Source organism: Zingiber officinale, chromosome 4B (genome assembly GCF_018446385.1).
Source record: "Zingiber officinale cultivar Zhangliang chromosome 4B, Zo_v1.1, whole genome shotgun sequence".
Lineage (NCBI taxonomy): Eukaryota > Viridiplantae > Streptophyta > Magnoliopsida > Zingiberales > Zingiberaceae > Zingiber > Zingiber officinale.
The window spans coordinates 246,295-317,742 of record NC_055993.1 but is presented as its reverse complement, the minus strand read 5'-3'; the positions used below and the strand labels follow the sequence as shown (position 1 = coordinate 317,742).

The following is a 71,448-nucleotide window of genomic DNA, read 5'->3' as shown; positions in this document are numbered from 1 at the left end:
CGACGAGAGAGGTGTCGGTGAAAATCAAAAGGAGAAGAGAGGATTGGGAAGAAGGGGCTGCGTCGGATGAGGAGAGGAAATGAAGTTAAGGTTTTTAATTATAACTTATTTTAATGAAATCAATCACTCCTCGTGATATTTTAAGTAGACTTTCTCAAAATTTAATAAATTTATCCATTAAAAAAATATCATACAAATTTAATTTAAATTATAAAAAATTTTAATTTTTTTATAAAAATTTTATAATATTATTCCTTAAGTAACCCTTATTATTATTATTATTATTTATTTATTTATTTATTTATTTATCTAATCTAACATGCAGCCATGACCAATGTCCAAAAATAAGTACTTTATTATTTTTTTAAAAAAGAAAATTTTGTTTTCACTTAACTAATACTTCAATAAATAATAGTTTAATAGTTATTTTATAATTTATTAATTTAGTATTTTATCATTTATACGATGCCAAATTTAATTTTTTGTTATTAAATATATTTATTAAGTTGTAAAAAAAATTCTGTTAGCCCTCACCAAAAATTATTTCTGATCCGTCCTTAGGTATCAACATGAGTGAGAAATGCATATTTATCTCCATTACATACCCTCTTCCAACTGTTAAATCCATCGATGGCCAATGATGAAAGGTTTGGTTGAGTAGAATCGGTAAGAAAAAGAAAGCAATAAAAGCAATATGCCTTATCTGTTGAAGAAGAGTATTCCAACCACCGAAACTTATTATACCAATGTTCTTGGAATCTACGTGTTTGATTACCAAATTGTGTTTGTTGATATGCCAAAAGTTTCGGTTGATAAGGTCCAGCATTTAGGTAAGCTCTTCGAACTTGGTCTCGTTCATTTATTGGATATTCATATATTTGTTTCCTCTTCCCCGGATCATCGCTAATAGTGACAAACATTCTTGCTAAAACCTCATCTTCAATCTTACTCCATGTTGACCGCTTTCTTCTATCTACAGCGTTAGAATCCACCTTCTCCAAAGTTGCAAGTTTAATTGGGGATTCATAGTCAAACAGTTGAGTCTCCGGAACAAAAGTAGGAGTAAATGGCTCATTTTCCATTGGAAATGTAAAAGACATATCGGTTACATGTGAATTAGATGGATAATTTTGTGGATGTGAATAATTTGGTGGATATGGTCCATATGAATTATTTTGGTGGATATGAATTATGTGCATAAATTGGTAGATATGAAAAATATAGATAATTTGGTAGAATTTGTTAATGTTGGGAAGAACCATTTTGTAAAAAATCCTTGGTTATTTTTTTGAGGGATTTAGGTATTTATATGAATGAAATAAGTTATATAAAATAATAAGTAATAGATGAAATTTTAATTTAACTTTTTTATTAAAATAGCAGTTAACTAATGGTTGCGTGAATTTACTAGCCGTTGTGTGGATATAATGACCATTTTATTTGTTGTTTTTTAATTTTAAAATTTAAAATAAATTTATTGATTTTTAATTTTATAATTTAAAATATTTTTAATTAAAAAAACATGGGAGAGCAGTCATGTGGCCCTCCCATATTTTGTTTTGTTTTCTTTTATAAAACAAACCTTTTGAGCAGGTTCAATAAATTAAATATGTTCATTCACAACAATGACGCATTGGAATTAATGTGATAGTAAAAAATAGAATATGTCACTCTATCAGTCCTACATAGTCAGTCTTATGATTATATGTGAAGAGGTAGATCGAGAAGTTGTAGTTGATCAATGTGGAGGAGGATTTTTTTTTCTCGACTTTATTGAGATTTGAATTCTCAGCCAACTTAACCTTCCCGAGGATTATAAATAGCATATATAGAATTAGAACTTGTGCTCTAATGATGTTAGACCAAGCTTTTTATCTGAATTATAGTTGAGTTTGCAGGGTTTAAAGTTGGGTCCCAATCATGATATTTGAAACATATCTTGACTTCTATTGTGTTACGTTCTTCCCTCGTTACAACCAACAAGAAAGACATCTTCTTTCTCAATTAAATAGTTGAGGTTGTGTGACTTCATCTCAAGAATGTCGATCCAAAGATACTTTGAATTCGTGTTTCTCGAATTCGATGAGTAAGTAGTGTAGGGATAGTCAGGTTAATTAGTTTTTTTTTAATAAAAAACATCACTGCATATGTTGATTTTTGGATCAAAAGTAAATTGATATATGATAATCTCAAATCCATGAATAATATTAATATGTGATTAGATTTTTAAAGTATGGATAGTGATCCGGCCGTTCGGACGGGGGACCCTCTGGATGGAAGTCAACGCCACGCGGTGATCAAAAGTCAAAAGGGTCAGCAGGAGGTCCGGCCGACTGGAGAAGGGTTAGGTCGACCGGTCGAACGGGTCCTGGCGGAAGCAGAGACAACCCGACGGGGAGTCAAGTCTCCGACGCTCATGGTGAACAGGGTCGCCGGGCCGAGCGGGTAGCCCGCTCGACCGAGGCTTAAAACAGTAATGCTGTGAACAGTTTCATCCGAGCACACGACCTGGAATCTCCCGAGCGGATCAGTACCTACGTCCGGTCGGACGTGATGGGACTGTCGAGCGGCCGGACGCTCGGCGCGGGAATAGAAGAGACAAAAGGACAAGGGAAACATTGGGGGAACATCTTCTGACAACAAGCGTGTTCGACGACTAACCCATACGCAGAAGCCTATGACAAAAGGTTATGTCATCCCATCATAGAAGTGCTCGGACTGTAGCAGTATGGTGTCAGGCAAGCTCCTCTGACAAGCCCATACTGAGGTATGGTAAGAGTACACGTATTCACCTCGGTATGTGTGCATAAGCCTCTTCACAGCTCTATATAAGGGTCCTCACACTTCGCCGGAAGTACGCTTTCTCTGATATTCGAAGCTACCCCATAGTTTCCTCTTGCCTGACTTGAGCGTCGGAGGGTCGTCGCCAGGAACCCCTTCCCGACTCGACTTTCTTGCAGGTTCGCCGGAGACCCCTACGACCGGCCGGAGATCCACGTCATCAGTTCGGAGAACGTCACGCGTCCAGCGTCCGTTAATTCAGCGTTCGAATAGGATCAGATAGTTTAATTTGCAAATCAGCTTGTAGCCATATTTCAATGATCCAATTTTATAAAAGGTAGATAGCTTTGAATCAATGGGTGTTAATTTAAAATTTGCAAATCAATTTGTATTTTAATAACTACCAAACTAGCCGTACTTTACGGATAAATTAACCAACAAAATGTGTTTTTTTATAAAAAGTAAATTCTTTTCGTCTTTAAATAAAAAGAATTACCAAAATCATGTTTTACTAAGATGTCTAATAATTAAATTATAAAATTTAAAAATAAATAAATTAAATTATACTCTTTTTTTTTAACTATTGGCATTTAAATAAAGAAATAAATTTGACGTCAATCAGCATAAATACTTGGGGTTTGGGCGTCTCTACCTTAGTTGTATCTCTTCCGAAAGCCATCGTTGAAGATCGGTAAATCCTTATATTTTTTGCTTAGATGATCAATGAAGTCAAACAATTTCATAATCACATTTATAGCCAGATTTAGTGCTTCCGATCATGTAGTTCTATATGGTAAAAGGTGATTCGTTTGTCCCCAGTGTCTCCGCCAACTTGTCCCTAGGCCAACACGGAAGAGGTAAATCACGGATGACTACTAGCTATTAGTGCAACTGGCCAAGACATGGGGGAGGTTATGCTCGGTCACGCTGAGTTTCGACCCCAAGACTTCATGTGATAACACCTCATGTTTTAACGATCGCACCGTTCCGAGGGGACTTCCGACCATGGTAGTTCTAGTGCCTATGACAAGTATGCCCATTTGATGCCATTTATACCATAAATTTTGTAAACGTAATTCCTGCAGTTATTACTATGTAATCTAGGAATTTTCAGTGAAGAGCTATCTCTGTCTGGGACTAAAATGAGCAAATCACTAAGGAAAGATATAGCAAAGAGCCACCTCCACTTTCTATCATTTTATAGAATTGCCCCCCAAGGCTTGGTGTGGTGGTAAGAGGCCGGGTGTATTTCCAAACAACCCGTGTTCAATTTCCACGCAAGGCACACCTACGATGATGAAACTATCGGTGATGTTGGGTCACCACGTTAGTAGCCATCATGCTTCCTGAATTTACTTGGTGGGTGGAATGTGGGGTCGAACTGTCCATCCATGATTAGTCATCTCACAATAATTGGATGACCGATTACAAAAAAAAGTGAAAGATGTAAAATTTCCTCCAGTCCTATGGTGTGATGGTAAGAGATAGGACAAGCTTTCTAGATAACAAGGGCTCAACTCTCACTCAACACATATTACACCTGGGGAGTTTGAAAAACTTGTGACGCTGGACCATCCGATCCATTTGTGCTTCCCGATTTACTTTGATGGTCAGCGGAAAACTTTCATGGGACCGAAACATTCACCTCCAGGATTAGTTGATTCGTAAGAGTTGAATACCTAAATTATCAAAAAAAAAAAAGTGAAAGATGTAGAATAGTGAATAGTTATACCATATATATACAAAAGTTCCTGGAAGGGTTATGCCTACTGCTAGTTCCGAGAAGCTCATGGAGTCAAGCCTCAAGTCTGTAAGTGTAAATGCTTTATATCTTACGTACATAAAGAAAAAAAATGTTTGTTGAAATGTTAAGTTAGAGGTTTGATAGTATGACTAATATTGATTAAAATTACTTAAGACTTAATTAATTGTTTGTTTGGATGTGAAAATATTATGATTAGCATTATGCTCAATCTAATATTTTCCCCCTAATATAGAATGACTTTTGCCCTTAGTTAAAATGATCTTATAGCTGTTAGATTTCGAATCTAGGATAATTTTTTTTTCATAGGACCTTTATGCTCGAACGTTTGATCATAGCATGTCTTAGAAGAGTTAAATTTTTTTTCCCAAGTTAGTTAGGGGGAACTTTTGGGGATAGTGTAGTAATTGTAGAAATTTTCGATATGGAGTGATATCTAGCATGCAACCTAGGAACCCCATGCTTAAAGGCTACGGAGTAAGGTGAGAAAAATGGTTAAGGTTAGGTGGTCAAATTGCACCTAGGAAGAAACTACTTGGGAGACCGAGGGAGATATAAGAAGTTGTTACCCATGATTATTTGGTAAGTATTACTTCCGAGGATGAAATTTTATTTAAGGGGGAAGGAATTGTAGTGTTCGAAACTACTTATTTAATTAAGGTGAGTTATTGGATTAAATTTTAATTTAATTAGAATCCAGATTTATTTAATTAAGGGAATTTATGGAGGTTGGCGGTTGGGGGTTGGGGGTTGGGGTTTCGGGGTTTCGGGGTTTTGGGGTGTTGGGGCGTCGGGGGTTGGGGCGTGGGGTTGGGGGTTGGTTTGGGGTTTGGGGGCTGGGGGCTGGGGGCTTCAGGGTTCGGGGTTTCCGAGTTGGGGGTTAGGGTTTTGGGGTTTTGGGTTTAGGGTTGGGGGGTTTAGGGTTTAGGGTCGGGGGTTCGGGGGATTCGGGTTCGAAGTTCGGGGGTCGGGGGTCGGGGTCGGGGGTTTTGGGGTCGGGGTTTGGAGTTTGGGGTTCGGGTCATGACACCTCCCCTAACTTGATCTAACCTAGTAACTAATCTCAGAAAGGCAATGACTCGACTTCATGATTCTCTTTCTCTGGATTAGTGGATTAAAGACGCAGGATTAAGGGTCTATAATAGTGTGATAGCTAGTGTGATATTAATTAATAAAGGTGAGTTTGGAAAAGAGGAAGAAATCATTATTGATGATGGAATTGGGAACATTTGCACTATGTACTGCTAGTTACTAGTTCCAGTGGCCTCTCTACCTCCCTCCAATATTCTCTGTAAGAAACTAGGGCGCTAAATACGTAAAAACGCAACGGAAAACATCTAGTTCCTTTCCAGAAGATCCATGCGAAAGGAAACCATATACTAAATGCTAATTTTCTACATGAGAAAGTTATACCAAAGGTTGTAGATCTACATGAGACAGCAACATTTCTTTAGGATGTAGATCTCAGCACGATCAACATGTCCGCACCTCTATGGTATCCACACGAACACGTTCTCCGTCCGTCTCACGAACTCACGAAATGGAGAAAGAAACAACCAAAGGTTGTGCTAGCAACCTCTTGTGGAAGTTTTGGCCAAGAGTGGAAGAAGGAAGAAGAGCAAAAACTAAGAAGAGCACACTCACCCAAAAGGTCACTTCATCTATATAAAGTGACTTCACAAAAGGGTTACTTTACCAAATAAGTTACTTCACCAAAAATGTTACTTTACCAAAAAGGTTACTTCACCTAAATGTTACTTTTACAAATGGCTTTTGTATTCATCCAATGAATACGAAATATTTTTTGTCTCTTGATCTTTCTTTTGATTAATGATATATTAATCTCTATTAATATTCATTAATCTTAATGGGTTGGATTTAGAATATTGGATTAACCATTAACCCAATAAGTCATTAACCCAATAAACAAATGAGTCTAACCCATTACTCAATAAGTCTAATCTGAATTCATTCGAGTCTAACTCAATGTGTATAACTCGGATTAAACTTAACCTCATAATCCATCTCCAAATCAACATGTTCTTTGTGTGTGACCTAATAGGCTCTCGCAACGTTGGCAATGATCTAAAACCATTTTAGAAACATAAGCAATGAGTGGCATCTAGCAATGCATCATTTCTATCCAAGTGACGAGAATATCGAGATCCGACCTAATCTTTCTGTGTCTATTACTTTTATGACTCAATCCTTCTATCCTTGATATCTAGATTGATCAATGAGGCATAGAACGTGTCATCCTCTTATCACTCTTTGTGTTTCTTGATCTCTAAGTAGACACACTCAATCAAATAAGCTCAATATCGCATATTATTCATTTGAGCATGACCATGCATTCTTGTGTCCTACTAATCAAGGGGCCCACAGATATCGCTTCCGTCATATGGAAGGGATAGATCTCATCTACATCACTCACATCCCTCCGCATAATTCATTGCATACCCAGTGATCAACTTTATTGTCCACCTTGTTACATGTGGCGTTTGCCGATACCAAAGTACACAACTCCTTATGTAGAGAACTGTAGTGACTTCAGGTCTAAGGATTATTCATACCAATAGTCACATGAGAATATTTATGACACTCATATAACAATCCATGAAACATTCTCATGCCGGGTCATTCAGTATATATTCTCTAATATATACCCATGTGTTAACCTAATATCTCATATCCATGACTTGTGAGATTAAGTCATCCGTTGACCTACATGTTAGTCTCAACGCATTAAATATTGTTCTTGCATATTAATGCTTGACTAGGAATAGTTAAGAGGAGTGTTCCATGTATATATACAATACCTCACTATCAATTCAACCAATTGATATATTGTAGATAAAGAACCTACTACCTAAGGACATTATTATACTTATTCAATCGACACTGAACTGAAATAAATATAATAACCAACTTTGTCTTTTATTAATAATGATATATGATACAAAATGAGCTCTTTACAATCATCTCATAATTGGTATTAGAGCTAATACTAACATTCTCTACCCCTTTTCATTATTACATTCTTCTCTCTACCTCTCTCGCTCTTAATTAGTTGTAACACCCCGGCCCGGGCGAGCCCCACCCGGACTGAACCGGGCACGCCACCAGAATTACTCATCGGGTTGATGACTAGCTCCACAGACCACCGAAGGTTCTTTCAGCGTGCTTTGTCCTCACTCGCACGCACCGTGAAAAACTTCCCAGGAGGTCACCTATCCTAAGATTACTCCAAACCAAGCATGCTTAAGTTTGGGCTTCCGAAAAGGAGGGTGCACCTTGGTGATATGGATTGTACCATCTAACTTTTTAAGTCATACTTAACCAGAATCTCATAACCAGGGTATTACAATCACCTCTACTTAAAGACACAACGTCCTCGTTGTGTAACCACGAATCACACCACAGACAAATCCTAGAATCTCTCTCGCTAGGTGGTGCCATGGGTGCTCCTGTCACAGGCGCACTCACGATCGCAAGATCGCTCTGATACCATTGGTAACGCCCCAGCCTGGGCGGGTCCCACCCGGGACGAACCGGGCACGCCACCAGAATTGCCCATCGGGTTGATGACTAGCTCTACAGACCACCGAAGGTCCTTTTAGCTTGCTTTGTCCTCACTCGCACGCACCTTAGAAAACTTCCCAGGAGGTCACCCATCCTCAGATTACTCCAAGCTAAGCACGCTTAACTTTGGAGTTCTTAAGTTTGTGCTTCCGGAAAGGAGGGTACACCTTAGTGATATGAATTGTACTATCTAACTTTTTAAGTCATACTTAATCAGAATCTCAAAACCGAGATATTACATTAGTACTCTCGAAGAAAAGATGGGAGAGAGGGGAAGAGTGGAGTTCAAGAGCATCGGGCATAGTTAAAATTTAAAATTATGTAGGGTTGATCATCAACTATAATTACTATAATAAATTAATTAATTTAAAAATACAAATTAAATAAAAAAGTATGTGAATATTATTTTTTTAAAAAATAAGGAATATAAATATTTAATATATTAAAAAACATGAGAAAAATACTATTGAAAATTATGTTATTATAATTTTTTTTAATAAACTCTTATTCAATAAAGATAATCATAAAATATGCTAATACAAACAATTGACTTTCGATCAAACCAAGAATACACAAATCAAGAACTTTGAAAGTTGAAGTATCAAGAATTGTGAGTAATCGATAAAATTGAGTAATTGACCATCATTGTATAAGATTTTCTATAAGATGAAAAAAATAGATTCGACATCATATTTGTAAAAATATCGAAAAAATGGCAAATAATAATGAGGGAATTTTTAAAAAAAATTCGAAAATTTTTCGGAGCTCGTATGGATGAGTTTACGAGGATAAAATTGGGCTCCGGAAAAGCCTATTTAGGCTACCCCATTTAAACGAGGAAAATTTGAATTTTCCTTTTTATTTTATTTCTTTCTCTTTTATTTTTCTCCCCTTATCCAGACGTGCCGAGCCGTCCCTGACGCCGCTCGTTCTTCGCAACCCGACGGTTTCATCTTCCCAAAACCATCGGCGCCGGTTCTTCCTATTTCTTCTCATCGATCTCTTCCTCTTCCCCCACCCGAGCCCTAAACTCTCCACGCCGCCGTCGACGACCTCTTTCTCTTCTTCCTCTCTGCCCTCATCGCCTCCTCGTCGTAGAGATCTCAGCCACTACTGAGGTCATGCCCTAGTCAAATCCCTTCCACCTCCGTCGAGCCATCGCCGCCTGATTCGGCCGATTTCTTGAGCCCTAGGTTGGGTTCACAACCAATCGTTTCCTCCTCCTTGGGCTCGCGACACCGCCGCCCCTTCTCCCGATCGCTTTCAGCCGTAGTTGTCGTGCCCTAGTCTTCCTTCTCGCCGCGAGCCACAGTGTCGAACGCCTCCCCTCTGCTCTAGATCGTCAACCCCGCCGACCCCGTCGCGCCTCCTAGCACTGTCACCGGCCACCAAGTCCGACCCAGCGCCGCCACCGACCTTGTGCCCTAGCACCGGTCGACTAGCCATCCAGTGGCGAGCTTTTCTTCCCTCGCGCTACTGCCTCCACACCTTCTCCCTCACGCCTCATTGTGGTCACACCTCCCGTGCCTTGCCTCCTCCACAAAGAAGACACAAATTCAAGGACAGAGAGGAAGAAGATTAGGGTAAGGCAGGTAGGGTTCTGTTTTCCCAATTCTTGTGCTTAGTGGGTTAATTGATCATTGTGGTGTTTTCTTAGGTTTCCAGCAGCAGTTACTTCGTCCAGCAACAACTTTCCTTGCCTGAGGATTAACAGGAGCGACTAAGAAGTAAGGTAAGGTATAGAGCATTTGATACATGTTATAGATCATGGTTTGATTCGATTATTTTAGATAGTTGTTCATGTGTAGATTGATTTAGGTTTAGATTTGTTATCTAATGGGTTGATTAGGGATTAGAAAACTAACCCTAATTAACCGTTGAATTTAACTTATGCAGGTTGAGGTTTATGGTTTAGGGTTTAGCCCTAAATTATTCTTAAGAATTTTATTTAGCTATTCATTTGAGTTGTAGCTAAATAAAAATGTATATATATTGGTGATACAGGACTTTGATACGAGACGAGTATCTCGACGTCGGATTTGGACTGGATTGGATCCTTTCTATTGTAGGCGGATACCTTGACTTATCTTTTTGATTTGTCATTTGATGTAGATAGTAGTTTTTAACAAATAGTAGTGATTATGTTTTATATCTGCATCGGTATGTCATTATCCATTACATGTGCATGCTATGATTGTTTCCTGTTTTGCATTCATGTTTATACCCTTCAAATTACTTATGATCATAGAGGTGATGACATACCATGCCTTTTGATATACCGGACTAGGTTTTTACTATACATGACCTGTGTACCTTAGATCTTTGGATATGACCTATTGATGCTAGGGTACACATTATATATTGTCATGGATAATGTCATGGTTAGTGACATGCATCATCTCGCATGATTGCATCCTGCGCGATAGTCGACTCCATTATTGTTGAGCACATTACCAGTTACATGGATCTGCACACACAACCACTCATGGGTTAGTGGTTTTTATTCAGGCAGGGTGTGTTGCAGCAGGTACTCTGTCAAGGGCTCCGTTGGTCCACTCATGGGTTGTGTGACGCAGCGTTGTAGCAGGACAGAGATCCCTCCTCTAGACTTGCTCAGGGAGATGAGAGCATTGAGCTCCTCCACTTATGATTTGGGGTAAGGAGGATAGGTGTACTCCGACAGCATCCCGTCTACTTAGTCACTCATCAGGAGCAGTGATGGCAGAGTGTACGGTTGTCACAGCCCTACCTACTCGGTCTCACCATCGTGTGTGAGACGGCTGACTGGAGAGTAAGGGTGATCAGGACATGTCATTGACATCATACGCATTGATACATTTATTGCTTGTGTTTGCTGCACTTATTTGCTGCATTTGGATGGATGCATATGTTTGACATGCATACAGGATTTTGATACCTCTCGGTCTGACGACCTTGTTATACTTATACCCAGGTCCTGGTTAGTACAATTTTCTCCTATTTATTTTAGTTTGCATTTATCATTCTAATATCAGGAGACTGTACGCATAATTATTGCTATTAGTTATTTTCTTATTATGCATGTCAGTAGTTACCTACTGAGTGTTGAACTCACACCCTCCTCTGTTGCTATTTTCAGGTTGATGCTGTCAGGAGGTTCCAGTCGCTAGTCCCCCTGCAGTTTGCGAGGATATTTGTTTGGTTTTCTTATTGTACTATCTAGACTTGTACTAGTTTTGTTTCTATGGATATTGTGTGGTTTTGTTTTATTTGTCGATGGATTTTGTTGGATATGTTTTACTACATGCCTGCCTGGACAGCAGAAGAGGTGGGTTGATTTTATTGCGTCGTGATTTGAGTTTTATGAGTGTAGTTGAGTAGGATATAAGTTTTGAGCTTTATGGATGTAATTGAGTAGGATTTTTTTTAGAGCTTTTTTTTATCGTTGCATTAGTTTAGTTTGTTTACTATTAAACTGTGTGGATGCTTGTTTGTTGTATTTTTATTATACATATGTTTCGACCGTGTTGGTCGAGGTATCTGGATTGATGTTGTAAGTTTCAGATTGTCACCCATACAGGGGAGATGATGCCAAAATTTTTTCTGGCAGGAACGCCCCCGAGGCATGACAATATTAATATATGTTAAATAAAAGTGTGAGACGTAATCTATACATGCATACCTAGACTTAGGTTGCTCATTGCCTGACAAGGCAGTGGTCACCTCGCGTGCGGTCACTCGTGAAGCGGTTGCATGAGGCAATGTCCAACTCACATGCGGTTGCTGGTTGCCTCACAAGGCAGCGTTTGACTCACGAGTGACCGCCGCTCATTGCCTCCCGACCAGCTCTCGAGTGGCCGACACTCGTTGGCTCTTGGTCGACAATGAAATTTTATTTTGTTGAATAAGAAATAAAAATTTTAGGTTATCTTTGTGCAGTGAATTCCTTCTTTGTTGCGAAGAGGAAAAGAGACGGTGCTAAAGAGAGGAAAGGAGACCGTCTTGTCGGCAAGTTTAGGGTAAAAAAATTAAACAATGTAGAATTAATATGTTTATTAACTTATAAATATAATGACTTTTATAAAATTTATAATTCTAATTTGATACATTAAAAAAATAATTATTTTTAATTGGATATTTTAAAATTTGTCATCTTGGGGAATAACCAACCATTAATGGATTTGTGATGGTGCTAACGCATAAAAAGTCACAGCTTTTAATTAGTTTTTTCAAAAAACAAAAAAGGATGGGTTTGGAGTCCATCCTTTTGATAAATGTCATTAAAAAATATTTATAGTGATATTTAAAATTAAATGTCATGAAGAAAGTGTTGTAATATGTTATATTTTTAATAGTTAGAACGAGATCGACCGACAAGTCAGCTTCTCCAATGGCTGCGACAGCCTGCTCAAGAAGGCTTATGAGCTCTCCATCCTCTGCGATGTCGAGGTTGCACTAATCATCTTCTCCATCTAGCCGCGACAAACTCTGAGTTCAGCAGCATTGGCTATGACATGCACCACCTACAACTAGGAGTGAGCATTTGGTCAAAATCGAACCGAATAGATCGAAAATCGAATAAATCGAATTTCTTTTCAACCGAACCGACCGAACCGATAAGATATCGATTAATTCGGTTTTCGACCGAATTAACCGAATTTTCAAACCCTATTCGGTTTTACCTTTAAAAAAAAGATTTTATTTAATTAATTATACTTTAGAATAAAAATTAATTAAAATAATATTCTTATTCGGTTTAACCGAATATTATAAAATTCAAAATCGAAACCGAACCGAATTAATCGAAAACCGAATCGAATTTAAAAAAAAAAATCGAAAACCGAATTAACCGAACCAAATTTCTAAATTCGGTTGGTTCGGTTCGGTTAATTCAATTTTTCCGAATTTTTGTTCAACCCCTACCTACAACCCTCTAATCCGTTTCATCATCTTGATGCCCGTTGAAGATTTCTCTTACTGTTTTAGGAATGTCATTCAATTTTGTTGGCTGGTTTGCAAGTGACCTTGGTCGGAGAACATATTGAATGAATTAATCTCTTAGAAGCATATATCCCAGCTCTCTAGCTAGAAAATAGTTTTAATTCTATAATAATAATTTTTCTCAAATTTACAGAAGTCCAACCATACAACTATTTGCTCAACTTATCTAAGTGAGAGACATCGTAGTAGAATACAATACAACTTGCTCAGACAAATTCATGATCGATCTAGCATTTTTCATGCTCGCCATCAAACTCCAACAGTCTTTCTACGGTATCGTATCCTACAGGATGCATCTGATAAGTCAAAATGTTGTACACAAGCAATCTTTTTGATGAGGGCAATCCTCTAAAGTAATAATAATGTGCTATAATTGCTAATGTTCTCATCACTGTTCAAGTGTTGGTCAGAGTAACAATAAATGAGTTGAATAAACGAGTATGAAACCAATGCTCGAAAAAAAAGTTTGGCCCATTAGTTCACCCTCCACATTGTTGAGCTAAAATGCATCATATTTTTGTTTTTTTTGAAATGCAAAGCTGACTTTGTTCAGATAGAAGCGATGAGACAGTGAGTACAAACCAACATTATAAATAAAATACCAAATATTTGTCTATTTTTTATACAATAATTCTAAATTAGTGCTAATTTTTGATCCAATCCACCATGGCCGGCTTTAGGCATAGGCCAATAAGACCTATGCCTAGGGCCCCAATTTTTATTGAGACCCATTATTTCTCATGTATTAAATATATTTTTATGTGTTTTTTTTTAAAAGAGAATGGAAAAGAATAGGTCCACATTAAAAAAGATTGAACAATTTTATTTTCTAAAAATTAGGATCATTATTTTTAATGTATTAAATATATTTGTATATATATGTTTTAAAGAGAATAGAAAAGAATATGGTACACATAATTAAATATTTACATGATCTCAATCTTGATCAAAGCTTCGGATTTCACAAAGATCTCCAATGGATAGAGTCATAAAGGGGTTCTCTTTTTAACAAATTAAATTTATTTTTAATTATGGATTTTTTTATAAAATCTAATCTATTCCTCTTCAATATCTCTCAATTCTAGCTTACTTTCGTTACGTTTCTTCTCCTTTGATCAATAAGAACATGAATTAGAAATTTTTTATCTTATCCATACAATACAAAATAAAAAAGTTATTTTTTTTAGTTCCCCCTCTTCCCCTTTTCCAACTCCCCCTCTCTATGCTTCTTTTGCTCATTAAGATTGGAAAAGAGAAATCGCACCTAACATTAACATGCTGATCCGGTTGATGCTACTATGCTCTTTGATTAAATTCAAATATTGATGGATTCATCCATATTGTGTTTAATTAAAATGAAAGATTTTATTGTTTTTTAGCAATAATGAGTTAAATAGCTCTACCATTTCACTTCCTTGATAGATATTAATTTTAACTTTTATTTAGATATATTTACAGTGATAGATTATTCGATTTTCACTTTATCTCCATTCCATCATTTACAACTACTCTAATTTAGGTGATAAAAAATACAGTTTGTTTTCTCTTTCGCTCTATGCCTAAAAAGACTCTCATTTAGTTCTTGATAAATGATAATGATTGGTTTACTCTCATTGCAATCTTTATTTTCTAAGGATTGTATTGAGTTTTATCATTTTGTATATGTATTTTTTATTTATTTATTTTTTGTGTTTTGCCAATGATGATAAGTTGAGAATGGGAGCATGATTTTTTCCAATTGTTATCATATTTTATTATTTTTATTTCCTCAATTATATTCCTTTTTGTAAGGATTGTTCTCTCCATCTTTCATTTAAGTAATTAGACATACTTTTATTTTTCTTTTAAATAATTTTGAATATATTTATTTTTTTTAGCTAAGTGAATTGTAAACTTATTATCGACTTGAGGTGTATTATTATATCTAATAATAATACTCTATTTAATATGGTAAAATTTATACTTCTCTAAATTAGGTTATCAAAATATGAATATAGAAATTTAATTAATACTTTTTGCATCGCAACAAGTGAGAAAATTAAATTTTATAAAAAAAATATTTTAAAAAAATAATATTTTAATTTGTTAAAAAAAATTAATTTATTATTTCCGATAAATCTGAATGAAAAAAAAAGAGGAGATTCTTTTAAATATGTCAAAGGCCTAAATTTTTTTTCCCTACCTAAGCCCTCAAATAAGGTTGAGCCTGCCTGCAATCCACTTACCCCACTTCATTTCATGTGCTCGAGTCCCGCCATGAAAAAAAAAGCTAAAAGAAATCACTAATGACGAGAAATATGGTAAATTATTCGTCATTAATCAGAACGTTACCCCTCGCTGCCGCTAAAGATGCCGGGAATAAACAGCGAGGGCAGCCTCCCCATCGACTCCGTCCGCCTCCCGTTGGCAAATAGTGGCCCACTGCCACCGCCACTTGCTCAGCGGCGGCAGAGCCTGCAGGGTTGCCGAAGACGTAATGATCGTCCGCTACGTCGTTGGCCGCCATCCGCCGCTCCACCTGCTGGAACTCCCCCAGCGAGATCGTACAAGACATCTCGTCACGGCACAACCACCACCAGCAGCCCCTACGTCCGTGGCGGCGTCTCCAAGCCGCCGCCATCGGCTTCGGACGCCTCGCTACGGCGCCTCCGTTGACGTGCTCGTGGCTAGACGGGAGATGAGCAGAGCGGGAGGAGGCGAAGGAGATCCCCATTAGGGCGCCGAGGGTGGTGCTCCGGTCGGGGAAGAAGGAACCGGTTGACTGAGACGATGGAGACGGAAGAAAAACTTGGAGTACTTATTATTGACGTGGAAATAGGGATGAGTATTCGGTTAAAATCGAACCGACCCAAATGGATTTTTTTGGAACAAATCGAACGAACTGATTTTCGATAAAAACCGAACCGAATCAAATTTTCAATAAAATCGAACAAATCGAACCGAATAAACCGATTTTTTCTTAAAATTTAGTTTGACTTAATAAAAATTTGGTTCGGTCTAAAATTTATGGTCTAAAAAAATGATTTAATTTAAAAATTCGGTCTATTTGGTTTAACCGAATAAAAAAATTTAAAACCGAACCCGGACCGAATTGATCGAATTAACTCATTTTTTGGAAACAAAAAAACTGAATTTCCCAATAAACCAAACCGAATTTTTAAATTCGATCGGTTTATTTAGTTTAACCGAACTTTTGCTCACCCCTAATGATGGTCCATCCAATAATGCCAAGCATGTTGTCACCTTAATTGAGTTCAGTTCATCTATGACCGAGAGAATAAGCAATGCACAAACCTTAATCTTTAACGTCGAGGCAACCAACTCAGGCATGATTAACATGATTCAATTTGACATAGGAACTCAGTTCATACATGCATTTACCGGTTGAGAGTGTACACGGTTATGAACGCAGCTCACTAGTAGCTGAGAGTTTGCACGCCTAAGAGCTTGTGTATGTTCCCATTAAGTTCACCCTTTGGCTTCTTCCTAAGCCAAGTGGCATTTAGGGTGCGTTTTTTACTTGATAATTTTAATTATCTGTCTAAGTTTATCAACAAAAATCTTACTTGATTTAGGTAATCGATGATTCTCAAGTAATATTTTATGTCCGACATGTCAACAAAAGGGACATACAGTCAAGAATTAGACTTGGAGCACAAGAATATTAATTCACATGTTAAAATTAATATAATTTAGGTTAGCAAAAATTATTTTAACAATGACAACATTAGATGTGAGTAATTAATTAAAATCAAACTGATTTTTTTTTTCAAATTAACTAAACCAATCAAATTTTTTAATAAAAATTAAACAAACCATGATAAAATATTAATTAATTTGATCGAAAATCAAATTAAACAATTTTTTTTAATTAGAGTTTAAAATTTCGATTCAATTTAAGAAATAATTAGTTTCGGTATAAAAATTAAGATTTAAAAATTTAATTAAATTAAAAAATTTAGTTTATTATATGTATTAAATTTAATCAAATAAAAAATTTAAAAACCCAACTTTAACCGAATTAATTAAATTAATTATTTTTTAAAAAAAGAAGTTGAAAATTCTAAAAATTTGTTAATTAAGTTAAAAAAATTAGTTTATTATGTGTATTCAATTTAATCAAATAAAGAATTTAAAAACCGAACTTTAACCGGATTAATTAAATTAATTCGGTTAAAATTGGGTTTTAAAATTCTTTAAATTGGTTTAGTTAATTTGGAAAAAAATAATTCAGTTTGATTTTAATTAAATACTCACATCTAATGATGTCATTGTTAAAATAATTTTTGCTAACCTAAATTATATTAATTTTAACATGTGAATTAATATTTTGTGCTTTGTTAAAGGTATTTTTTTTTCCAATTACCAATTCAAATGTTCACTTTTGTAATAAATTATTGTCGATCAGTTGTCTCTGATTGTATGATAATAAAATCATTTACAATGTGCTCTTTACCATTATATTCTCAAATAAATTAGAAAATACTTAGATTTTTCTTGGCAAGATTGTAAATTTCATTACTCATTATGTAATTTTTTGTTCATTTAGACTTATCTATTGGTTATATAATTTTTTTCACTGAGATATTAACAGCTCTCTTTAACGGTTTGATATGCTGAGTGTGGTTATGACAACCCAATAGATTATCAATCAAATATTTACCTGGTTTGAATCACGATAGAGATGGAGTCCGAATTCAAAATTAATTAGATTAATAGTAGATTATAATTGACACTATAAATTAATTAATTTAAAAATATAAATAAAATAAAAGAGTATGTGAATATTATTTTTTATAAACACATATAATAAAAAAATTTAATATTTAATATATTTAAAAGTATAGAATAAAAATATGTTGAAGCTGAGCTCTTTTATTTTTTAAATTAATAATATTAACATCAAACTCATTAATTGTTACTAAAATTATTAACTAAAACTCCAACAAAGGTGATAGTCATGACCGGGCTTGATCAAAAATTTTCTTAGGATTCGAAGCATATAACTCATAACCCAAACTCTAGAAAATCATCAACGAAATGACAAAAATAAAAGGAAAACTGCTCATGTATAACCTGCGAGAATTAGGATTTGTTTTTTAACCTTTCTAGCTAAATATTCTGATTCAAATATTTTCATGTATTTTTTTTTAAGTTAATCGGTTGGAATTTCAAAGGGGAGAAAGTGGAAGGGGAGAAAGTGAAAAAATAATAATAATGACATGCAGAGATAAAAAAAAGGAAAAGAAGAAAATTTACAACTTTTTATTCCATCAATTTCCAACTACACTGTGGATGACACAATAGCCGAAAAAATGTAAATTTTTTTCTTACTTTTCTCTTTTATCTAGACTTTTTCTTGATTTTAGTTGAATAAACAATTTTAAAATCAAAACCAAAGTAAATTAATAAAAACAACCAATTATAAAAATAAAATTTTTTAAAAAAATGAACTGAATTTTTAAATTCAATTTATTTGACTAAATCAAACTTTTTCCCATCATGTTTAAGCAGTGAAGAAAATACAAAATCAATTTTTTTTTGTGATATTTAAACAGTTGTGTGTGTATCAGATTAAGCCAAAATTATGTTTAGGCATTAATTTTATAATTATTCTTAAATCCACATACTAGCCGAAAGAATTTTTTAATGTGTGAATTAATATCAATTCTTAGTAGCAGAACTTTATCCAAATAAGTAATTTCAATATAATTATTTTTTTTTTAAAAAAAATTGGGATTTAGAAAAAAAATAAATTAAAATTTTAAATTCGTTGGTTTGATCTAGTTGGTGTAATAAAACTTTTGCCCGCCATGTAGGTGTTTAAGCGGTGAACAAATTATAAAATCAGTTTTTTTTCCTTAGTGGCATTTAAATAGTTGTTTATCAGCTTAAGCTAAAATAATGTATAGGCATTAAATTTATAATCATTCTTACTCCCTTATCCTTTTGGCTAAGGCACCATATACACTAAATAAGCTTATCCACATACTAGCCAAAAGAATTTTTTAAAGTTTGAATTAATATTACTTCTTAGTAGCAGAATTTTAATCTTCAAAAAAAAAATTGCCGTTAAAAAACTTTACACTATTTGATAATCTCACCTTTAAAAGAAATCTTATATTATAAAATTTATCTTTAACTAATTTTATCTCATTATTTGCATCAACTTAACGATGAGTGAAATTTCTTCCTTACTCCACTTACTATTGATAGATGGAGACCACATTTTCTAATCCATATTTTCGTGGATCGGAAGATGTACTATATAAAATTGGAGTTAAATTATGATCATGATCCGGTCACAATTAATTACGATCTTTCCTTAGGTTTATTGTCCCTCCAGATTATAGTTTAGGTTGTGACGGGTTATCGGAGGCCGCTGATAGTGAGCAAGTGGCGAGGTTACTGGGGCCTGAGAAGGGGGTGGCTTTTGGGCGACTTTCGGCCATCCGTTTTGACCCAAACTATAACCTGGGGGAACGGTGAACCTAAGGAGAGATTGCAATTAATTGCGATCGGATCATAGTCATGATCCGACCGTAATTTCATATGATCCATCCTCTTATCCATATAAATATGGATCAGGAGATATGATCCCCTATTAATATAGCCCAGGTAAAACTCGGTCGAGTCATCGTCCAATCACAACCTTGTATACTGGTCTGACGCCCTCCATAGGCCATAGCAACAAGATTGATGCGGCCCCAGTAAACCCTATTTGGTTGTACTAGGCTAATGCCCTGCGTAGCAATCACCAAGCCTGACTTCATCTGCCCATAACTAATTTAGCAACCAATAAAAAAATTATTACAATATTATAAATATACATTTTAATTTCCATTTTTTTAAAAAATGATCGATCAATTTTAACTTGAAGGGGAGTTTCGACGTAACTATAAAATTATTTTGTGTGACTTAAAAATAATATATTTGAGTAGCAGATATAGTCACTGGGTATAATAGGTTATACTCCTAAGATCTTGCATTGATAAAAGTTTCATATAACGAGATACTTATTTATCAATTTTAACTTACATAAATTATCAATTAAATTTATTTAATAAAAAATATGTAGCTGAAATTGACTGTGAATTATATATATAAAAAAAGAGTGTGCATAATAACTTGTGAAGGGTAGAAGAAAGAAAGAGAAAAAAAAAAATTAAGAATAATAATAGTGCAATATTAAATATGTTTTTGATTTTTAAAAATATTTTTATAAAAAAATATCAATTATATAACTAATAAATATTTTTAATTTATTAACTAAACTTAATTTTGATCATAAAAATTTTAAATTATGGATCAAAATCTAACTTTAATAATCTTACTGTTTAATAAAAATTTTGGACTATTTAATAAGTAATTTTAGTGAAGTCTAAAATTAAATTATGTTAATGTCCTTTTTTTTCACATTAAAAATAATTTTAAACTTTATTAGTAAATTTTTTATTATTTTTATATAAAAATATATACTTTCTGGATATCTACAAATTCACATTTTTAGTACATTAACTTACATTTTTTTTTTCCAAGTTCAATCCTTTTTTGTTGGAATACAAATCGATCACCGGTAATTATCTAGATAGCGGTGGTGATATGGAGAAGTTTCTATAAATATCTTGATTAGAAAGCATACCTTTCTCGACCATTTGACTAAGGTCAAGTGTAGTATCTATTCTTATCAATTTAATATCTGATATAAAAAATTAAATTATTTTTTTATGAGGGAGAGTTCTCACATTAGTTTACTGTTATGGTTCTCAAGCGTTGCCCTTACGTTACACTATTATACGGGTTTGACAAACCCTTACCAAGTCCAATTTATGAGTCGTAGGTACTAATTTATGCGTATACATATATTATATTACACATACCACTTATGTGCGTGATGACTAATAAAAAATTAAAATTATCAATTAAATTTAATTTTGACGAGTAAAAAAATTAAAAATAATCAAATTCAACTTTAATCTATAAAAAATTATTGGTTAAATCTAAAACGGTAATTTACCAAAGGGCGCATGTAGCTTTCTGAATTTACTAAGAAGCGCACGCTACTTTGATATTTACCAAAGAACGTATATTTTTAATTGCATTTCCCATTTTATCCTTCTGAGAAATCTGACTTTTTAATTTTCTCTGTTTTTTCTCACTCTCTCTTTCATTCCCCTCTCCTATGCATGCAACTAATCTTAATTTTCCTTTCCTCTCTTCTCTTTCTTCTCATTTTTTCTACGTGCATGCATAAAATAAGCCTGATATAAAATCATATCAGGCTTACATCAAAATCCACTAATGGACCTAGAGAGCTCCGATTGTGCTCATTTCAGTTTTTGTGAATTTTTTATGTTGGAAGGAATTCAAATATGTTATTCATTATTTATTTTAACTTACAAAAGGTATTAAAATATAATAAGAAAAATCAATAAAAATCCAATACATTGGGTCTGATATTGAATTATATCAGGCCCAATGTTGGGAAATTTTTACTAATTCTTTCTTAGTATAGTTTAATACATTCTAGATAATAAATAATGGATGACATATTTAAATTCTTTGCAATATCAGAAATCCACAAAAACTGAAATGGGTGCAATCGGAACTCTCTAGGTCAAAACTCACTGATGGACCTAGAGAGCTCCGATTGCGCCCATTTCAGTTCTTGTGGATTTCTGATATTGCAAAGAATTTAAATATGTTATTCATTGTTTATTTTGACTTTCAGAAGATGTTAAAAAAAATCAGCAAAAAACCTCCATAGTGGGCCTAATATGGAATCATATTAGGCCTAACATGGGCCTAATATGATTCATATCAGACCCAATGTTTGAGAATTTTTGCTAATTCTTTCTTATTACATTTTAATATCTTATGTAAGTCAAAATAAACAATGGATAGCATATTTAAACTCACAACATCAGAAATTCACAGAAACTAAAATGAGCGTAATCGGAGGTCTTTAGGTCTATTAGTGAATTTTGGTCAAAACATACTGATGGACCTGGAGAGCTCTGATTGTGCCTATTTAAGTTCCTGTGGATTTCTAATGTTGCAAGAAGTTCAAATATGCTATCCATTATTTATTTTGACATCTAGAAGGTGTTAAAATGTAATAAAAAATCAGTAAAAAAACCTCCATGTTAGGCCCACACATGAGGATTTTTGTCAATTCATCATTATTATAATTTTACACCTTTGTAGAAGTCAAAATAAATAATAGATCGATTTCTGAGATTACACAGAGTTCAAATATGCTATTTATTGATTATTTTGACTTCTTCAAATATATTAAAATGTTATCAAAAAATTAACTAAACTCTAAACGTCGTGGACTTGATATGATTTGTATATCAAACCTATGTTATGCATGCACCCGGAGTTGTGAGACTCACCCAAGAGTATGTACTGAATAGGTGTGTAGACTAACATTTCTCTCTCTCTTGGGTTCCAATATAATAGGGCTCCGAAGCATAGGCCTTATTTTCCTATGTCTTAAGTCGACTTTGATTGCCCCTGGATCATGGTAGGATGATAAGAGGTAGGACGGATTCCATACTATGACGGTTTGAAACTCACATAAGGCATCTCATATGCTTGTTGTGTTCGAATTAATCATGATATCAGGTCGTCCACTAGGACTCATCTGCTCTTCCCGAAGTTATCATGTGGCCTAAAAGAAATTTTATCGGATTGGACCAATCACCTCCTACATTAATTGAATAGTAAGAATTAATTGAATCATAACAATTAAGGTGACGTTTGTTTAAATGACAAGAATAATTATGGATATGAGTTTCATAGTAAGATAAAATAAGAATAGAAATAAAAATGAAATCATCTCGGTTTGACTTATTCCTATAAATCTAAAAATCATTCTCAAATTATTATTATTACCAAATTCATGATTTAAAATATTTTTTAATATCATTCTATTTCCTCATTTCAAAACCCGTTAACCAAATACCAATTGAATATTTGCATTATTCAAAAATATATTAAAAAAAATGGAGATAATTGCTCATCAGTCGATTTATTCAATTTTACCCCTACCATGAAGTTCCTCGTCCATTTATTTATTCGAGGTACAAATTCAAATCGACACAAGCATCCAAATCAAGTTGACTAAAACTACCCATATTCACACAATATTCTACTCGAGGTGCAAGTCAACGGCCATGTGCATGCATCCGAGACGTCATACGTAGACAAGCACAAAATCTAAATTATCTGCATCATGTGCCTTATTGTCCCCTGACCCTAACCATTTCATACACAATACTACATCTGTACTCAAACAACGACAAAAGTATATGCAATTAACAATGCGAGACATCTCGTAGACCTAAAACAAAGAAAATTAAAGAAGGAAGGCATGCCATTTAAATATCAGCCACGCGAACAGCGAGCAGTTGGAACCGACGCCAGCATCTCCCTATATAATAAACCATTGCCCACTGCCTACAATGGCACCACAACACAAGGATCAGCCCCATCTCTTCTTCTTCTGCAATGATCAAGTCACTGCCACTGGCTACCAATCCTATCAGCTACCTCATCAGAGCCTGTGCTCGATGCCTGGGTTTTCGCTCTCACACTGTAATTATATACGTCAATCTTTCTCTCATCTCATCTCTCTCTTCAATTTAATTAACCGTGTTAAATGTGTTGTTGGTCCGATAACTGAAATTGCAGGAGAGTGGGACAGTGATTCTAGTGGAACGAGGAGGAAGAGGCCCAACTCCGCCGCCAGTGCGTCAAGGGCCTGGAGGAAAGACCCACTCAGCTAATATTTGATGTATTTGAAGTGCTATTATCAATGGAAAAGTGCTTGCTTGGTGTGCAGCAATTTGTCTTAGATAAAACTTTCATGTAGACCGTGGTAAAACTATAGAACTGATGGAATTTCTTCCAAGAGTAATCACTGTCATCAATTCACCCTTATCACTCAACAGAAATCATCACCGTCAAGTCTATGTATTACAAGATTTGCTTGCCGGTGGTCGTCCGGTAGGACATCTAGGTGCCGACCTCAAAGGTCCAACAGCATATAAAAAACAATAACAAAGCAGCCAAAATGATTGAGGAATTCAAAAAGGGAACTAGAGTTCATAAACTATACTAGTTTATGCAGGGGTGAAAGATGAACTTGTGGTGATCTAAATTGGCAGTGATCACTACTCCACAATCGCTTTAGAATATCTTGAAGAGCAGGCCGCCGTGTGCGGCAAAGAAGGGTGCGAACACAAGCGACTCGACAGCCATAAGCTTGATGAGGATGTTGAGTGATGGCCCAGATGTGTCTTTCAAGGGATCCCCAATGGTGTCACCAATCACAGCTGCCTTGTGGGCATCCGAACCCTTGGGGCCAAGAGTTCTTGCATGCTCGGACGCGCCCGCCTGAACAAGTCGAGATTTCTCAATGTTAAGATGGGCTCGTGAAAATGCAAATGTAATGTATCAAGAATGTTATACCTCAATGTACTTCTTGGCATTATCCCAAGCACCACCGGTGTTTGACGCGGAGATAGCAATCTGTTTAGCAACAAGGGACGAGCATCAATATGAGATCGGTACGGTAGATTTTCATTCAAATTCATATTGTGAGAAAGCTACTTTCTGCGTACCTGAACTCCGGAAACGAGAGCACCAGCAAGAACACCAGATAGAGTTTCGACACCAAAGAGGGTTCCCACAATGAGTGGCGTGAGCATCACCAGAGCACCAGGAGGGATCATCTCCTTGATCGAAGCATCTGTGGAGATCTTGACGCAGGTGGCATAATCTGGTTTGGCATTGCCCTCCATAAGACCAGGAATGGTATTGAACTGTCTCCGGACTTCCTCGACCATCTCCAGCGCTGCTCTACCCACACTCTTCATGGTCATGGCAGAGAACCAATAAGGGAGCATGGCACCGACAATCAACCCAATGAAGACTTTTGGTGTGAGAACATCCACAGCGGAGATTGCTGCTCTACTAACAAAGGCACCGAAGAGGGCGAGGGAAACCAAGGCAGCAGAACCAATGGCAAATCCCTAAGAAAAAAGAAAGTAAAATTAGAACTACAATTTTGGATCCACAAACTAAGTCTAGGGAGAGTCATGAAATTAGGAGGATAGATCATGACAAATGTTTCAAGAGTATCAATATGTATCAACAGTCAAATGGAATCATCAAAAGTGCTTCTTCACAAAAACTACCTAATATGAAATGGGCCAAGTTCCAAACGCAATATAAGTTCTACAATATAACTGTCAATTATTTCAAGTTTTGAATGAAACACAGTACCCGTTGAACTGAAGATTCAGTACCTTTCCAATTGCTGCAGTAGTATTCCCAGCAGCATCCAATGCGTCAGTCCTCTCGCGAATCCTGTGGCTCATACCAGCCATCTCAGCAATGCCTCCAGCATTGTCACTAATGGGGCCATAAGCGTCGATTGCCAGACCAGTTGCAATAGTGCTCAGCATACCGAGTGCAGCAACTGCAATGCCGTACATGGCAGCGAGACTAAAGCTAACAAAAATACCCACAGCAATGGCAAAAATTGGGATGATGACCGATTTGTATCCCAAAGCAAGTCCAAAGATGACATTAGTTGCAGCACCAGTTCGGCAAGAATCAGCAACATCTTGCACAGGGCTGTAGTAAAGGAAATGTAAGGCAATCTATATATTAAGCACAATTACATAAGAATGGCCGAGAAAAGGAAATAAATAGTTTATAACCTGTACGCATTGCTTGTATAATATTCTGTAGTAAACCCAATAACCAGGCCAGCCCATAATCCCATGGCAACGCAGAAGAACAGCTCCCTAGCAAATAGAAAGATGCGGTCAGACTATTCTCAAACCTTTAATCATGGCACTAAGTCGGTGCACTTACCAATTTTTAACTAGCTTCTGCTCACCAAAATTGAAGATAGTGAAGGAAGATGGGAGAGCTATCCAGCTAACAAGTGCAATTCCAAGAGTCATAAGAGCAGTGGAGACAATTAGTTGCCTTTTAAGTGCAGGCTCAATTTCTTTCACTGCTTTTATTTCAAAAAAGTCGGTGGCAAACAGAGTAGTTATCAAGCAAACAATGATACCCATCGAACTGACAAGAAGGGGATAGCACATGGAGGTAAAATCATGGTTAATTCCAAAGGAAGAAATAGAGGCAACAACCAAAGCAGCACATGACGACTCAGCGTATGAACCAAAAAGATCAGATCCCATTCCAGCAATATCCCCCACATTGTCTCCAACATTATCAGCTATGACCTGCAATGTATTACCCATCATATAACTTATAGATTAGCTGATATGCTTACCTATCAACAAATTATCAACTACTAGTTCAGTATCAAGAAGACGCAGACAAACAATTTGCATCTAACAAACTTACAGCTGGGTTTCGGGGGTCATCTTCAGGAATGTTTCTCTCAACCTTACCAACTAGATCAGCACCAACATCAGCCGCTTTTGTATAGATACCACCACCAACTCTCCCAAAAAGAGCCATGGAAGACCCACCAAGACCATAACCAGTAATGGCTTCAAATAGGCCTTCCCAGTCATCTCCATAATACAATTTGAATAAGTTAATCGAAATATACAACACCAAAAGGCCATTTGCAGCTAGCAAAAAGCCCATAACTGCGCCAGATCTGAATGCAGTAATAAATGCTTTTCCAACACCTTTCCTTGCTTCTAAAGTTGTTCTTGCATTGGCAAATGTTGCAATTTTCATCCCAAGGAAACCAGACACAACAGAAGTGACAGCACCAAGCAAGAATGATAAAGTACTAAAGATAGCATTAGCAAGTGCTGGTTTGCAGTACTTATCCTTGCTGTAGGTGCATGGCTGTTCTTTTGTGCTAAAGCCTTCCACAGAACCAAGAAAAAGGAAGATCAGTATAGCAAAAACTGCCATGAAGATTCCGACATACTGGTATTCGGTGAAGAGGAAGGAAGTAGCTCCTGTTTTTTCAGTAAAAGAAAACATCAAGACAAAGTGCATCCATGGTTGGGTTATTCTAGGTACTTAAGTGAGTGACATAAGTAAAATAAGGGAGAAAAATGTTGAGAATAACATAGGCAGTATGAATTTGATGCTTATTGTAGTTGCCACTGCCTAAGTTGAGACTGACACAAAAACTGAAGTAAAAAACTTGCAGGCAAAATACATAGTTTCAAGGCAATCTATAAGTAGTGAAAGAATCGCGTAGCTCGTATTAAATATTATCAAAGATAATAACAATATTTAGTTGTAGATATGAAAAATGATAAATTTAACTTTAATCTCTCTTCAAAGTTCTTATTCATAAAGCAATGGTAAGGAAACTACAAACAGCTTAAAGATGTCATCTAAATGCTAAAAGGTGCATTACTGGAGCTTCTGGGAGTAAAAAGGTCACAAAGAGAAATTAGAACAGAAGTTGAACTATAAAAATTTGGTTTATTTCAAGATACATGAGTTTTGGAGAGCGGTCAGAAGTGAGTAAATTATGTCACAAAGCCACAAACTGTATATACAGATATAAGTGAATATCTTTGAAGATAAGGCAATAAATTATTATTTTTGAATCTCACTATGGAAAAACATTGGAAGTATAGATAGGGCAGTAAAATTTTGTTTTTGGATTTCATGGTATGAAAGACAGGGCACAGATGCCTGAAGCCTTGAGTATTTTTTTCAAAAATTTAGATGAACAATACCAGCTTATATATACTATTCAATGTGACATATAGTCACTATAACAAAGGTGTGTTAATGATGAAAAGATTATCACTAAAACCTTTAGTGACAATAATTTTATTTAGTTTCCTCAACGATAGGTCATTAGTAATAATTTCTTATTGCAAATTGACAATCTATTTTAAAATATTGTTGCTAGATAATACAATAATCGATATTATTATCCACATCTTTATCACTAAAATTTTTAGTGATAATTGTCTAATATTTGTTGGGATTCAAATCATTTTTTTTAGTGACCATGAGGAAATAAATAACAATGGATGAAGTTAACCATGATTGTTACAACCGCAGCAGACTGCAAAAAAATAACCCTTCTGAAGTTTCAAATGAAGAATTCCATCTTAACATGTTAAAGAGGCTCATGGTTCATATGAAGTTTGGGTTCAAAAATCACGCTCCTTCCAAAATACCAAAATTACACACTTTCTCACCCACTTAGCTCAAAATTTTTCTTTGAGCCTTTGAACTCATCTTGATCGAATGTTTGAAATTACAAACCCTTTGAACACTCAATGACACTCCCAGATATATTATGGTATATTTTCCTCTCTACAATGACCTGTTTTCAGCCACCAAGATGATTATTTCTAGGCTACCAAGGTAAATTCTGGAGCCTTTCAATTCAGAAAACTTGAATAACCTATCCATCACCGAAAACATTGAGGTATAGTTTTTGTTCTAAAATAACAAATTTTGGATCATCCAGTTGATTTTTGAAAATTTTGCTGCCATTACCTAATACTCCAACTAATCCTCGTTTATAATTTTCTATTCAAAATGAACATTATCAGTCCACATGTTGATTTGATGACCCAAAACACATCATTTTAGAAAGAAAAATATATTATAATATTTGTTGGAGTGTTGATTAGTGTACGTACCAAGCACTCTCGAGTTCATAAGATTAATAAAGGACGAATTAAAAAGTCTAAAATTCATTATGAACTAGCAATATCGAACCAAAGGTATTCATGGTTATAAAAAAAGGTGTGCGATTTGGATATTTTGGAAGTAGAGATTGTGGTTTTGGCAACTTTGGGTGCAGATTTGTAACTAGCTGTGGAACTGTCTAGTGAACTGGCACTGCCAAAAGTGTTGAACAGATCTACTCAGTTATGTAGTAGGTTGCAATCCAAAATGGCATACTGAAAGTATACTACACCTATTCAAGGACCAACAAAGAAGCTAGTCAATAGTGGTAGATAGTTATCTCACAACCAAACAGTATTAGCCACTCAACCTGTTAATCGAGCTACACCATGCATGAAACTACAAGAATTAGTATTCCTCATACTAATACAAGGAAATGGATCAAATCATGAAGGATTAGAGAAAGCTGTAGCTATCGGAGAAACTACGCTCATTAGAATTACAAATAAAGAAAAAGAGAACCATTATCACTGAGTACGAGTGAGGTTGACACTTCTCAGCCATGACAAACTTAACCTCGCACTAGAATACACGGACACTTGAAAAATAAAGAAAACACGCCGACATCTGAACTTCAACATTTTCATTTCTCAATGACCAAAAACTCGCTAGATGCCTTAATAAAATTGCAAAATCGCCACAAGGAAAAAAGAATACAAGTGTCGAAAACAAAGCCAAGTTGATAAAATAATTAAATCAGTACGACCCCTTTTAGCCGACTTTTTAGACAGAGCAACTTGAATTGAATAAAAAATTCCGAATTTGAACATGTAAAGTAAATTCATTTCTTTTCCCACTTAATAAAAAAAAATCCCCCTTCTGTATATGAGTATCTCAAATCACAAATCTAGGTGATTCAGAACGACGGAAGTTATGGTCTCTTAAGCTGTCTCCGTCTATACTGATCAAATTTACTATTGTAAAAAAGGACTAGTTCTCTTTGAATATGTTCAAGCACTCTTTTTCCCATCTAAGCATCCTTTGTCTAGCCATCTCCTATACTAGGCAATTCAGATCTATGAAATAGAACCATAACAGCTTACATAACTTTAAGAAAATGATAATGACGAACCTTCAGAGATGGCGCTCTGGATCTCGGCGCACTTCAACACCACGTTGTGATCATTGAGCCCTTCCTCCTCCTCGATGAGATAGTCGCCGTACCCATTCTTCTTACCAGCAGGCGCCTGTCTCTCCGCAGAGAGCTTCACGCGAGAAACCAGCAACCACTGGAAGAGCGCAAAAGCGATCCCGACGGCGGCCGCGACCGGGATCAAGATCTCCGTGAGCAGGTCCGAAAGGATCGCTGCTCCCATTGGCGGTTACCACAGCTGGGAAGCCCAGTAACGAGGTCGAGAGCAACCGCAGTGGCGGAGGTCGAGTGAGGGTTTTCGAGGTCTTGAATGCCTCACAAGCCCCGCTATTCCTACGGTTATATAGCGGAGGAGGCGGCGAAAGAGGCCGGAAATCAGGGGGAATATTGAGAATAAGGAAACAAATAGGGACGTATCCGAAAGTTTCCTTACGTAGTGGAGCCGCTTCGTCCTGCTCGCTGCCACGTATTAAAGCGATCCCCTTCCAGCGCATGCGCCAATTCGAACCGTCCGATCTAGCAATGGACGGAGCGATGGGCGGCGTGGGTCGGCGTGCGATCGGTGAGATATTCCCGAACAGATAACGTTGCTGCCGTCGGCTCCGAGAAGCGAGTGACGTGGTATCGCTTTAAAACCAAACTCGTTATCTGCACCCACCAATCCACCGTCACCGCCTACGAGGCAACGGCGGCGGTCCTACTCCACCGATTAGGAGGGTAGAAACGGCTGGCATTTTGAAACACGGACCGTAAAAATGGTAAATAGCAAATAGGAAAATATTATATATATAATTAATTTCATAATTGCAAAATAAATAATGTCACACACGTACTAATGACTCACCTCCAATCTTATTAAAATAAAATAAAAGAAAATACGATAAGGATTAATTAGCATATTTAGATACGCCCAGCAAAAACACGCAACCTTTTGTTCCCTATCGTCTATCACTTAATGACACATTAGTCACTCGACGTCCTCATCATAAGCGTAATTAACGTTCAAGTCTCAATCATTAAATTAACGGTAGGAATGGTAGGATGTCATTAATTAATCAACGGACGGTCTAGATTATTGATTCGCGCCAAGGATCGAACGATGCATGTAAGATTAATTTCTACGTGTTAATTAGTTCAAATGGAAAAGGATTGGGATGCTTCCAAAATGCATAAGGTTCTTAGATTCTTGCATTTAGTAGTGACATTTGTTCTTATACTTGGCATGGTAGATGCATGTCTCAGTCTGAATGATGAGAAAAAAGTTAATTATTCTGTGCTTTGGTTTGGATGGTACGTGGGATGGACGTTGCCCAGCCCTTGCATATCTTTAAGTAGATATGGGGAAGGAGATGTGCCTTCCCCAGATGAAAACTCCCCTTGAGACCTTTCGTGAAGTTATAAAGTTAAATTAAGTTTTAAGTTTTAGGTTCAAAAGTTGGAGACGTGGGTGTATTGAGCTTGGATTAGTGTTTTGGTTTAGGTGAAATTGAGTTACTTTTTAATCGAGGTGCATTTAGTAGTCAGCAATGTTTTTTTTTTTCTAAAAAAAAAACTAAAGAGAAGAATAAACCACACCTATTCTTATTATTGTTTAATGATCTCATGATTACTTTAGTCTATTTCCTTAAAGCACTAGAAATGGAAGAATCTATGTGTTTGATTGTTAAATCGGAGAGTACAATAAATGAAACGTATTAGAAGGCATGGTTTGTCATCATGTAAGTTTTTAAGTGCATTAATTAGATTGCCAAAGTAATAAAATCTTGCTTTGGCCAAAATAAGCAAATATATATATATATATATAGGGCCCAATGTTAATACTATTAATTTGTCGGATTACATTATTGCAATTGATAGGAATGTTGATGTAAAAGAATTGAAGAGGGAAGAAGAAATATGGGAAATAAAGTTCAGGTCAAGCCAACTACTCTTGTAGAAGGAAGTAAGCAATTTGACATTAAGATTGTGTCTAGTAGTCCATTGTTACATAATTTACTCTCATGGTCTAGGCTTTCCTATGAATAGTCATCTTGACCTACTTCGAATCTTTTCTGCGAGTATCCGATCACCCTGACTCACTCCGGATCAACCCTCAACTTCGTTCCTATCCTATATTATATTTGATCTGGACCATGACTCTGATGTCATTTGTCCATTTTGGACCTAGGTCCTTATGACTTTGCTCTTGCGCTCTCCCGAAAAAGTCTCATACCAATGGAGATATCTTACATCCTTTTAATCCCATGATCTTTCTCAATCTTTCCAATGTGAGACTTGATTGAATCCCAATACTACTCTTATCTCAAGTAAATAAATTTTAAAATAATTAATTATATTATCATATGATTTTTAAGAAGAATGGGAGCTTTCGTGTAATGGTAAAGTTTTTGTTTTGTGACCAAAATGTCATGGGTTCGAATCCTAGAAATAGCTTCTTGCAAAAAGTAGGATAAGACTGCGTACAATGGATCTTTTCTCGAGATCCCGCATAGCGAGAGCTTCGTGCATCGGGATGGTTGTCCTTTTATATGATTTTTAGTAAGTTATTTTATTAAAAGAGGAGCATAATTTATGAGTCATTCAATTTAACAACTTAAAAAAAAAAACTATCATAGTAATTATCCTATAATTCTATAATTATCTTTAGGGCTAAGTAGGTCATTTCAATTTGGAATTATATACAAAAATTTTAATTGGCAATCTAATCATATTATATACTTGATTCAAACTGACGCTACTTAAAACACATTCAATTCAGAGCATGTGAATAAATGAGAATGAAAAATACTGAAAGATATTTGTGTTTAATTCCTTCATATTCTTATCATATTAATTTTTGATTACTTACAAATTTTATTTTGATTTCTTTCAAAATATCATAATATAGCTTCATTTAGTATATTTTTGCACAGCTATTCCTCTAATCCTCTTGTATGCAAAAGTATGCTTCATCACCAATCCACAATATTGCACACCTTGCTTTTTAACATACACTAAGAACTGTTCAAAAGGCAATGCTCGACTGCAAAATTGAAAAGATGTTGAAGGTTTGTAGTACAACAAAGGGTTAATTCGCACTGAATAAGTCATTCAATTGTTGTGGCCACACTTCTGCACAATATGATAATAACTTCATGAACTCCCACTAGTGTAGTCTTTCCTTATCCCCCAAAGCTGTTCGACAACTTCTCGCATGGCCGGTCGATCTTTGCGTGTAGGAGCAGCACACTTAAAAGCCAAAGCAAGTATCTTCTTTACTACCAGATCTGCCACCACTTCATGCATCTGAGGATCCAGTATTTGCCTCTCGTTGCCTTCCTTATATTTGTTGAAGGCCTGCATTGTAGGCAATTTAAGGATGAAATCAATACTGTTTCACGAAAAACAAATAGTCTAAACTTTAGTTCTATGTCAAGTCCTGTCGAGATACCTGGACGATCCAAAATACTGAGATGAGTTAGCATGCTACAATAAAGGAGGCAGTATGATGATCTTACCCATCTCACAGTAATCCTTTCATCAGATCTCTTTATATCTACTGGGCCGCGGGCCGAAAGAATTTCCAGCAGCAAAATTCCGAAGGAGAAAACATCACTCCTCACTGTAAGTTTACATGTTTTCAGATATTCTGGATCAACATAACCAACTGTCCCTTTTACCTTGGTCTGAATGTGAGTCTGATCAGCTTCCATGGGTCCAGTTCGAGCGAAGCCAAAGTCAGCGACCTTGGCTCTAAAGCCTTCAGTGAGTAAAATGTTTGATGACTTCACATCACGGTGAATGATACTCTTCTCTGGAAGTATAGTACATCAAAAGCATATTATTAGAAACTTTTCGAGTCACATAAATACAGGATGTGCTCAGATAGTCAGACATCGAAATGCCATTAAGCATACATTATCAAGCCGTGCAACGGTGCAGGTTCCAGTTATTTGATTTGTATGCGAATTTTGAGGAAGAATTGCTAATGTGGACATTTTATATTCAGTATTGGATGCATGCACTTGAAACTTGCAATAATACAAAGAAGAATTTCCTTGCAGGACAACCAATTAACAGCGCAACCGCCACTTTGCAGGTTGAAATCTGTCCCTACAAGGATTTTAGTCATTATGCTTTCTGCTATACAATTGCTCATCACTTTATCAAGTGTATTGCAATAAAGAACAACTAAAACTCAAAGTATATATTGATATATGATCTTAAGTTCTTAAGTATAATGAAGTATGACTTATGTGACTACCATTTGCCTTAATGAAAAGAAATCATTGAAGGGTCTTCCTCTATCATGATTTGTGAGAGTGTCCACCTTGTCTATTACCAACCAACCAACCAAATTAATGCTTTCCTGTACACTGCTTGCTAGCATAGATTCAAACTACAGACTTGCCAGACTGAAAGAAAGCTCTGCTTTCTATCTTGCCCTTCCTCCTCCATATCCTTGAAAAAATGCTAATTGCATATATCCCGATCGATTATGTTTCTTATAAACTAAGGATGTTAATGAAACGCCAATAATTTCATTAAGGATGTGAAGGTGAAAAAATGAATTGAATAGGATGTGAAGATGAGAAAATGAACTGAATCCTTGGTGAAATTATATATTTCAAAAGTCATATTTCTCTTTCTTGGTTTTTTAGAGAGAGAGAGAGTATGACTAGCTAGAATCTATCAAGAAAACTTTCTTATGGGAAGCAACAACAGGAGCTCAGAGATTGTCACCTGCATAGTGATGGAGATATGTTAATCCATGAGCAACATCAATGGCTATTTCTAACCGTTGACTGAAATCCAAAATCTTCCCGTACTTACCTGCAAATTAGTAGAAATATGAATTGGCTTTAGGCTAAATCATCCATTGCTTATTAAGCTAATCCATCTATTGCTTACTAAGCATGAAGGCCTCTTACCATCTAAATGCTCCCGCAGGGTGCCATTTGGCACATACTCAGTAATTATAATAAACTCATTTCCTTTATCAGTATAACCAAGTAATCTGACCAAATTTCTATGTTCAATTCTAGCGAGGAGTTCAACTTCATTTTTGAATTCCGCATGGATAGTAGCAATGTGTTCCTGTCGAGAATACAAACTGTCAAGAGTGTAACCATGCTCCTGGGGATTTGAGATTAAGTGATCTCAAACAGCAACCCAAATAATAAAATTAAAAATATATTAAATAGAAATTACTCCATGATTAAAAAATAAGATTGAATTCTCAATACAGACGCACATCTTGAATTTTGTTCTTAAAAGGAGATATCGGTAGTCGTAAGCATAACAGCAAAACAAGCAAATTAAGATGATGCTGAAAATTGAAATACTAATATAGGAATGAATTTATCACATATCTAGAGAAAGAAAGTTGTGCTTCTTGATCTCATCAATTGTGGATAAATACATAAGAGAAATTTGTTGTCGTAAATATGATAGATTAAACCATTCAGCATGCAGTTTGCATCTAATGACATGTTAATCCAGATTAGTGTATGGTTCTCGTTTTCTGACATGGATGAGTAAAAGTGATAAATGAGATCCTCTAAATTTCCCAGCTATTAAGAGCTTTTATACAATAAACACTTGATGGAGGACAAGATCCATAACAGAATAATCAAAAGACATCTAACAAAATACTCAGATTAAAATTTTGAATACTATGTTTAAAAGTATGAACATCTGTCATTTCTTTAATTATGAATGTGATCGTTAGAATTACCTTCTTTGCTCGCTTTATAGCAATAAGCTGTCCACCATGTAGCTCAGCCTTATAGACTGTTGCAAAATCACCTTTGCCAATTACTTGTGTGGATGAGAAATTTCGTGTAAGTTTGATGATCTCGTTGAGGCTGAGATTTAAAGGTTCAAGTTTATTTGGTTGTGGAGACAATGAAAATCGAGATGGACTTGGAGGTACTCTATATGGAGTTCCTGGCGTCCTTCCTGAATTTGATCCGACCTCCAAAGAGTTCACTGTAGCAGCAGTAGATAATTGTTGATGAATGTCTTGATTGTGGTGATTAATTGTGACAGAGAGGCCATCAGTTTGAACACAGAAAAAAGAAATCTACAAAAACCTACCAGAATGAACCTCTTGTAATTTAGGAAAGGCACAAGTAATACAGGGAACTGGATGAAAAATAATAGCATAATAATTTGATGAAGGAAGTGCATCTATACGGTTTATAGGTCAAGTTATCAGAGCATAAGATGAAAATTGACACAGTAGTAGTTTAATGTGACTTTTGATGCATTTATAGTGCATTAGAGTGAAATGCTATGCTTTTATGTCATACTAGTTCTACCAAAACTAAGGTAGCATTTGGTTTAGGGGTTTGAGAATGAGGAAATGGATTCATTCCTAAACCTTGTGCTTGGTTGATGGGAATGGAATCAAGATTGTGGAATGAAACCTAAAAACTTAGGTATTGATGAAACCCACATCTTCCCTTGGATTTTGATAGGAATGAGCATGGAAATTAAGTTTTGGACAAAAATACCCTTAATATATTTGTTCAATTTTTCTTTCATTTCACTTTTTCTCTCTTTATTCTCTCTCATCATACTTTCTCTCTCCTCATTTTCTCATCATACTTTCTCTCTCAACATATTTTCTCTCTCCTCATTCTCTCTCATCACACATTCTCTACCATTTTCTCCCTATATTCTCTCCCATCACACACTCTCTCTCCTCATTTTTCTCTCTCTTCATTCTCTTCCATCACACTTTTTCTTTCATCACACTGTCTCTCCCATTACACATTCTCTCCCCATTTTTTTCATCACACTTTCTCTCTCCTTAATCTCTCCTACCATACTCTCTCTCCTCATTTTCTCTCATCACACTTTCCCTCTCTTCATTCTCTCCGATCACACTTTCTTTCCTCATTTTCTCTCATCACACTTTCCCTCTCTTCATTTTCCCATCACATTTTCTCTCTCATAATTCTCTCTCATCATACTTTCTCTCTCCTCAATCTCTTCTCATTTTCTCTCATCATACTTTCCCTCTCATCATACTTTTTCCCTCCTCAATCTCTCCTATCGCGCTCTCTCTCAAGTCTCACCATAGTTCACTCTCTTCATTTTTTTCTCATCATTCTCTCACAACATATTTTTCTCTCACATCTATTTTTTTCTCTTATTTTCCTCTAAGGATAAAAAAGTAAATTTAGGTTCATTCCGATTGAAAACATTTAACTAACCAAACATTATTTTTAAGAATGATACCTAAGCTCATATCCATTCCCATTCCATAATACTATGATACTCATTCCCATTCTGATTCCTAAGAGTGAACCAAACACCACCTGAATACATTTTATGAGGGCCATGTAACATCAATTGCGAAAAGAATTAATAGCTGTACAAAGCAATTGAACTAACAAAAATTGCTTAGACTAACAAAATAATTGGTTGTTGTGGCATTTTAACTATGAACAAGTTTTTTCAGTTATGATAAGTTCCACAGCATGCCAGAATAATGGTTTTGTATATCGTCAGGGGTGATTGCCAACATTTCTTGAATGTTGTTAGGTGCTGGTTTGAAAGGAACCAAGTGTAGCACATTGTACCTTTTATTGCTTATTAGTTATTACTTGTTTATTGCAGATATCCACGAAATGATTTTTTGAGCTAGATTCTTTTATCTGATTTGCTTTATCACATTTCCCAAAATTACTACACTAAATTCCTGGTTTACGGTGAACTAACTGCACTGTTGAAGTATGCAAGTATTAACATTTGAAAATTTCAGGTTGGCACTGGGGTTAGGACCCAGTGAGTCCTACAGGCTAGTAGTACACTTAAAAATGCAAAATTGGTGGTTGCTATTTGACTATCACACATATACAACGGAATAGTTCTGGTGATGTACAGACATTTTTAATATAGGAATTCTAAAAGGGTCAATCAACATTTTTGAAGCCTCAAATCTTCAAGAATCCTTGCATTGCTGTTCTGCTATTACAATAGAAAAATCATGTTTCACCAAAAAGCATTTTTCTCTCAGAAGTCAGCAAGCTTTATTGCTATCGCTGCCCTAAGAGATCAATCATTAAGTCTTCAAGTGCATTCATCAACAGAAGTATTTCCTAAACCTTCATTCCTACTACTCTATAAATAATTTGTAGTAATAACTTTTCTCCAATTCACGTTTCCGAGACTCGAACGTGATCTCTAGGTTACATGACAGCAACTTTACCGTTGCACCAAGACTCCCCTTTGGCTCTTTACAATTCATTGCATCAAATAAAATCATATACCACAAAGAGCTGCTCCATGAGGTCGAGACAAAAATATTAACTTCTAAAATTCAAAAAATGTGAAAGAACACAATTAGAAAGGTAATATCTAATAAAATGTAACAATTTGAAACCCCAAAACAACAAACTGTCCACCATGAAACTTATGCTCGATATTCAAAATGCATAATTTTAAGATTAGTAATCCTTTTGGAAACTTGAATTGAGGAACAGACTAGTAATTATCTTACACAAAGTTGAATCACCACTTAGAACAGGATCCTCACTAGTGTCTTTGCTCTTTGAACTACAACAAGGACAAACGAGGCTGCAACACAGCCAGAAACCTTCTGAAACAGACAACATAACACTATCTGATGTTGCACCTGAAGTATAGTGATTTTACTCCTTCTGATTTAGTTTGCCAATGATGTAGGCATCAAAAGGTGAACGCAGACGAAGGTTTTCCACTTTCAGTTTTATCAGGCCCCCTATACAAAAATAATTAGAAGAAGCTATAATGTCCCAATGGATGCTCCATGCAAAAGAAAATCAACATAATCTAAGAAAATGATCAAAATCATCTCCTGTAAATAATTACTTTTTGTATGAATTAGGAAAATAATATTATTTCATGAATTGTTCTCATTTCTGCTGTTATAAGAAAGAAGTGTACTTATACTATGATTTATATAGCATAGATGAATAACGAACCAAGAATACAGAAAAGGGTTACCAATTCAACATATGGAGTAATAAAGACAATCCAAACAAACCTAAATAAATCAAGATGAGTGTTTCCTCGCTTTCCCTTTTTGCCAACGCTATTATTCTTCTTGGTAACTTTTAAAGTCAATGTGCATTTATCACCTAATAAAACCTATATCTATTGTCGAATTCAGTCTGGTCTTGCAAATATTAAGTCACATTATATATTTTAGGTCTAGGGACAGACTGCCAAGAACTAGCAACTGCCCAATGTATCACAAAAATAAACAGTCATTATTAACATACATACAGAATTGCTTACATAACTGAAAGCCCAGAAAACAAATTCTCTGAGTAAAGCGGATTGCCCGAACACAGTATTCTCGTAGCAAATTCTTTTCTGCACAATTAACTAAAAAGAGGAAAAATGGGGAAATTACCCGAGAAACACGGACCCAATGCTCAGGGGCAAATACTAGCAAGTCAAGGCCGCAATAATCCTTGCTACTGCTTCGCGAAGTACAACTCTAGCTTAGCACTTGCCAAAGCAGCGTAACAATCCACCTCCTCCGTACTAAACTGGGCTCGCATCCATCCAGAAATCCAGCAACACAAGATCGACGGCCCTAGCCAACGACTAAAGCCGATGCGCGCGGTAACCAAACTGGAGCACAGATTTTCCTAGCAGGAAGACGGGCATTTACGGTGCATCAGCATCGTCGTCATCTGAGGGTCGCCTCATCGAACTGATCGCCGAATCATGGCACGAGTACAGCCGAGATTGGGCGATGCTCAATGCCGCCTGAGAAATCCTGTCCGGGGAAACGATGCGATTGGCGATTGCGAGAAGGGAACGCGATCAGGCGAGAGAGAAAGATGGAGATTCTTCGGAAGACTTGCAAAGACTTGAAGTTTTGTTTCCCGTCCATTATGACGGCGGTTCGGTTTCGGAGTTGAAGAAAGGGCATTTGAGCGTTCATACAAAACGACGACGAGTCGACGACGCTGACGGAACAGTCCCTGCCGTTCGTGGTTATACCCGAAAAGAAGCAACTGGGAGCCACAATATTGCGGTATTGCCGAATGAATTGTCAGGTATATCTGCGGGTCAACAAACGGAAGAATCAACGCGGACAAAGCCAAGGGTAGTGGGAATCGGCAAGGGTCCGGCGACACGTGGGAGCACGAAATGGAATAACGGGTTTGTACAAGTGTCGATATGTTATTGGCAAAAATGGTACCTCGATGTTCGTCTGGAATGGCTGGGGATGAGAAGTTTATATATATATATATATATATATATATATATATATATATATAATATTAGACCAGCAGCGATACCTTCATCTGTATCTTCTAAGCAGCTAAGCTCTTGCAGTAATATGAAGTTTGGTTTGTGTTCTTATAGCAGAACGCTGATTGTACCAGAAGTTCTGCAAACACTCCCAAACCAGCTTCTGCTTTCATCATGTGATTTTTTTTCATAAGTAAACTCTTAAAGAGCAAAATGAAAATTTCTAAAACTTAAGATTTTATTCGATTTGACATAAACCTAGCTAATCTTATTGGACCATCGAAAGAGAATTTGCGTAATACAAATTCAATTTACAAATCACATATATATATTGATAGCTGCATGTATTAATTCTTGGAAATCACGAAGGCTTGACGGAAGAAGGCATGGAGTTAGACCGCCGCATCCACGCCGTGGACTGGGAGCGGTGGTGCCGGCAGCGGAAGGAGCCCTGGTGCGTCGTCGGCGAGCAGAGGCACATGCCGCCGCCGCCGCCCTTGGGAGAAGCCAGGGACTTGGAAGCGCCGTTTCCCTTCTCTTTCTTGCCGCCTTCGCCACTTGCAGCGGCGGCCGCCGCCATGGCGCCATTGGAAGCCATCTCTGAACAACGAAGAGAATCTCTGCAATTATGGCGAATGATTCGTACCTTCGGAAGACAATGTTTATATACAGAAAAGCACTAGAAATTTCAGTTTCACCCTCGGTATATTTCTGATCCTCGTGCAAAATACAAGGGGGGAAATAGAATTTGAAACAGCAGCGGTTGGGTGGGCATCGTAGTGATTGTCCCGATCACCAAAGCCTTAATTCAATCTTCCACGCCTCTTGAAGACATGGGCGTGTCGCAGTGGCCGGCACCAGAGAAAGGAGATGAGGCGGATGTGGAGGTGAAAAAGCCATGACGAGAGAGGGCATTTGCCATCACAAATATTCTGAGGCCTCGACGAAGTTCTGCAGCTTCGGCTTTCCTTGGGCTCCACTCTGCCAAATTCCAGATTTTACTTTTTTTACACAAAAAATTATCTCGACTCGTGCAATTTATCCGTAAGTTTTTAACCGTAAAATATACGCCACGTCAACAACCTATTCATTCACCGGCGACCATTATAATTACGCAGAAGCCCCCGCTTTACCTTCCCTGCCTCTGCCTCTCCGTTCTCTTCCGATCCCGCCAAACCCAGGCGATCATGTCGTCCAAGCAAGGTTGCTTTTTCTCTTTTGCTTCTTCTTTCTTCTTACCTTCGGTATTTCTGCGATGTGTGTTTGATCGAATCCAGGTGGGAAGTTGAAGCCCTTGAAGCAGCCCAAGTCTGAGAAGAAGGCATATGACGAGGTATCTGCGTCTTTTTGATAAGATCCATCGATCTGGCAATTTGCCTTTGATAGATCAGTGCTTAAATTGTTTGGGTAGATTTGATTATATCAAACACGACCGTTTGATTTGATGGCTTAACTTGGGGTTCTGCCAATTTAATTATTTGTTGTTTTTCCTAATTCTATTTCTCAGTCTCGTAGGACCATGTGGAATTGTAGATTTTATTGGTTCAGATTTATTAGCTCAAATTTGCTTGATAAAATAGAAAGACTAGTCAATGCGCCGCCCCTTGTATTGTCTGTCTCCATGAAAAATATTTTATTCTAAGGTTTCAAACAAATCATACTGGCATCAGAGAATTCAGCTTGTCCCTCAAAGGATATGTTCATACAAGTAGAGTTTCACATTTGGTTTAGCGGCTAAGGTTTGTGTATCATGATTGTGTTCTAGATTATTCTAGATATTCTCAAATCTCTGAGGATGAAAGTACTTTTACTCAAGAGGTTGATAGTCTTGAGGTTGTTATTATTTGGGATTACCATTGATTTGTATGGTGTGCTGATCATTTTGCTAGTAGTGTGTTGTCCTATTGCTCTTTACTTGCTCCTTCATTTTCCCTTGTCTATGTTTGGGAGGATTTTTCACTCATGGCATGCTTATTTGCTTCTAACATTGTTCAATGGTGCTAAATAATGCCCTACATTAGTCTATGGAAAGTACACTTCCTTGTGATATTTATGATTTGAGTTTATCAAATTATTTTTTTTCTTTATTTTGCAAAACGGGCTCTTTCTTTGAAACGGCTTGAATTAAGATATATGTACTAATTGACTCACTTTTAATTGAAACAAAAACATTCATTAAAATGTGAGCTTTGTGTTTTGTTTCCTTGAGCATCTAAAACTGTTTTGATATCCAAGTGATTCAGAAGTGACTACACTTGGCTTCTCAATATCTTAGTATCTATGACTTATCAAACTTAGAATCGAATGACACATTTTTCATGCTATCTTCTTAAATAAATTTTCTTTGCTCTCATTTTACACCAAGATGAATAAAGATAACTCTCATAGTTATAAATCAGTAGTTACTTTTGACGTATTATTCCATGGCTAATGAGGGGCACATAATAACGTTAAACTTTTGACATTTGTTGTAAATGTTCACTCCTGATTATTCTTTTTCTGTCTAAAGGCGGATCTTGCAAAAATACAAAAGAAGAAAGAGGAGGAGAAGGTATACCTTCAATTTCTTGCCAGTTGTAAAGCACATTGTTCAATTTATTGGAATGCTGATCAATTTCCCACTTATCTGGTTCTAAATAGGCACTCAAGGAATTGAGGACTAAAGCATCCCAGAAGGGTGCATTTGGAGGCACAGGTCTAAAGAAGAGTGGAAAGAAATAATCTGTGTTATATGTTCTACTGCCTACATATTTAGAACTTAGCACATGGACTAGGTTCAATCCTTGTAAATTAGCAAATATTGTCATGTACTTTGTTTGATTACGTTGATGGAAATGCTGTATGTTTTGATTATTTGATGTTTCTCTAATTGGTTGGTGCTTTATTAACTATGGTTATATATGATTTCATATTAAAAAACTTTGTTGTGGCATCAATATTCAATACGATGACTATCCATCTTCATGTTTGCCATCTAAGAGATCTTTTAAAGCCTATTGCACTTGTTGTCGCATGAAATTTTTTGTCAATATTTTTCGCTATAAGTGTCATCGTCTGTGAATTGAACTATGCTTATCTCAGGATTAATTTATTTCACTAAAAATAATGTTCGCGTGTTAAACATTTTTTGATAAAGTGTTATTTTTGGCTGTAAGGATTTTTTCCCCCGCCCTTTATTGTTCGCTGCCTACATCCTTGATGGGTTCGTATATATCGTACCTTGCTCCCTTTTAAGTCTAGTTTGATTTAGAAGGAAAGCATTGTTCAATCTATGCTTTTTCCGCTGCACATTAATTTGCTAGAAAGCATTTAGAATTTGTGAGACTCTGTCAAATTAAGCAAAAGGTGACTCGATAAGTATTTGCTTCGCCTTAATGAGGCTCTAGATAGGGCACTCGATCAGACTCCAACTTATGGGATGCCCATCAAAGAAGCTCCAGCACAACTGCTCAAGAGAACACCAAAAGTAGCCGGAGGAGATGCCGCCTGTGAAGATGCTGCTGTCATGGATCGTCAGCATAATTAGGGATTGAATCATGGTTGATTGAATGACAACTTGAATATTCTATCACTCATAGTCCTAAGTTGAAATAATGTTATATGCAAAAATAATTAATAAAATTATTTAAATTTAATTAAAATCATTTTAACTTAAATAAAGTCAGAAAAAATGCCCTTTTGTTTTTCCTTGTTTTTAATCCTATAATCCTAATATGATATATACACAGTAATATGTCTAAATAACCAAATTAGATTTTTTGGTTCACTTTTATAGATGAGGAGATGATCTACAATTTAATTGTGGTGGAATCGTGACTATAATTCAATCGTAATTATACGATCTCTTTTGGGTTCAACTTCTCATTTAGGCTATAGTTTAAGTAGGGACAAGCGGTCATCCCTTACTCAGTGCTCTGTCACCGCGGCGACCTCCGCTGCCTATTTCAATCTAAACTACAACCATGAGTGGGAAAATGAACCTAAAGAAATTACAGCTAATTATGGTTGAATCGGATTATGATTATGATCCGATAACAATTAAGTTGTGGACTATCCTGATGGCAAAAATGAATATGCTTGTCCCTATTGTCTCCGTCAATTCGTATCAGGATCAATACGGAGAAAATAAATTACGGACAACTATTAACTTTAAGAATAATGACTAACTTGTAAAGAAGATATAGTTATGAACTATCCTTGATCCATACAAATAGTTGAAAAGAAAATCTTCTCATCCGAATGACGGCCCGTGAGCGAAGTGTAAAATGTTTTAAAACTCCTAAGAATTTAATTTTAATTAAGATATTTTGTTTTGTTTTCTTCCTATTTTATATTGTTATATAATTGCATCTAATAATTTCCACCCTAGAGCCCGCTGCATATTGTTACGGTAATATAAGGGATCAATTTTTAACCGCCATATACTTTTTGAAAAAAAAAACATTCTCTTACCTCTAATTACTTAGCTACTTGAGGATCAACTATAAAGTGACTTGATAATTTATCTCTATTAAAAATACAATTAAAATTTCGTATTGAAAAGTCTACCAATAAAACAATCAGGATTTAGATTCAAAAGGCAGAATATCATACTATTATATAAATTGTTTGGAACACAATAAATAATATACCCGTTAAATAACTTATATAATCGACGAACGGCCAGAGACGTACGGGCGGCAAGACACGGCTGAGATGAGGCAAGAAGGCTCGACTGCGACGCGGAAACTGAACCGTTCATTTATTAAACCATTAATTCCCTGCACCCATCCACACCAATTAATAGATCAGTAGACAAATCGATGAAGTAAAGAAATGAAGCCACCGACAGATAAAGCAGCCATAATTTGTTCCGTCCTCTAGTTAAAGAAAGAAAGAGACCCACCCCCAGCAGGCCCCCACTACATACCATTCCTCGCTCCCCCCTATAAATTCCCAAGCTCGGTATGCGAGCTTCAATCTCCACTTCAATTCCCTTCCTTCTCTCTCTCTCTCTCTCTCTCTCTACCGTAATCATACCCTGCGAGCCTGAGGCGGGACTGGAGAGGTGACCTGCACTGCGCCGTTATGGATGGCCATACCTACTTCCCAGATAGCCACGAAGAGATCTCCTCCTTGCTGGGCCGCCTCCCTTCTTCCTCCTCCTCCCGCGAGCAGATGACGCTGGGGGCGGCCTCGGCTGGCCATTTGGGGGCCGAGAGGCGGAAGTCGTTGACGGATCAGGAGTTGGACTCTCTCGACTGCGACCTCGAGGTCTTTGAAGTTTTTTCTGTTATTGAGATGGGTGTGTGGTCGGGATGGCTGATCCGTGTCTTTGGTTCTTTGTAGGATGCCGCGGAGGTGTCCGACGATCCGGCGAAGGTGCCGCCGACGCGGAGCTCCAGTTCGAAGAGAAATAGAGCGGCGGAAGTGCATAACTTGTCCGAGAAGGTGGTGGTTCGTTTAAACATTCTTTTGTTGTTCTTTTTTTTTTTTAACCCTTTTGAAGTGCTCGCGCCTGATTGCTGTGAAAAATGGGGTAATCGTTTGGACCAGAGAAGGAGAAGTAGAATCAATGAGAAGATGAAGGCTTTGCAGAGTCTGATTCCTAATTCTAGCAAGGTGGTAAATCTCGTGACTTTGTATTCTCGGGTTTGGGAAATTTAGTGTTGATTTTTAGAGAAATGTTTTTGTCCTTGGCAGACTGATAAGGCATCCATGCTTGATGAAGCTATTGAGTATCTGAAGCAATTGCAGCTGCAAGTACAGGTTGGTTATCTTTCTTCCATTGGCAAAGAAAGATCTACATATGTTTAGTTATAGCTGCACACGAATATTTTCAGTTGTTGATTTAGGTAAGGTCATTTTATGGTGTCAATGAGTTCTTAAATCTCGGAATGGTTCGACGTCACCTACTCTCGTTGTCTATGTAGCTTGGTATGGCCATTGGGTAGGCTGTTGGCACTATGGGTTGAATGTAGAACATGTAAATGCAGTTGCAAAATCTGCTTCTCTTTCATCGTTGAAGCTATTTCCTGACTTGGTCACACTTATGGCTTCTTCCTAGAATTGTTGAAGCCATAGATATTTCCTTTTAATGATTAAACCTCTCATACTTACAGATCGATCAACCCCTTTCACAATCCAAGGTGAGACCCATCTGATCAAAGATACAATTAAACATAAGTTGTCATATGGTACAGAACCAAAATTTAATCATAAATCACATCTCAAATGGCATTGAAAGGTCCTCAATAGAAAGTTAAATTAGCAACTTTATCTGCACCTCTCTGCATGACAGATAGGTGACCTTATTTTATGCAGCACGGGGAGAGTCAATAACTATTTGGCATGACTGAACTTTCCAATTCTCTATGATAATTTGGGCATACATGGTTAGTCTCTGCTGCACTTTCATATCTTTTGAAGTTATATAGCGGCGCCTGCTGCTTGCTTAAGGTTTCATCAGATGGTGTTTCCTGTGTTTGGCCATCAATTTTTGCAAATTTGTAATGTAAGAAGAAACATCCACAGGATCAGTGGATGTTTTGTCATCGAAAAATTGAAATATCTAATATTCATAGTAGGGGAGCAACGTTGCAGCATGTGAAGTCCCTAAAACTGTATTCCTGGGGTCTTTGAGTCAATATGTGGATGGTATGAGATTCAGATTCAGTAAATTATGAGTTATATGATTATGATTCAAGCTGAAGATGGTAAGTCACATTTAGGTATTCAGTGGCAGGCTGGGTTGTCTTATTTTGTCATGACTCACAAGTGGAGTTTCATGCCCTGCCTATTTGATTAGGTACTTCTCTGATGCTCTTCAATCAGGAGTTTACACATGATATTTTATAGAAAAGTGGAAGAATGTTGCAATTTGGATTCCTGCAAACTCCCCACAATTATGTGAGAGAAGTGACAAATATGTCTTGTGCAAGAAAGATTGGGCTAAATTTCTGATGCACAATTTATTGGCAGATGATGGTCAAATGTCCTGTATGCAGGCATTTAAAACAATAATAACAAGTGGAGGGCGTCTCCTAGGTGAATGCCAGTGAAAAGTCACCTTCAAAACCTCACTTCCATGTATCTCTATCTTCCATCAGTCACATGTAATGTGTTGATCATGAACACTAATTAACCAGCTTGTCTGAACAACTACATTGTCTTGGATATTGGTCCAAGCAAGAAATCACATCTCCCACCTATGTAAATTAAAGCTCGGAGACAAGATGAAGATCTCCTTTTAGCGTGATTGATGGTCTTTCCTCCTATAGGCTCGATGAGCTTTTGTCAGAGTGCTTTCAGTTCAGTTCATATCCACTGATGTTGGCTATATCACTCTGCTTAAGCAAACATGGAAGTATTCTTCTTATACTCATTCCAGTACCAAGTGCCTGCCTCTTGTGTATTGGAGCTACTAGAGCAAATGAACATCATTTCCCTCCTCAATTGATGAATTTAATTAGGAACTGTACTGGAATGAGATACTCATGTGGCATAATGCTCAACTCCGGAGGAATGAAAGAAATTTGGTAAATGTATATATGGATTGCGAAAATACCTTGAAGGGTTAAGATTTTGACTTGAATTGTGGCTGAAAACTTTTATGCTCAAGGGATTATCTACTCATGCTCACTTCTTATGTAGTTGAGCACCCAAACCCACAGATGATTTGCTGTTTGACTGCTCCTTTGCCTACTATGGATGACAGCAATTTTCTAATCTTCTCATCTCTGTCTCAAGCTCTTGGAATAAACTGTGCCAATACTCCTTTTCTCTGGAGTGTCAAGCATTTCCAAAGGTTTTGGGGTATATTTGGGGCAGCATAGGAATGGATCTTCCAAGGATGGTGAGCCACCATCATCATTATGCAGTCCTTTCCAGCACCTTACCTTGTCTATTCACTCTAACATCAAAGACTTATCTATCAACTTGTCTTCTAATCGATTCGCCTTAAAATCAATTGTCAATGAAAGAATTATCTATTAACATGTCGAAGTGGGAATTAATAGTAGTTTAGTCATCTAAACTTGTCACTGTGTATGAATAAACTGGGGTGTAATATATTTTTCCATATTTTTCTTCATATGCTTTTTGAACAGGACATGATTACAGCTAAAAGAAAACAAAATTAAAAAAAGGTAATTGTAAAAGCTTGTGTGTGTAATGAGTAGATATGCTTAGAAGCTAAGGTGAACTTTTTTCCAATATACTTTATGCCGCTACTGTTGCTCCATATCAACGTGAGTCAGCATTTTCATACTCGAGAGAGAGAATTGATATTTAGTCAAGTGAATTTTGCATGAGATAAGTTATAGTTGTCTTGGGGAATAAATAGAATATAATGACTTTTCTAGTAGATGATACACAGTTGTCATCTCCTTGATGAACATTATTAATTTGACGTCCTATCACCTGCAAGATTGAGTTATTTAATTTATATATCCAAGGAGATGATTTTAGGTAAAATATATTCTTTAAGTATGGCTCATCTTTCATATTTTTAATAGGATATATAAAACAAGCTTATACATATTTGATTCATTAAGAGATGATAATCTTATTCATCATGTTTACACCAACATTAAAGATGAACTTCTAGTGTTTATACCTATGATGTAAATATATTAATAATATTTTAAATATAATAAAACATTATTTCTTAGTCCAGGTTTGAACCAGGAACTGCTAGTGTGTGTGTGTCTAGCATTATAACCTACTACACCAATCAAGCTTTATTTTAAGAGTGGAGATATACTAGTTTAGTTTGGTGATCCACATACATGATATCTGATGCATAATTAGAAGAATGATACTTCTTGGATACAACATTCATATATTATCTAATTATTGGAATTTATAATTATCTCTATTATATATAGCCAGACAATATTATCATTGACAGCTATGGCAGTTAGAAATTTGATGGAAGATAAAGAGCATCGGTTATATAGACGAAAAGAGAAAGGGTGATGTAATACGGAAGTCAAAACATTGGTTAAGAATTGATAAACGCAGGATGTAAGCATACTTGAAATAAACTTTTTTTTACTGGTAGAGAGCACAAGCTAAGGCTTGTAGTCCATTACTTCTATGCATAAAAAGGAGTTGGATCAAGACTTAAAATTACATAAAAGGGAGTTGGATCAAAACTTGAGATTATGTTCTTTTGCATTTTACTTGGGTAGAGCAGCATATTTTTTTTTTTTGTTGACAAAAACAAAATGGGAGAACAAGATTTCACCCAGACGAAAGCTTAACAAAGCAAATATATTTCATACAAAACAAAGTTTTGACGAAGAAAAGCCCTACAACAAGCAGTGAACAACACCAAAACAGGAGGCTACACTGAAGGTGAAAGCAGAGTTTTCCTATAGTCGCTCCAAAAGTAGTTAGCATTCAAATCTTCCCCAGGCTTAGGTTTACTTCAATATTTTCATACATGCAGAGTGTTCAATCATTAGAAAGTAGCATTCACTTGACTCATTGATAAATCTCAAAATCAATTCATTCTGAACATACCATACACTGTAAAACCAACCATGAAACAAGGGATTGTAGAATAAGGCTTCAGATCTTGATAAATGAAACACTCTTTCCATCTAACTTTCAGGGAGTTAAATAGATTGTAGAATAGTTCCACCTTTTCCCCCACTTGACCACTTTCTCCATGAACAATATCTTCTTTGTACAAAAACCTTTATGTATGTCTCCTCTCCCTTCAACTTCCTCATGGGGGGCTAAAACTTGCATGTTTTCTTTTTCTTCTTTATGTTATTTGGAAAATCCTTTTAGAAATTGTTTAAATTTGAAAATCTTTTAACTTATTCTCCATATGTTTGATATAGGATTTTGTTTTATCACGTTTAAAAAGTAAAAGAATAAACATAAAGGTGAAAGCTTAGATAAGGAGTCTGATATTAAGAGTAACAGGAAGTAAGAGACCTTGTCAAATTTTGAAATGTGTATTTAATTATAATTAAAACTAAGGTGTAAGATTGTGCCGATGCAGTTATTTGTTCCATGAATGTCCTTGTGAATTGTCATATGGCTAATACAAGAAAGACCTAATGAGATTCAGTGAAGTGAAGTTTGCGGTAAGATATAAATAACTTGGGTTGCACATTTTTTGGACAAATTAAGAATGATATGGATTGTTCGCAGATGATATATAAAGCATGTTCTCTTGTTAAAGTAATATATTGGTTAGATCTCTTTTTGGGTGTTAAAATGTTCATTTTGTTCACCTAAATATTGTCTGCTGCAAAGTTGTACTGTGTACCTGTGACAACTATATTTCATTTAGTTAATATATCAAAATCATTGTGCAAATGAATAAGCTCATAATATTCTCAAAATGAAGAGTCATGATAGATTCACAATGAATAATTAGTAGTAAAAGAAAAATTCTGTCTTGGAAACAATCTAGAGAACATGCAAACACCAACCAACACATTATAATGCACGCCATCGAGTGTGACTGAATTGGTATCTTCAACATCAAGTGAATGCTGCTTGATTTGCCAACCATAACAAGCTAGTTGGTTGACCAAGCATTTGGTCAATGACTAGCATTTACACACTGCCAATGCAGTTTATATAAGAATGATATTATAATCTTCTGATTATTGGTGTCGGAAACATCAATGACTCAAATTAGTACCTATGAGGATGTGTATTTTAGCAGCAGGTTTACAATAAATACATATATAAACAGATTGATAACCTACATTACTTCTAGAAGGTGTGTATTCCTTGAATTTTTCCAAAAATCTGCTGTATACATAATCATTTTATGTTTATTTATGTTAGTTGATAATATGTTTTTGGGTGAAAAATGATTCAAGGTATACTGACTAATCATTATCCGTCTAGATGCTTTCAATGAGGAATAGCCTTAATCAACATCCATTGTACTTGCATGGAGCTTTGCAGCCTCTGCAGACCATGCAATTGGCCTCAAACAATGGTCTGGATGCTGAACGAGCAATGGCTACGGGACTAGAAATGCTGCCCCTGAACCAAGGTTCATCTGTTTCGAACTCATTTAATCTACCAACATCATCTCATCTATCTGCATTCCCACCCAGTGCTATCAACATGACCAGACCAGAGACTTCCTTTGCAATGGAGTCTTCACAGTCCCACCCTGGATCTTTTCTATTCCCTGTATCTATTGAGGTTATTTTTTTGCATTTTTCTTTGGCAAACACTTGAATCTAGGCTACCTATCCTGTTCTAAATTTTAGAAAAAGGAATTTTACCGTTTTGGTAGCTGATGATCTTGCAGAAGTTCAATATCGACTAGAGCTTTGTGTGTGCATTCTGACATAACTTTTGTGCTCTTATAATTGAAGGATATTTTGACCAGAGAAGGCATACCACATCAGCAATCCGAGGCTAGGCATTTCGCACAGAATCACACAGGTAGTCACAAAGATGCACAAGCTTTTACTACTGAATGCATCATTTTCAGCTCCATCTTGTTTCTTGCACCTTTTCTTCTATGTTTGAAAGAAAACCAAGTGAATTCCATAGGTACCATTGCTTCCCAACTTTCCAGGGGCCAACCATCCTCAATGGTGGTTGCGGACCTTGCCCAGAAATGCACGTTGGGTACAGTGAGATCAGAAGATTTCATATCCGGAGAGACAGAAAAGGAGAAACTCATCCAGCATTTGCCTCAGTAATTTCAATTCACTTTTCTTGCTGGCATTGCCCAGAACTTGTGGCGATTGTCCCTTCACCTGCCTAGCACAGGGATAAACTTACATAGTGCTGATACAAAGATGTTACCCGAAGATTACACCAATTTGGCAATAGCATGTTTTGCTCTCTTATGGCTAGCTATTGGCTCTCAAATATGTAGCAAAATATGACGACACACCCAACACTTTGCAGGCCAATGTTTTGTTCGATTGGGAAAAAAAAGCGAAAACAAATTAGACCTGTAAATGCGGTCGTGTTTCTTTGGTAATATGCAGCATAACGTCTTGTTAATAGTACAAGGTCCTCACTTGTGGCAAGATATACCTGAAGAATGGTCAAATATTTCGTGGAAAAGACGTGGCGTGTTGGTTGGCAAACCAATGAGTTTCTAATCATCCCACCATGATCAGTGATTATTATTTTATTCAGTTCGACTTCGACAACAAGTTGAAATTGACGTTTCAGAATTAATGAGAGTTGTTAGTTCTAAATCAACGGTTCAAAAAAACTCTACTTGGGTTACGGTTTAGAACTGTATGATTCAGATTAGGGTTCATTCTCAATTACAAATCACTTTTTGGCTCAAAGAGGGATTATTATCTCAGAAGCAAAAGTGTTGTTGTCCCCAGAGTTGGAGCTGTGATTGCCACTAGAGTTGTAACAGGTGTAATTGTGCCAACTTTGAGGTGAAGATCTAGCTCTTTTCAACATTATGATGACGATGATACAACAATATTAGCAATAGTAGAAACAACTATTTTAGAGATGGATCACCACTTTGATTGGCCATAGACGGGCTAATAGTGAAACACAATAAACTATTGCTAGTAGCCATGTGAAGATGGACGATAGAGACTGAGATCCCATCCCATGCAGTCTACAATCCAAGCATCTGACTCAGTAATCGCAGTGCTCAACAACCTGAGCACTGCTCTAGCTAAAACAAAAAGGGCGTGGAGAAAACCAAGGAGCTAGCGGTGCGGTTTGCGGTCAACATGCGCGAGTTAACCGGCGCAGTACGCGTCGCTCTCTCCCACCTACTGCAGCAAGTCCGCAACAACCGCCATCTCCATCTGCATCCCCATCACAAGAGCAACGAAATCCTGGTTATGCCCCCGGCACGGTTAATACCTTAGTCAATCCTGACTTTGTAGCCAAACAAAATGTTCAGTGGGTGGTAGGTGGAGACGGGGACTCTGCAGATGCAAAAGAACATGGTGGGTGGGTAAGCGGAAAGCACCAGCCACGACGTCTAGCGAGCAAATTACGAACCGGCCCTCGTCCACTCTGTTCCACCGGTCCGGTCCGGTCCGGTTCGGTTCGGTTTTTAATCAACTACGCGGTAGGTGAGCCCGTCCCAGCCCGCACCTCTTTTTATTCCACCGCCGTGGGAACTGGGACAGGCACCTGCTCCCTCCAGTCGCGGCGAAAGTGAGATCCGCCATGGCCTCCGAGAACAAGGATGGAGAGCAGCACAGGCACCAGGAAGTCGGCCACAAGAGCCTCCTCCAGAGCGACGCCCTCTACCAAGTAAGCTCTCTTCGATCTCTGATGCGGATCTTGATCTTGAACTTCCTGCTTTAATTCTTCGATCTGGATGCGTGAATCGCCGCCGTCGCAGTACATTCTGGAGACGAGCGTGTACCCCCGCGAGCCCGAGCCGATGAAGGAGCTCCGAGATATCACCGCCAAGCATCCATGGTAGTTTACTCTTCTAATCCGAGTTAAACTTTTTTTTTTTTTTTTTTTTTGTAGACATGGTTTGATTTGTGTGAGATCCAGGAACTTGATGACGACTTCGGCGGACGAGGGGCAGTTCTTGGGGATGCTTCTGAAGCTCATCAACGCCAAGAACACGATGGAGATCGGCGTCTACACGGGCTACTCTCTGCTCGCCACCGCCCTCGCCCTCCCTGACGACGGCAAGGTCTGATTTCTAGGTTTTGGATGCCTAATTTGGGATTGGGTTGTTTGATTCGGTTTGTCTTGTGCAGATCCTGGCGATGGACATCAACCGGGAGAACTTCGAGATCGGGCTGCCCGTCATCCAGAAGGCCGGCGTCGCCCACAAGATCGACTTCCGTGAAGGCCCCGCCCTCCCCGTCCTCGACCAATTGGTCGAAGATGTAAACTCGATTCGACTACAGATCTCGGATTTCCAGATCAATCGAAGGCTTGACGAACTAAAAATTGAATTTTGTGCGCAGGCGAAGAATCACGGGTCCTTTGACTTCGTGTTTGTGGACGCGGACAAGGACAACTACATCAACTACCACAAGCGGCTGCTGGAGCTGGTGAAGGTGGGCGGCGTGATCGCGTACGACAACACGCTGTGGAACGGGTCGGTGGTGGCGCCGCCGGACGCGCCGATGCGCAAGTACATCCGCTACTACCGCGACTTCGTCATCGAGCTCAACAAGGCGCTCGCCGCCGACGAGCGTATCGAGATCTGCCAGCTCCCCGTCGGCGACGGCGTCACCATCTGCCGTAGGGTCAAATGAGTTGATAATTAATCGCCAAAACTTGCTACTGCTACTGCAAATCTATAAATCTATCTCCCTGTTTCATTACAACGTTAATTTGATGGTGTGTGATCACAGCGAACAATTCCCTTTCAGTTGAGTTTCTGGGAAATTTCCACAAGAAGGCTTGCATTTATATTGTGTTTTCATTTAAAGAAAGGGTAGAAAAATGTATTGTTTCTTGCATTGTTTCTTCTTTTGCCCAAAGAGAGAATATGCCCTGCTTCACTCAATCATGCAATAATTGGTTAAAATTTCATATCTATTATTGCGCTCTCTCTCTCTCTCTCTCTCTATTCTTTCTGAGCCTGCGAGAAATCTTCAACATTGTTCTTGCTTGAGCAGTTTCACCTCTGCTACAACTGTTGCTGATCATGGTAATATATATCTTGCTTGGGGTGATGTATAAATACTTCAATTATTGATGTCATGGCCTAGCACTTATTGAGAAAGGGATGGCTCACCAAACTAAAGTGTCAATGTGATAGGAGAAAAAAAAAAGGAATTATGGTTGATGACTTGCCGTACCAAATTCATATGGTAAAAGATGGTTCGTTCGTTTTTAACGTCTCCGTTAATCTGTCTCTAGGTCAATACGGAGGAGTTAAATCACGGGTGACTACTAGTCATTAGTACAAATGGTCAAGACATGTGGGAGGTTATGCTCGGTTACGTCGAGTTTCGATCCCAAGATCTCATGTAGTAACACTCCATGTCTTAATCATCGCACCGTCCCGAGAAGACATTGCCGTACCAAATTCAGGAGCATAAGATTGAAACACATCAAATAGAAAGAGGCATTCGATTTATAACTAAATTGTTTATTTAAATGATCGATCTAGCAACATTGCTTATAATATAGTTGTTCTGTTCAGTTTAATCGATTTTTAAATTTGAAAATCAAGATGGAATCGAGATAATTACTATTTTTTTTTAAAAAAAAAAATAGAAATAAAATTCTGAATAAACCAAATCAAACTTTTGAATTGGTTCGTTCAGACGTCAATTAATTGGATTTAACCGATTTAATTTTACTCATCACTGCACTCAAGATAAGCTGGAGACTTGACAATCAGCTGCTAACCTACTCTTGCTATTAAACAAGTGAAAAACAACAATTAACCTACTTTTCTTTTCTTCTTTTCCGAGTGTTGAATTTGTCAAACAAAACCAACCACATTAAAGTGTTCAGCTTGATTAGGAGTGGTAGGAGTGCCAAATCAACTCATATGTTGGAGTGATTCGACCATCATCAAGAAACATGACTCCATAAAAAATCTACCCCATCTCCAAAAAATTTATAAGGCAGCCATCCCACCAGACTTAACCAAACTAATGAGTTCCGACAGATCGAATCATGCAACGAAATCAATCTTTCAAAGGCCAGATCGGCAGTAGGAGAAGAGTGAATTACTTTGCAAAGATTTGTATATGCCGCAAAGAGTTGGCCTTGATTTTGCGGCCAGATTTACAAAAGCAGGTGCAAATAGTTGCTATAAAAATCAAGTTGCTTGAGAATACTATCAAAATTCTATAATGGAAAGATTAAAAAAAATAATGGATTTTAAAAAGATAAAAATATTTTAGGCACAATAAAATAAATGATATCAGAGTTATGATCCAAATCGGATGTCATGTGAAGTGACTTTGAATGAACTCGAGGGAGGCACGAAACAGGTCCAGAATGACCAATCGCTTGTAAGCATGAAGCAGGTCAAGAGTGATCATATGTTTGTGGAAAGGCAAGAATGACCAGATATTTATGGAGAGACTGGGACCATGAGAATATTAATAGCTCTTCATTTGAGGAGAGAACAGGGTTGTCTCAAGGTTCCATGAGGCTCTAGGCCAAAAAAAATTAAGGTCTTAAATATTTTTTTTAAAAAAATAAAATTTTCCCTAACTTTTTTTCATTTGGACTTGGGATCGACAATGACGGGTTTAAATTTTGTTTTTAAAATATAAATATTAATTTAAAAATAAATATTAATTTAAGAATAAGTTTTTATATAAAATTTAGTTTTCTAGTTGTAAAATTATTAATTAAATTTTTATATTCAAGTTTTGATAATAAATTTTTTTCAATTGATAAAATTGCTAGATTATTTAATCTTTCTTGAGATATTGTTGAACGTAAATAAGACTTTATTAATTTTAATTTTGAAAAACTTCTTTCTGCTGAAGCTACACTAACAGATATTTAATAATATTCTACAAGCTATCCATGCATTAGGAAAAGAATTTAATTTTTATATAAGCTTCAATACCTCAAGTGCGATTTTTAATTCTGGATTTATTATTTCTTGTAAAACTTTTAGTTCTAAAAATAAATATAAACCATCAATATAAGATAACATGTCATGTGTTAAAAAAAATTTAAGATTTAAACATTTTATTTTTAAAAAATTATCATCAAGCAATTTTAACTTTTCTATGTCATATAAAAAATTAAAATTATCTTCGTATATTTTAAATTGTTCAAACCTACTTTGAAGTGAAGAGATAGCATGGTCAATAATATAATTAAAGTAATTAATTTTAAAGGATTCTTCAGGTGTAAGCTTCATCTCATTAATTTTATTCTCATCAAATCATTTATTTCTTCTAATTACACGTTTTTCATGAAATTTTGGTTCTATATTCATTTTATTTGTAATCTCTTTGGCAAAAATCATAGCATATATGAATCAATTTCCTCTATAATCATTAAAAAAAAAGAAACAAGACATTTTAACTGATCTAATGCAATAGCAATATTATCTTTATATTGTAAAGATTTACTAATAGTATTAACAGTAAATAATATGTCATACCAAATAATTAACCATACCTAATAAAAATTTAAAATTTTCAAACTCCTATGTTGCTAAAGAATTTGTTCACTTTTTGTTTTAGGGTCATCACTAGTTTCTGCAAATTTATATAAAGCTTCTCTTATCTGTGGAGCTTGATATTTTATTGTTTTAACACTTTCAATATGACTTTCCCAACGTGTTTGTGATAATTGTTTAAGAGTAGAAGAAGAAAATATGATCTTGTAAAATTTTTCATCTTTTTTTAAAAGAAGAAAATAATGAGTAAATATGTTGTATCACACCAAAAAATGTTATAGCACTAGAAAAAGAACTAGTCATATCACATAGTACTAAATTAAGACTATGACAACCACATGGTGTATAAAAAGCTCTAGATTTATATCTAACAATCTCTTTTGTACGTCTTGTTATTTATCTTTCATATTAGCCCCATTATTATATCCTTGTTCTCTTATGTCATTTACATCTAGTTCAATTTTATTTATTATATTAATAAGCATATCAAAAAGATATTTGCCTGATGATCATCTACTTTAAAAATTCTATAAAATATTCTTCTATTTTGATTGGACTTGTTAAAATTGTTGGGATCTTAGATGGCTAGAGGGGGGGTGAATAGCTTCTTTGAAAAATACTAAACAGAAATTTCTTTAAGAACTTTGTTAGCACAGCACAGCGGAAGTAGAAAGACTAAAACGAAAGAAAACAAACACACAGCAGACACAATGATATACGAGGTTCGGGGATAACTTGCCCCTACTCCTCGGCGTGTCCGTAAGGAGGACGACTCCTTGATCTTTCGGTAGATCACACCCCGGACAAGATCCGGCTAAAGATGTCTCCTTCTCGGTGGAGCAACCTCTCAACAAAGTCTCAGTTGATTATAGATTTAAGCACAAGACTTACAGTGGCTGAGAAAAATATTAAGATGAGCTTACAGCCACGCGAAGAAGAGAACAGAGCAGAGAGCGCACAATCAACCTTCTCAGCAAGGAGCTCACAGCTTCACCAACTTGCTCTCTCGAAGGCTTGATCACAAAAGACAGAGAATCCAGAATTAACTTTCTGAACTCCTCTTCTTCCTACTTATGTCTCTCTGCTCGTATCACCGCCGTCTGCAGAATCGCTGCTGCCAGCAAGGCGTAGCCAATCACCTCTCCTCCTCTTCTGATTCTCTGAACACATGCCAATGGAAATCACTGGCGTCTCTGGATACCAACCAATGGGTAGAAGTCAAACTGAGCAGCCCAATCGTAATCGGATTTCGCCAGTGAACGTTGATGCCCCAAACATATCTGTTGCAGCAAATTACAGTGAAAAGGGTACTTGTCTCCTTCTATTAATGAAGCTTAATTTGAATCCAAACATGCGAATGTGACCTGCAACCTACAAGCTAGAAAGACTCACAGCAGATGGTTAAAAACAGATGGTGAAGACAAATACGGCAATCACAAAAAGTACATGCAAAACAAACAATCGTGGATCGGTGCGGCCGATCCATGCTGGATCATCTCGATCGGTGCGGACCGATCAGAACTATCTGATCGGTCCCGGACCGATCGAGATAGCGTGTTGAAAATACGCGGCTCGATCGGTGCGGACCGATCGAGAACTATATGATCGGTCCCCGACCGATCGATAGCGTTCTTCCCAAATGTTTACGGCTTCGATCGGTCTCGACCGATCAATAACATCTGATGAGCTGCGATCGATTTCGATCGGTCGCGACCGATCGATGGCGTTCGGTAGCTCGATCATTCGATCGGTCGGCACCGTCGGTATAAAAGCTTTGGATCGGTCCGCGACCGATCCGGTGTCAAGTTTCACCGGATCGATCGCGATCGATCCGCCTTCTGACTTCGATCCGGTCGAGCCCTCTCGACCTAGTCCGAGAAACGAGCTCCTAGCTCTCTCCGACTTCATCTGGTCTAGAGAACGAGCTACGAGCCCTCTCGACTTCGCATGCCAAGCTTCCTTCTTGGACTTTTCAACACCGGATGTCCGATCACCTTTGATCCATCTGGATTTTCCTGGCTTCACTCACCGGGACTTGCACCTAGCTTCACTCACTAGGGTTTTCACCGCTTCACTCACCGGGATTTCCAATCTGGCTTCACTCACGGGACTTTCCAACCGCCTAACATCCCAGTTAGGACTTTCAATCAAGTCAACCTAGATTAGTAATTAATCTGAGTTAAATATCGATACAAACTTAAATCGGTGTCAACACAAAACAACATCCGGTTGTATCAACAATCTCCCCTTTTGTTGTTTGACAACACGATTTAAGTTTAGATCAAAGATATTCTTATAATTTTAGGGAAATCGGGATCCTCCCCTAAGACGGATACACCACCAAGTCAATGACGGGAATCAAGATCCTTCCCGTTATCCTCTCCCCTAAAATCAAGTTTTCATACATTTCTAAACTTAGGTATCCTCTCCCCCTTTGTCAAACACCGAAAAGGTGCAAATGAGGTGACAAAAACTCAAAAGACTCCCCCTTAATCCATACTGCCTTCTCTTAACCGACCCAGAGTTCCCTCTAAGGTCTCAATATGACAGTAAGAAAGACAAAAGATACAATCAAATCATGGCATAGGAACAACATATTAAAAAAAACATAGAAAATGAAGCATAATAAGGAGCAAGCAAATATAAGACCGAGTAGCATAAATATATGAGTAGCATCAGAAATGCAAACATCCAGGTCAGACTAACAAATAACATCCAAAATACATACAGACAAGGTGACACACAGACTATATCAATCAATGTCCTCAACATGAGGAGCATCATCATCATCGGCAGGAAGAGTGAAATCCTGAGGCGGCACGCTGGAGGATGGATAGCCTGGGTAAGACTGCGGAGGCGGGTAGCGTGCCATCCATCCGAGTAGCAACTGCTGTGTCACCACCTGATGACTGCGCATATCATCGAAGCGCTGGTCAATATGCCCGCGCATCGTCTGGTCAATCCGTATGCGTAGTCCATCGAACTCAGCAGCCACCATCTCCTCGTGTCGATCAAATCGGCTCTCCAACTCAGCGATCTGCCAGCGCAGGTCTGGATCCGCCTCGCCAATGTCAGCAGGAGCAGCTGCAACCTGTCGTGGAGGTCCCCGTGGCAACTCACCTAAAGCTCTCCCATCCTTCCACTGAACATCCCCATTTCGCCCTATGATTCCAGACTTGGAAAATGCCCGTTTCCCAAGTCGGCAATCTTGCCTGACCATTTTGATTATTCTACCCTTAGAGACATCAACCTGAAGAGTCTCAAGCCAATCAGTAATTATATGCTCATAAGGCATATAAATAGTGAAGCCGCTAGGCTGAGAATATGATATGATCGAGGAGTAGATGCTCGACATGATATCAAAATCGAGACGCCGACGCAAACCATAGAGCATAAGACAATGATATGATCGGATCTCAGATAAGGGTTTAGATGTGATAGGTAGAAGGCAGTTCGTGACAATTTTAAAAAGAATGTAATCTTGAGGAGATAATCTCAAGGCTGCAAAAGTAGGGAAGTCAACATCTAGCTCATCTAGCCCTTGTCTAGGCTGTCTGAAGAAGTACTCATATATGTCGTCAGGTGAGATATCAAACGGTGGAAGTAATTGTTCTGGTAAGTCAGGAAATATCGAAAAAACATCACCGGAACACCTCCGACAATCGAGATACTCAAAGAAAGATGAGATACTGAAATCAAGAGTCCGCTTAGCAACTCTTGTTTTAAAACCTTGATCACTAGTCTCATGAAGGTTATTATAGAACTCAGAGACCAGGTCATAGTTGATATCTCGTTCCAAGTAGACTAGTGAATCGAGTTTGTAGTATGCTATGATTTCGGACACTTGTGGGCAAAATTCGTCCATGAATTTTCTATCCACGGACCTACAAGGGAGTAATTTGAAAGTCCTTTGTTGAAAAGCTTGCTCAGACTGGCGGTTTGGGAATCTACTGGAACTAGCTGGTTGGGGTCGGGAAGAAGCAGCAGGAGTTTTGGATTTGGATGTCTTGGTTGGTTCCTTAGAGGTTCCCTCACCATCAGTGGGTTTCTTCCTAAGGGGATACAATGGGAAAAACGAAAAGCACAGGAGCCACCAACAAATAAGAACCGAGACAACAATAACAGAAGATCCAGTGAGAAATGAAAACACAATGCCAAGTTTTAGAGAGGTAAGAAGTTACCTTGGTGCCATTTGAACTTTAGGCTAGGGCTTCCGAGGGCTGGAGCTTCGGCGTTCAAAGAGAAGAGAAAGGGTGAACTGGTGGGAAGAGTCGGCTAGGGTTTCGCGTGAATGAAGAAAAGGAGGGATCGGGAGGTTTTAAGGGTTTAGATGAGTGTACAGTGAAGAAAGGATCGGACGGTTGTCCGATCAGAAGGTATCCGAAGCCCCCTGATCGGTCACCAGACCGATCAGGGAACCTCCTGACCGGTCTGTAGACCGATCAGAAGGTGATTAGTAGCATTCAGCGAAGCCCCTGATCGGTCCGTAGACCGATCAGAGATCGATCAGTAAGCCCCCTAAGTCACAGACTTAACCAATTGAACCACTGATCGGTCTATGGACCGATCAGAAGAGCCTTATGCGTATCAGATTATCCTGATCGGTCCCTGGACCGATCAGTGAGGCGCACAAAAATAACCTGATCGGTCCCTGGACCGATCAGAGTACAGACAGAAAGGTTGGGAAGTTTTTGGATCGGTCTGTCGACCGATCCATCTTCTCCTGATCGGGCTGTAGCCCGATCAGTGTCTGATACTGAAATTTTCAGTGATTTCAGTAACCGAAATCCTTAGATATGTTTGATAGTTCGTAGAAGTTTCTCCAGTAAAACTTTCAAAATCAATATCTAGAACCCTAAGAATCTACAAGCATAACTATGTCCTAACGATGGGCTCTTATGGTGTGAATTAGTTTATAATTTGAGACTTTCAAATTCGACTACAAACACTGATATTTCAGACAAGTTTCAAGTTTGTCAAAATAGACAACTCAAGGTTAAAAACTGAAATCTTCAACCTTGCTATGTCCAGTCCCAAATTTGGCAAAATATGTCCAAATTTCTATCATTATTTCAATGGCCTATCCTAGTGTCAATCAAAATCACGAAAGGTATCGCTCAAAGGTATCAAACATTCCAACAATCAAGGTTACATGATTTATAGGGAAAAGTCCAACCAAGTTTCCTTGGTTGGAATATATGAGTAAGATCTAGGAACCAAATACACATGAATTATGTAATGGTCTTCCTCATACTCAATTAATGTCTCTTCAACCTAATTATTCAAGGGATGCATGATACATTTTGAATAATTTGGTTGTTCCTAGCATCTCACCCCATTTCTAGCAAACAAAAATATTTTGTTAAACCTTATAGTTTGTGTGAGATGTTCCCAAGTTGCCCAAAATATTGTCCCAATTACTCTTGTCATTTTAATAGTCCTTATTGATCATGGTGAAGTTCTAATGACCTAAGGAGCCAAACACATTCCCAACTCCCTCCTTAAATGACTAAATTCATTCTCCGGAAGGGGTTTGGTGAAAATGTCGGCTAGGTTTGACTTTGACTCCACATATGTGAGCACAATGTCACCCCTAACTACGTGATCTCTAATGAAGTGATGACGCACTTCAATGTGCTTGGTCCTAGAATGATGGACTGGATTTTTAGTTAGGTTGATCGTGCTAATGTTGTCACATAGCACTTGTACACCCTTATAAGAAAGTCCATAATCCTCTAGGGTGTGTATCATCCACAACAATTGTGATACACTCTCTCCCATGGCAATGTATTCAGCCTCTGTCGTGGAGAGAGCAACACAATGTTGCTTCCGACTTGACCAACTAACTAAAGATGAACCTAAAAATTGGCAACCCCCACTAGTGCTTTTCCGATCCAATTTGCACCCAGCATAGTCGGAATCGGTATAGCCTATCAAGTCAAAAGACTCTGTACGAGGGTACCATAGACCTACTCGAATTGTGCCCTTAAGGTATCTCAATATTCTCTTAACTGCAATTAAATGAGATTCTTTGGCACAGACTTGATATCTAGCGCACATGCCCACAGCAAAAAGTATGTCTGGTCGACTAGCTGTGAGATATAGAAGACTACCAATCATGCTTCTATATTGCTTTAGATCAATTGGTTTTCCACTCTCATCATTGTCAAGGCGAGTGCTTGTTGCCATTGGAGTGGATACTTCTTTAGAGTCACTCATTTTGAATTTTTTGAGCATCTCTTGAATATATTTTGTTTGATGGACATAAATGCCATCTCGAGTTTGTTTGATTTCTAATCCAAGGAAGAATGTCAATTCTCCTACTAGACTCATCTCAAACTCACTTTCCATGTGAGAAATAAATTCATTCAAATAGCCCTTGTTATTTGATCCACAGATTATGTCATCGACATATACTTGGGCTACAAAAATGTTTTCACCATCTCTACGTAGAAATAGTGTTGGGTCTATTTGGCCTCTCACAAAACCCTTTTCTAGTAAATATGTTGACAACCTTTCGTACCAAGCTCGTGGTGCTTGTTTAAGCCCATAAAGTGCTTTCTTGAGCTTGTACACGTAGTTTGGAGCTTCGGTATTCACAAACTCCGGTGGTTGTTCAACATAGACTTCTTCTTTAATAAAACCATTTAAGAAGGCAGATTTAACATCCATTTGATAGAGCTTGAAACCTCTATGTGCAGCAAAAGCTAGCATCAGGCGAATGGACTCTAATCGGGCCACGGGAGCATAAGTCTCATCATAATCGAGACCTTCGACTTGACTATAGCCCTTGGCTACAAGTCTTGCCTTGTTTCTTACAACTTCTCCCTTTTGATTTAACTTATTTTTGAAGACCCATTTAGTTCCAATAATGGTGGTCTTCTTAGGTCTAGGAACTAAGTCCCACACTTGGCTCCTTTCAAATTGACCTAATTCGTCTTGCATAGCTATGATCCAATCAGGATCGTGCAATGCCTCATCAACTAATTTTGGTTCAATCTCTGAAATCAATGCGACTTCATTAGACTCATTTCTGAAGAATGACCTAGTCCTAACCCCTTGTTGAATGTCTCCCACAATTTGGTCTTGGGGATGACTAGAGGCTATCCTAGATTGTCTTGGTGTTGATGGTGCCTCATGAATGGTCTCACTAGGCACAGGCAAGGACTCAATATCTGGCAAAGGATCAGATTGAGTTCTTTGTTGCCTTTGCTCATCAACATCAGAGTCAACTTCGACTCGTTCTTCATTTTGATCATTCAAACTTAGATTTCTAAGTTCAAATTGAATTTCTCCTATAGCCCTTGATTGATCATTTGAGTTAGGGATTTCTTCAAAAGCTACATCAGAGGACTCTTCAATCAATTTAGTCCTATTGTTGTAGACTCGATAGGCTTTGCTGGTGAGCGAGTACCCAACCAGTATCCCCTCATCAGCCTTGGCCGAAAATTTTCCAAGATGGTCCTTGGTACTTAAAATAAACACCTTACAACCAAACACCCTAAGATGTTTAATTGTAGGTGGTTTCCCAAACCAAAGTTCATGGGGAGTCTTTCCTAAAAACCTATGTATCAGGATTCGGTTTTGCACATAGCAAGCTGTATTCACAGCTTCAGCCCACAAGTAACTCGGTAGTGAGTACTCATTGAGCATGCTTCGTGCAGCCTCTTGTAAGACTCAGTTCTTTCTCTCCACAACCCCATTTTGCTGTGGGGTCCTTGGAGTTGAGAACTCATGTCTATACCCTTTTTCTTGACAAAATTCTAAAAACCTATGGTTTTGAAATTCACCACCATGATCACTTCTAATGGTTTTAATTGTTGTTGATTTTTCATTTTCAGTTCTTCTACAAAAGGAAATAAAAATATCTATAGTTTGGTCCTTATGTTTCAAAAAGAAAGTCCATGTGTATCTAGTAAAATCATCAACAATTACCAAGCAATATCTACTTCCATTAAATGATATTACACTACTGTAATCAAATAGGTCCATGTGCAATAAATCTAAAGCAGTAGATGTACTCACAATGCTTTTACCTTTATGAGATGCTTTTGTTTGCTTACCCATTTGACATGCATCACATAGTTTGTTCTTTTGGTACTTGATGCTTGGTAAGCCTCGTACTAGTCCTTTGTTGGCCAACTTCCGAATGTTCTTCATATTGACATGTGCCAACCTTCTATGCCATAGCCAAGACTCTTCTTCTTTTGACATGAAACACTTAATCAAAGCATTAGTAGCACTTTTAAATGATACTTGATAAATATTATCAACCCTTGTGCCTACTAGTACCGTGTCAAGTGTGTCAATGTGTTTAACCAAACATTGACTTGAATGAAATTCAATTGTGTAACCCGTATCACACAATTGACTGACACTTAGGAGATTAAAAGTCATCCCCTTGACTAGAAGAACATTCTTGATGTGGAGACATTCGGATATATGAATGTCTCCAACCCCTATAACCTTAAAACTACCATTATTGCCAAAAGACACATTACCTCTATTTTTATTTTGTATGGTAGAGAATAGTGACTTGTCCCCTGTCATGTGCTTGGAGCATCCACTATCAACAAACCAAGTTGATAGACGCTCCCCCTCGACCAATGCCTACAAGACACGAAAGACGGATGTTTTAGGTACCCAAATTCTGGGACCTAATGCATCTACAATGAGAGACTTAGGCACCCATGCCTTAGTCACCTTCTTCCTAGTCTCATGAACCCTAGAAACATGTGTTCTATGAAATTGGGTTCTTGACACTAAAGAAATAAAGCTAGACTCCTTAGGTTGGTATCCTAATCCAGCCTTGTTGTAAACCGCCCTTTGGGCATTTAGAATCATGTCTAAGGTCTTAGAGCTGGTTGAGAATTTCTCAAGCATTTTCTTGAGCTTCTCAATTTCACCCTTCAAGGTTTTGTTTTCATCCTCTAGGGCCTCTTGATAAAGGTCATCGACCTCATCTTCCCTAAGGACCCTTAATTTCTCTATTTCATCTTTTAGCAGTTTAGTTTCTGTTTTTGATTTTTTAAGGGAAGTAGACAAATGTGCAATTATTTTATAACACTTTTCTAAATGGGGAGATGTTACCTCTTCATCATCCGAAGATGATGAAGTCGCGGCTGAAGAGCTTGAGTCCTCACTCTCGGACTCGGACTCCTCTCTTGCCATGAGGGCTAACTGTCGTGTACTCTTCTCCCTCTTCTCTTCCTCAGATGAACTTGAAGAAGACTCATCCCATGTAGCTTTTAGAGCCTTCTTCTTCTTGACTCTTTCCTCCTTCTTTTTGGCTCGTTCCTCCTTCCTTTTTAATTTCGGACACTCGCTCCGATAGTGTCCCTTTTTGCTGCACTCATAACATGTAACATTAGTTTTGTCTATATTTTGTTCACTAGGTTTACCTTTCCCTTTGTATCTTCTGCTCCTTCTCATGATTCTTCTCACGAAGTTGGCCATCTCGCTTGATGATGATTCACCTTCATCATCGGACTCGGAGGAGGATGAAGATGAAACAATTTCTTTCTCCTTCTTCTTTTCTTTCTTCCTTCTTCCCTCCTTGCTCTTTTCTTCTGCAACCAAAGCAATACCTTTCTCTTTTTGCCCTTTGTTAGCAAGTTCATGTAATTCCATTTCACAAAAAAATTCATCTAACTTAACAATGGAAAGATCCTTGGATACCTTGTAGGCATCCACCATAGATGACCACAAGGCATTCCTAGGAAAAGCTTTTAGAGCATACCTTACGAGGTCACGGTTTTCTACTCGTTCATCCACCGAATGGAGACCATTGATGATCTCCTTGAACCTTCCATGTATCTCACTTACAGTTTCATTTTCCTTCATGACAAGGTTCTGTAGTTGGTTTAGGAACAAATCCCTCTTGGCGATCCGAGAGTCTCGAGTCCCTTCTTGGAGCTCGATGAGCTTGTTCCATAGATCCTTCGCACTTGTGAAAGGACCAACCTTGACAAGTTGATCCTTGGCTATCCCACATTGCAAAGTGACAACCGCCTTGGCATCGGCTTGTCCCTTGCGAGTTTGCTCGGTTGACCATCTCGATGAGTCAAGTTCCTTACCTTCTTCGTCCTTTGGAGGTGAGAATCCCTCCTTGACCGAGAACCACATGGAGATATCAGTCTTGAGGTAATACTCCATGCGACTCTTCCAATACTGACGTCGAAATAGGGAGAACGATCTGGTGTTGAATCCTTCCTTCATGGCCATCTTGTTGCTCCTTGGAATGTTAGTCCGGATGAAGAGCACCTTGCTCGATACCACTTGTTGGGATCTTAGATGGCTAGAGGGGTGAATAGCTTCTTTGAAAAACACTAAAGAAATTTCTTTAAGAACTTTGTTAGCACAGCAACAAGTAGAAAGACTAAAACGAAGAAAACAAACACAGCAGACACAATGATATAAGAGGTTCGGGGATAACTTGCCCCTACTCCTCGGCGTGTCCGTAAGGAGGACGACTCCTTGATCTTTCGGTAGATCACACCCCGGACAAGATCCGGCTAAAGATGTCTCCTTCTCGGTGGAGCAACCTCTCAACAAAGTCTCAGTTGATTATAGATTTAAGCACAAGACTTACAGTGGCTGAGAAAAATATTAAGATGAGCTTACAGCCACGCGAAGAAGAGAACAGAGCAGAGAGCGCACAATCAACCTTCTCAGCAAGGAGCTCACAGCTTCACCAACTTGCTCTCTCGAAGGCTTGATCACAAAAGACAGAGAATCCGAATTAACTTCGAACTCCTCTTCTTCCTACTTATGTCTCTCTGCTCGTATCACCGCCGTCTGCAGAATCGCTGCTGCCTCCTCTTCTGATTCTCTGAACACATGCCAATGGAAATCACTGGCGTCTCTGGATACCAACCAATGGGTAGAAGTCAAACGGAGCAGCCCAATCGTAATCGGATTTCGCCAGTGAACGTTGATGCCCCAAACGTATCTGTTGCAGCAAATTACAGTGAAAAGGGTACTTGTCTCCTTCTATTAATGAAGCTTAATTTGAATCCAAACATGCGAATGTGACCTGCAACCTGCAAGCTAGAAAGACTCACAGCAGATGGTTAAAAACAGATGGTGAAGACAAATACGGCAATCACAAAAAGTACATGCAAAACAAACAATACGTGGATCGGTGCCGATCCATGCTGATCATCTCGATCGGTGCGGACCGATCAGAATTATCGATCGGTCCCGCACCGATCGAGATAGCGTGTTGAAAATACGCGATCGGTCGCGGACGATCAGAACTATCGATCGGTCCCGGACCGATCGAGATAGCGTTCTTCCCAAATGTTTAGCTTCGATCGGTCTCCGACCGATCAAGAATATCGATGAGCTCGATCGATTTCGATCGGTGCGGGCCGATCGATGGCGTTCGATGCTCGCGATCAATTCACGATCGGTCGGCGGCCGATCGGTATAAGGTTTCACCGGATCGGTCCGCGGTGATCCGGTGTCAAGTTTCACCGATCGATCTGGCGGACCGATCCGACTTCTGACTCGATCGGGTCGAGCCCTCTCGACCTAGTCCGAGAAACGAGCTCCTAGCTCTCTCCGACTTCATCTGGCACGAGCGACCGAGCCCTCTGACTTCGCATGCCAAGCTTCCTTCTTGGACTTTTCAACACCAGATGCCGATCACCTTTGATCCATCTGGATTTTCCCTTGCCTGACTTCACTCACCAGGACTTGCACCTAGCTTCACTCACTAGGGTTTTCACCTGGCTTCACTCACCAGGATTTCCAATCTGCTTGGCTTCACTCACCAGGACTTTCCAACTGCCTAACATCCCAGTTAGGACTTTCTCAATCAGGTCAACCTAGATTAGTAATTAATCTGAGTTAAATATCTGATACAAACTTAAATCAGTGTCAACAGCAAAACAACATCCAGGTCAGACTGTATCAACAAAAATATCTACACATCTTAATATAAGAGACATTTGTTCTTGATGACTTACATCAAAAGTACAATAAGTATAACTGAAAAAATATTTTGCTTCTGTTATTTTTTTTATTATAATATTGTTTACCTATTTTCCTAATATATTTATTAACTCATTTTGTATATTATGATCAAGATAATGATTATGAATTTTACCATTTTGAATATGTGTTTAAGGTGTTTTTGCATTATAGGATCCAATTCTGCAATCATTTCAATTAAACCTAAAAAATTTCTATTGTTATCTTGATAAATTTTCTCATTTGTACCACAAAATACCAAATTATTTTTTACAAGATTTTTATTAATATAGTCTTCCAATGTTCTTTTTCTTTATTATTTTTGCTTGTAAATTTGATCAATGTTTTTATTTTTAAATAATCTCATTTCAATTATATCAAATCAAATATTCATATTTATAATATGTTCACTATTTGTTTCATGATTTTTAAGCTTGGTACTAAGATTTTTCCAATCTCGATACCTTTCATTTGCTAATTGAATTGTAATTAATTTTTTACTAAATAATTTACAACAAAAACAAAATTCTTTATCTAATTCTTTTGAATATATTAACCATTTTCTATCATATTTTTCTCCATTTGATAATTTTCGAATATAATGAATTATAGAAAAATATTTAGAATTTTCATCATTTTGAAAAGAAATATTGATTTTCGACCTTTTTCAACTAATAAATCTATTAAATTAGTATTTATATTTTTACATTATGCTGGATTATATATATATATTGAATAATAGTTTCACCAATATTATTTAAAAAATTATCTTCATGATCTATTAATTCATTTTTTTTCTTCTTCTGAATTATAATTATTTTCTTCATTAATATTAATATTTGATGAATTCGATTTGTGGTCATTCTTGATAGATTTCTTTTTTCCTAAAGTATTATCTTCGAGTGAAAATTCAATAAATTTTTCATTTAAATTTTTAATTGTATTATTTTCTTAGTTTTGATTTTGATTAATAATAATAAATCTATCAAGTGCACCTTTTTGAGATTGAATAAATCCTTCTATTTTTTTCATACATTTTATATATCCAGAATCATATTTTTTTTATAGACATATTTATATTAAAATAATAATAACAAAGAAAATATAAGTCCCTACTATTTTATCAAAATAAAATTACTTAGAATTAAATTAATAATAAAACCTGATTTACCCAGTGTAGTTTTAATTTGATGATATTTCAAATTTCAACTATTATCTGCACAAATATAATAAGAAAATAAAAAATATTAAATTTAATTTGAATCGATCAATTTAAGTAGTATATAATAAACTTAGGGGTGTTAATTCGGGTGGGTCAGGTTGAGTTTTTTTTTTAACCCAACCTGAACTCGACCCGAACCCGAGTTCAACACAAAACACCTAAACTCGAACCCGAACCCAACCAACCCGATCAACCCGAACCCGACCCATATAACCTAAAAATCCGATTCAAAACGACTTTTTTGGGCTATTTTCCCTATAATTCTTCACTTTTATCTCAATACTCCATCATTATCATACAAACATGATATTAATATACATAAAAACATTTAAATTTTTAAAATAAAATTTAATTTAACCCTAAGAAATCTCACAAAACTCTATATTTAAGTCAACCCGGGTCAACCTGAACCCGACCCGACCCGACCCAACCAGAAAATTTTTAACCCTCCAACCTGAACCCGACCCGAACCCGAAAATGCCCAACCCCAACCTGATTTTTTTTCGGGTCAATTCGGGTTTGGTTGTCGGGTCAGGTTCATTTTTGACACCCCTAATAAACTATACTTAACAAGTATATAATAAATTAGATTATTACAATTAAAAAGTATTAAAAATCTATAAAACATATTTTATGATTTTTTAATTACATAAATCAGGTTTGTAATGTTAGTAATTTGCTTGCATCGAAAAATAAAAATGGGGAAAAAATTTCATACAATTGCTAATAATTTATTTTTCCAACGATATGGTTCATTCAATCTATAATTGATTATTTATACAAAACAATAAAGAATATTTCGAGAAAGAAGAAAAAAATCAAAAAATAATATTACCGGATGATCGAGAAAGGCGAAGATGTCTTCTGAGATTGTGAGAATCACCGACAGGGTAACGAGAGAAAAAAAATACAAAGAATCAGACTTGAGGGAATGAGCGAGAATATGAGAAGAAGAATGAGAGAAAAACAAAATGAAATTCAGTGCTAGTAGGTTGATAGCTTTTGATAGAATTGTATATGAATATAATAATTATAATCAATATAGAAGAAGAATGAGAGAAAAACAAAATGAAATTCAGTGC

The 71,448-nt window shown here is 37.1% G+C and overlaps 5 protein-coding genes, 1 long non-coding RNA gene and 1 pseudogene across 9 annotated transcripts; 4 read left to right on the top strand and 3 right to left on the bottom strand.

Annotated features, from left to right (window-relative positions):
- Positions 1 to 20,743: 20,743 nt before the first annotated feature.
- LOC121978841 lies at positions 20,744 to 20,921 on the top strand (annotated as a pseudogene).
- Positions 20,922 to 23,991: 3,070 nt separating this feature from the next.
- On the bottom strand, positions 23,992 to 30,217 carry LOC121974295 (pyrophosphate-energized vacuolar membrane proton pump-like). The gene is made up of 8 exons (XM_042525286.1): positions 29,859 to 30,217; positions 26,501 to 27,075; positions 25,997 to 26,376; positions 25,840 to 25,926; positions 25,423 to 25,753; positions 24,736 to 25,146; positions 24,584 to 24,643; positions 23,992 to 24,508 (listed from the first exon to the last, which is right to left on the bottom strand). Exons 1-8 carry the CDS (start codon positions 30,100 to 30,102, stop codon positions 24,302 to 24,304), a joined length of 2,295 nt encoding a protein of 764 aa, XP_042381220.1. The 5' UTR covers positions 30,103 to 30,217; the 3' UTR covers positions 23,992 to 24,301.
- Positions 30,218 to 32,794: 2,577 nt separating this feature from the next.
- Positions 32,795 to 39,805, bottom strand: LOC121974292 (calmodulin-binding receptor-like cytoplasmic kinase 3). Of its 2 annotated transcripts, none has more exons than XM_042525282.1 (7): positions 39,268 to 39,796; positions 38,371 to 38,610; positions 35,596 to 35,849; positions 34,790 to 34,955; positions 34,602 to 34,691; positions 33,377 to 33,672; positions 32,795 to 33,215 (listed from the first exon to the last, which is right to left on the bottom strand). In XM_042525282.1, exons 2-7 carry the CDS (start codon positions 38,483 to 38,485, stop codon positions 33,012 to 33,014), a joined length of 1,125 nt encoding a protein of 374 aa, XP_042381216.1. In that variant the 5' UTR covers positions 38,486 to 38,610; positions 39,268 to 39,796; the 3' UTR covers positions 32,795 to 33,011. The 2 variants fall into 2 exon arrangements, with proteins under 2 accessions (XP_042381216.1, XP_042381217.1); XM_042525283.1 differs by having other exon boundaries at positions 33,065 to 33,215; positions 33,310 to 33,672; positions 39,268 to 39,805.
- Positions 39,806 to 40,367: 562 nt separating this feature from the next.
- Positions 40,368 to 40,950, bottom strand: LOC121974293. Its single transcript, XM_042525285.1, has 2 exons — positions 40,820 to 40,950; positions 40,368 to 40,741 (listed from the first exon to the last, which is right to left on the bottom strand). The coding sequence occupies exons 1-2, from the start codon at positions 40,894 to 40,896 to the stop codon at positions 40,483 to 40,485; spliced, it is 336 nt and encodes a 111-aa protein (XP_042381219.1). The 5' UTR covers positions 40,897 to 40,950; the 3' UTR covers positions 40,368 to 40,482.
- A 60-nt stretch (positions 40,951 to 41,010) lies between these two features.
- Positions 41,011 to 42,974, top strand: LOC121974294. The gene is made up of 5 exons (XR_006109975.1): positions 41,011 to 41,165; positions 41,240 to 41,324; positions 41,399 to 41,454; positions 42,631 to 42,672; positions 42,762 to 42,974. It is a non-coding gene; the product is annotated as an uncharacterized LOC121974294 (long non-coding RNA).
- A 2,087-nt stretch (positions 42,975 to 45,061) lies between these two features.
- On the top strand, positions 45,062 to 52,132 carry LOC121974289 (transcription factor SPATULA-like). 3 transcript variants are annotated; one of them, XM_042525280.1, is made up of 7 exons: positions 45,063 to 45,374; positions 45,450 to 45,551; positions 45,657 to 45,722; positions 45,804 to 45,869; positions 50,982 to 51,132; positions 51,464 to 51,533; positions 51,645 to 51,787. In XM_042525280.1, the coding sequence occupies exons 1-6, from the start codon at positions 45,189 to 45,191 to the stop codon at positions 51,508 to 51,510; spliced, it is 618 nt and encodes a 205-aa protein (XP_042381214.1). In that variant the 5' UTR covers positions 45,063 to 45,188; the 3' UTR covers positions 51,511 to 51,533; positions 51,645 to 51,787. The 3 variants fall into 3 exon arrangements, with proteins under 3 accessions (XP_042381213.1, XP_042381214.1, XP_042381212.1); XM_042525278.1 differs by having other exon boundaries at positions 45,066 to 45,374; positions 50,982 to 51,287; positions 51,645 to 52,132; XM_042525279.1 differs by lacking the exon at positions 50,982 to 51,132 and having other exon boundaries at positions 45,062 to 45,374; positions 51,645 to 52,132.
- A 1,051-nt stretch (positions 52,133 to 53,183) lies between these two features.
- LOC121974291 (caffeoyl-CoA O-methyltransferase 4-like) lies at positions 53,184 to 54,570 on the top strand. Its single transcript, XM_042525281.1, has 5 exons — positions 53,184 to 53,345; positions 53,437 to 53,516; positions 53,598 to 53,742; positions 53,810 to 53,941; positions 54,023 to 54,570. The coding sequence occupies exons 1-5, from the start codon at positions 53,259 to 53,261 to the stop codon at positions 54,314 to 54,316; spliced, it is 738 nt and encodes a 245-aa protein (XP_042381215.1). The 5' UTR covers positions 53,184 to 53,258; the 3' UTR covers positions 54,317 to 54,570.
- Positions 54,571 to 71,448: the final 16,878 nt, after the last annotated feature.

Bases quoted from the DNA above. Each gene is read 5' to 3' on its own strand.
- LOC121974295 (XM_042525286.1), bottom strand. From the start codon at position 30,102: ATGGGAGCAGCGATCCTTTCGGACCTGCTCACGGAGATCTTGATCCCG. The intron at 25,927-25,996 runs GTAAGTGCACCG...TCTATTTGCTAG, and splicing joins CAGAAGCTAGTTAAAAATTG to GGAGCTGTTCTTCTGCGTTG. The intron at 25,147-25,422 runs GTACTGAATCTT...CTTTTTTCTTAG, and splicing joins CTACTGCAGCAATTGGAAAG to GGATTTGCCATTGGTTCTGC.
- LOC121974292 (XM_042525282.1), bottom strand. From the start codon at position 38,485: ATGTTGTCTGTTTCAGAAGGTTTCTGGCTGTGTTGCAGCCTCGTTTGT. The intron at 35,850-38,370 runs GTAAGATAATTA...CTGCTGCTACAG, and splicing joins AAGTGGTGATTCAACTTTGT to TGAACTCTTTGGAGGTCGGA. The intron at 33,216-33,376 runs GTAAGATCATCA...CCTACAATGCAG, and splicing joins AAAGGATTACTGTGAGATGG to GCCTTCAACAAATATAAGGA.
- LOC121974293 (XM_042525285.1), bottom strand. From the start codon at position 40,896: ATGCCCACCCAACCGCTGCTGTTTCAAATTCTATTTCCCCCCTTGTAT. The intron at 40,742-40,819 runs GTGAAACTGAAA...CCATAATTGCAG, and splicing joins GGATCAGAAATATACCGAGG to AGATTCTCTTCGTTGTTCAG.
- LOC121974289 (XM_042525278.1), top strand. From the start codon at position 45,189: ATGGATGGCCATACCTACTTCCCAGATAGCCACGAAGAGATCTCCTCC. The intron at 45,723-45,803 runs GTGGTAAATCTC...TGTCCTTGGCAG, and splicing joins TGATTCCTAATTCTAGCAAG to ACTGATAAGGCATCCATGCT. The intron at 51,534-51,644 runs GTAGTCACAAAG...TGAATTCCATAG, and splicing joins TTTCGCACAGAATCACACAG to GTACCATTGCTTCCCAACTT.
- LOC121974291 (XM_042525281.1), top strand. From the start codon at position 53,259: ATGGCCTCCGAGAACAAGGATGGAGAGCAGCACAGGCACCAGGAAGTC. The intron at 53,517-53,597 runs GTAGTTTACTCT...TGTGAGATCCAG, and splicing joins ATCACCGCCAAGCATCCATG to GAACTTGATGACGACTTCGG. The intron at 53,942-54,022 runs GTAAACTCGATT...TTTTGTGCGCAG, and splicing joins TCGACCAATTGGTCGAAGAT to GCGAAGAATCACGGGTCCTT.